General features: G+C 32.1%; 3 protein-coding genes and 3 long non-coding RNA genes across 6 annotated transcripts in view; 3 read left to right on the forward strand and 3 right to left on the reverse strand.

Annotated features, from left to right (window-relative positions):
- Positions 1-3,154: 3,154 nt before the first annotated feature.
- On the reverse strand, positions 3,155-10,067 carry LOC134690541 (uncharacterized). Its single transcript, XR_010101964.1, has 3 exons — positions 9,780-10,067; positions 5,235-5,322; positions 3,155-3,788 (listed from the first exon to the last, which is right to left on the reverse strand). It is a non-coding gene; the product is annotated as an uncharacterized LOC134690541 (long non-coding RNA).
- A 12,938-nt stretch (positions 10,068-23,005) lies between these two features.
- On the forward strand, positions 23,006-25,086 carry LOC134690542 (uncharacterized). The gene is made up of 2 exons (XR_010101965.1): positions 23,006-23,250; positions 24,687-25,086. It is a non-coding gene; the product is annotated as an uncharacterized LOC134690542 (long non-coding RNA).
- Positions 25,087-29,610: 4,524 nt separating this feature from the next.
- Positions 29,611-40,891, forward strand: LOC134690230 (uncharacterized). The gene is made up of 3 exons (XM_063550206.1): positions 29,611-29,919; positions 40,458-40,631; positions 40,838-40,891. Exons 1-3 carry the CDS (start codon positions 29,611-29,613, stop codon positions 40,889-40,891), a joined length of 537 nt encoding a protein of 178 aa, XP_063406276.1.
- LOC134690543 (uncharacterized) lies at positions 30,519-39,421 on the reverse strand. Its single transcript, XR_010101966.1, has 4 exons — positions 39,039-39,421; positions 32,228-32,373; positions 31,366-31,605; positions 30,519-30,673 (listed from the first exon to the last, which is right to left on the reverse strand). It is a non-coding gene; the product is annotated as an uncharacterized LOC134690543 (long non-coding RNA).
- A 614-nt stretch (positions 40,892-41,505) lies between the features above and the next one.
- On the forward strand, positions 41,506-43,247 carry LOC134690544 (uncharacterized). Its single transcript, XM_063550503.1, has 2 exons — positions 41,506-41,609; positions 42,257-43,247. The coding sequence occupies exons 1-2, from the start codon at positions 41,544-41,546 to the stop codon at positions 42,569-42,571; spliced, it is 381 nt and encodes a 126-aa protein (XP_063406573.1). The 5' UTR covers positions 41,506-41,543; the 3' UTR covers positions 42,572-43,247.
- A 17,562-nt stretch (positions 43,248-60,809) lies between these two features.
- LOC134691400 (uncharacterized) overlaps positions 60,810-72,089 on the reverse strand; it is a 17,104-nt gene continuing 5,824 nt past the window's right edge. Inside the window, exons 5-6 of the mRNA XM_063551928.1 lie at positions 70,959-71,093; positions 60,810-62,419 (exon numbers count right to left, since the gene is read on the reverse strand). Of these exons, the coding sequence (XP_063407998.1) occupies positions 62,156-62,419; positions 70,959-71,093 (399 nt within the window). The 3' untranslated portion in view covers positions 60,810-62,155. The remainder of the gene's footprint in view (positions 62,420-70,958; positions 71,094-72,089) is intronic.

The raw sequence follows: 72,089 nt of genomic DNA on the forward strand, positions 1-72,089 counted from the left end.
TCGAATTCAACTATATGTTTAAGATATGTGTTGATGCAAATGCGTATTCTTTTCCTGAGTATCAATGAGATGCTTTCTATTTACTATTTCGTGCGCTAAGATACTACTTGCATGCAATACTATTAAATTTACTCGTGAAAGCTTATTTTCGTTTTTGTTATCTAAATTCAGGACATGACAGAAAGAGCTTCACATGTGACTTTCAAGCACGGTCATCATTTCTATTCTGACCTTGAGTTGTTTCTTTTTTGTTTCTTTTGCGAGTCCTATTATTAACTTTGACCTTTTCGAAAAGCTACGGATTGTCTACCCAAGGAATAGATTCCTTAACTTTGTAATGTATTTAGACTTTTAACTTTTTTATTCGAGCGTCACTGCTGTGTATCTACTGAAGTCGTGTCTGGTGTACATCATTTTAATTCTTGTATTTTTTTATATAAAAAAGAAGATGTGATATGATTGCCAATGAGACAACTACCCACAAAAGACCAAAATGACACAAACATCAACAACTATAGGTCACCGTACGGCCTTCAGCAATGAGCAAAGCCCATACCGCATAGTCAGATATAAAAGACCCCAATAAGACAATGTAAAACCATTCATACGAGAAAACTAACGGCCTTATTTAGGTAAAAAATGTCCGAAAAACAAATATGAATAACACATAAACAAACGACAACCACTGAATTACAGGCTCCTGACTTGGGACAGGCACATACATAAATAATGTGGCGGGGTTAAACATGTTAGCGGGGTCCAACCCTCTCACTAACCTGGGTATAACAGTACAACATAAGAACGAACTATAAAAATTAGTTGAAATCAGATAGACAAAAATTACAAGTGGACGTGGCCGGGTACTTATACATCCCGACACAAAAAGACACAATGAACAGATCCGAGAGTACTCGCAGTTACCTGACAGCTATTTCAAAGACACTAACAACTAATAAAAATATCATGCCTCAAAGAATATGTCTATATACCATTTTATATAAATTGGTTATTTTGAAAGTGTGTACAGGTATTCATAAACTTCTGAATTAAGATATTCTTCAGCAAGACTAAGTTTCTCTGTAGAATTTTTGAATTGATTTAAGTAAAATCGGGAATCTCCTTAAAATCTGAGATGTTTTATGAGACCATAATAAGTCTCTTCATAAGGGGGTCCCACTCAATTGCATGCCACAGGTTTCACCGCATATATCATCTACCATGAGTAAAGACAGCTTTAAATACGAGTTGAGAATATAAAGGCATGCATGTAGGAAAAAAAATATGAAGATATGATAGATAAAATAAATGCATTCAGAATTCCACATTATAAAGCAAACTGAGTAGGTTTGCACAATTTGCATAAGTCAACCGGTTAGTAGAAATTATGATTTGGGGGGGGGGGGGGTAAATTTTAATGTCTATATAAAGTAGGGACATGACGAAAAATCAGAAGTATTCCCCTGCTGCCTCCCATCCCCCGAATGGAAGAAAATGACCGTTCCGTTAGATTGTACATGCGATCATTTTTGCCATACCGTAAATGTAATTATGCGATTGCATAAACATTTGGGATTGCATTTATATTAATGCGATCTCATATATAATTATGTTATTGCATACATAAAATTGTGCAATTGAAAAATTAATCAGGCGATTGCATAAGACGCCATGTGTGCCATCGCATAATTATGTTTGCCATCGCATAAATATTTATGCAATCGCAAAAATGAATTATGCCATCGCATAAATGAATTATGCCATCGCATAAATGAATTATGCCATCGCATAAATGAATTATGTCATCGCATAAATAATTTATGCGATTGCATTCAAACACGATTTTGATACTAGTCCCCCGCTATACAAACTCAACATGGTCCGTAACATATAAATGCATACCTGGAAAGTACAGGAAACAAAATACTTTTTTTATGTTTTTCTAAATAATTTGAAGACCCTTTTTCCCATAAAATCATAATGCATATTGATAAAAAAAATATTAAACTTTTGCAAGGGCATTTAAAGCCAGTCAAGGTCGTTACAAAACTGTAATAGTCAGCATCTGCATTCCAACTGAATAAAATTAATGGGTGTAATTACTTAATCTGATAAGATTAGATAACAGGCTGTGCATTTAATTAATTAGTATGTTTACTTTTGATATCTATATAAAAGAACGAGGTCCAGTTTGTTAGCCGCCCTGAGTAAAAACGACAAATCTAGGAAGTCAACTTTACAGTTATAGGACAAACGCCAGATTTTGAGTTTCTTCAGCAAAATAGCCTGAATTAACAGCTTATTGGCAAACCATTAATTCAAACACTTGTTTATTTGTCATCACAGCAGGAAATCTTCGGATTACCACAACATCTAAGATAAGCCCAGAAATAACCACATGTGTATTATGTATTAACACTGGACACTTTTAATTTGCAAAACACTCATTTGCAAATCCGCCGCCGCCTCAAACAAAAGCTACAATATCATGTATATAACCAAAAAGTGCAGAATTACATGGGATTCAATAATTTCATTGGTTTTCTACTGTTTCTTTCATATTTATTTTGCAATTTGAATTATAAAAACATGGGATTTTCAATATCCCATGGGACAGGGCAAAATCCCATGGGATTGGCCATTATCCCATGGGATTTTGGTTAAATCCCATGGGATTTTTTTTGGTCCCATGGGATAATTGTAGTCCCATGGGATATTTGTTGTCCCATGGGACAAAAAAAATCCCATGGGATTTTTATTATCCCATGGGATTTTCAATATCCCATGGGACAAAATAAAATCCTATGGGATTAAAATTATAAATATATATATATAAATATAAAGTTATGTGTATGTTACAATGAATGCTGTTTGGTAGTAAAATGTTTTAAATGTATACAAGTTTTTTTTAATATATATTTTGTATATATATTTATTTATTTTTATTTTGTCACATACATGTTTTTCATTTGTTTATATGACAATAAAGATTATTCTTATTTTGGAATGTATTATCATATTTACAGTCAAAGAATAAAGTCCTTTCACTGAAACAAAATGATGAAATGTCTAAATAAATGAAAAAATATTGTTTTGAAATCTTTGTCTTGTTTATTCTATTATGAAAAATAGAACTGAAAAAATATTATTCTGACTGAATAGTTTACTCTTTTCATGAGGTAAGATTTTCTTTGTTATAGTTTCATTGCAATACTTGTATATGCAAACAATTTGAATTATATATACCTTTGTGGTGTACATAATAGTATGCTTATATTTGCAAATTTATAATATAAACACTTTTTGTTAAAGTTTTTGTTTTCTTTATTCACAACTTGCTATGTACAAATATTCTGTCCACTATATAAGAGTGAAGTCAATAAATAATTTCATTCACTAGAATATTCCTGCAATTCTTAGACAAAACATTTTTTCAATCTGTTCTTCAAAGATCTTCCTCTGTACATCTTTATTGAATGGAGAGATTCAAATGAGAAAACAAAGCAAGTTTATTTGGACAACAACATTCTAATATTTTGTTCATTCCTTCCATCTTTCAATTGATAATTACATTGTTGTATTTATATGATCAAGTTCTTATGCATCAATGATCGTGATGATATGACTCCTTTTTGTTTATAGTCATCATGTTGAAATTTCCTCTTTCAAATAAATGTAGGAAAAAACATGTTCCATTTCAAAAAGTCGCACTATGGAGAAAAATATCAGCTTTAAGATTTCTGTTCAGTATTGATCTGTGAATGATGACCATGAAAATCAAGATGTCTGACCTACAAATACACAAACTCAAAAATTATCAGTGAAGAGATCAATAAAATGGCTATTTTATCATGTTTATGATTTTTATGATAAACTTTCATTTGAATATTCAAGTACTAAATTACAGAAATCTCTTAACTTTTATAAAAGTTTAGTTAAAGTATCACTTAATTAAAAATTATAATAAACAAGAATTCGTCCAAAATACATGAATGCCCCACTTGCACTTTCATTTTCCATGTTCAATGGACCATGAAATTGGATAAAAAATATAATTAGGCATTAAAATTAGAAAGATAATATCATAAGGAACATGTGTACTAAGTTTCAAGTTGATTGGACCTTCATCAAAAACTACCTTGACCAAAAACTTTAACCTGAAACATGCACTTTCATTTTCTATATTCAGTAAACCGTTAAATTGGGGTCAAAAGTTTAATTTGGTTTAAAAATTAGAAAGATCAAATCATAAGGAACATGTGTATTTAGTTTCAAGTTGATTGGACTTCAACTTCATCAAAAACTACCTTGACCAAAAACTTTAACCTGAAGCTGGACAGATGGACGAACAGACAGACGAACGAACAGACGGACGAAAGGACGCACAGACCAGAAAACATAATGCCCCTCTACTATCGTAGGTGGGGCATAAAAATAAAGGCCACCGATGATTTAAAAAAGATATTACATTTCAAATGCCAAAAAATGGCATTTTTGCACCAAAGGGAGATAATTTGGAGCTTTTTCAATGATATATACATTTTAAAAGTCATCTGGGGCCAAACCAAATTGATTGTTTTGAATGATTTGGTGTACCATATGATAAAGTTATAAATAAAATGAGTTATGAAAAAAAATATTAAATATTTTTCTGAAATTGTTATACCCTAGAGCTTCCTTAAATGTCATTTGATCTCTATTGGAGAAATGTCTCATTGGAAATCAGACTGCTAAGTGTTTCTTATTTTTATATCAACCCAGCCATATTATACCTGTCCAATATCAGGAGCTTGTACAAAGTTCAGTGGTTGATGTTGGTTCATATCCGTCATTTTTATTTTTCATAATTTTTTGTTTTTATAAATTAGTCTGGTATATTTGACGTTTGAATTGATGCTCTGTTTCAAATTTGGTTAGTGTTGTCTTTTATAGATTACTATTACATGTATAGGGTATGGGTTTTCTCCTTACTTACACATGTTACAGGTCATCAATGGCCTCTAATACTGTAAATTCACAAATTATTGCGAGTTTTTTATTATTGCGAATAATGCGACCGAGTTGTAAACGCAATAATTAAAACTCGCATTTTGTAATATTTTAACTGAATTAAGCATGACTTTTCTCAAAATCGTAAAAATTAAAATCGCATTCAAGTGTAAAATGACAAAATCGCAATAATAAATGCACGCAATAATTTCTGAATTTACAGTAAGTAATTACAATAGTGGACTTACCATTTAGGCTTTGTTGACCTCTGTAAATCTTATTTTGTTGATAATATCTTCTGTTTATAGTTTCCCCTTTATCTTTAATGTTCTTGCCCTACACATAAAAGGGTAAACATCATTTAATGACAAAAATAACTACTATATCATAATTAGTAGGCAACTGAAAATTTTGCCTTATTTGTTTATAACATCAACTTACTCATCATTCTTGCTGTTCAATATCATGAATATTATCATTATTCTATGAATGAGAGGTCACAGTAAAATTAACCTTGGCAGGCATACATCTTTTTTTATATGATACCTTGTAGTCATTCCAGACAACAACAAGTAGACCTATGCTTAGAAAAACTGATAACATGGATAAAATGACAAAACCAAGAAAACTTATCATTGACCAAAGAACAATAAAATGCGGTCATGGTTTATATATGAATCTGCCATTCAGACATGCACAAGGGGCCTTATTGCTTACAGTATCTGTAAAAAAGACCAAAGCACAAAAACTAAACATTTTCAAAGTTCCTTATACCCTGCCATTTTGTTATGGATGTGGCTGTTTCAAGTCAGGATCCTATAATTCAGTGATTGTTGTTTGTTTATGTGAAACATATCTGTTTTTTATTTTTTTTGTACATAAATTAGGTTGTTAGTTTTCAACTTTCAACTTGGCTATCATGTGTAAATTCATACAAGTGTTCGGAAAACAGGAAGTTGTGGAGTGATGAATCTGAAAATGCATCACACGGTTTAGCTGACTTATTTATTAAACCCTGAAACCAAATTTCAGAAATCCTTCTATTGTAGTTCCTGAGGAAAATGGGACGAAAAATATTCATTGGACGGACTGACTGACGCAAGGATGGATGGACAGACAGGGGTAAAACAGTATACCCCTTTTTTAAAGTGGGGGTATAATTTTAATACGGGGTATAAAAACCTTTGCAAGATGTCAAAACAAAAAGAAGTAACCTAATTCTTACTTGTTAGGGGCTATTTATTTATTGTGGGTTATACAACAATACCACATAAGCTCTGTAGAGCTTTTATCGGACATACATACATGACAAGCACAATACATTTGTACATGAAACATAAAGCTCATCAATGAGATAGTAGTCTCAGATAGAGGGAGACGGGGTCAACCAAACTCCCCTATTCAATCTGAATGTAGGACAGAAAGTCACATTTAAAAAGTTACACACTGTCACAGGACAAAAAGTCATAATTTTGAGATTATTTTTCTTAGAACAAGAAAACACTCTTTTTGTATTTTTCTTGAAGTTTTATACATGAACATGATGTAGCAACTTTGTAATTAAAATTTGTTAAAAACAAATAAATCAGTGCTTTAGGTTTGCGCACATTACCATTACATTTGCACACAAAAATCATTACGTACAATGTGTGCAGCTTTTGATTACATTTGCACGCATTTTTTAACATGTAAATATAAAAAAAAGATATGGTATGATTGCCTTTTACAGCTGACTATGCGGTACGGGCTTTACCTCGGCTTTGCTCATTGTTGAAGGCTGTGTGGTGACCTATGGTTGTTAATGTCTGTGTCATTTTGGTCTCTTGTGGACAGTTGTCTTATTGGCAATCATCAGGGGCGTAGCTGCCTACACATAATTTTTCACAAATATTTTTTTTTATCAGTAAAAAAAATGATGAACGCCAGTGAAGTTGTCAAAACTCGTTGATTATCGAATGTCATGTGCACAATAGTTTCTCTTTTTTAGTGAATGGAATATTGGATAGAAATGAATGTTATTATGATTTTACCTTATATAGAATCTATAATCTAGAACTTTATTGGTTCAGATCATTTCACTTTTATCAACAAAAACTTGAATGAACATCACTGTGACTTAGACACATGAGTGTTTTGACTTTAATTTGTTGTTAGTTTTCGACTAGCTTTCCACTTTGCCTTCACCCGACTTGCCAATGTTGGTCGTCCGTTTGGCTGTGCAGGATGTATAAATATATACGCAGTCACGTCTGGTGAGGATGGGGACATTAAATCTGATGCCTAGTTGTAGAGCGAATGCCACTCATTGGGGAGTTCGTAGTTGGTCTACTGAAAGGCAAAATTTCTGCTCCTACCCAATAATTCCTCATTTTCCAATGCATGGCATTTTCAAATTTCCAGACCTTCGGCCTGGACGTTTTTAACAGGTGCCTTTTACAGGACCTAGCTCCCCGTCTTATTTATTGTAAATTTGTGTTTTTTTATTTGTCCAAATTCCTAGGATAAAACATGAGAAATACGAATTTCTTGAATTTTATTACGATAGTATGAACAGGACAGAACTGTGTGTATGTGTTTATGTGGCTAGGGTGAAGGTTTAAGAATAAATAAAGATTAATGATTTTTGTCTAGCCAAAAGGATAGTTTTATTATATAGTAATATCAGTTTTTACGTGCGTGAGTGACAATTTTTTTTAAAATTTATTTATTTATATAAGATGAAATGCACATTTATACTTCAATGAAGGATCGTCACAAATTTGACTATTTATTAAGTTCTACGTATCAATCAGAATGGAATAGATATGAACACACCAAACAGGGTGTACTGCTTAATGAAAGAGAGACGCTGATCTACGCTGGGCAGTGCATGATGTAATTTTTTGCTTCATATTTCCGATTGTATTGCGCTATCTAATTCACTAATCAGATGTAATGGTGAATTATTCTTAATTTTTCGAACTTTTCATCATGTATATTAAAATTATCATGTCATATGCAACTATTACAGTCATAATAACGTTCGATAACTCTGAATGCGACTGGTTCAAATAGGATTTTATTACTGGTTACCTGATGAATTATTTAAAGAAAATTGAAAAATATATTTAGTTCACCTCGGTTTATATCCATTCGATGTCTTTTGTGAATATAAAATAATATTTCAAAGAATTTCATTGATAATCGGACAACACAAACCGGCATATAGGTATTGTCAAAACATGCATCTACATGGGTATTGTCAAAACTTACATCGTAATTAGGTGCCATTTTTGTTTTCTTTGATCACGTGGATGTTATGACTTAATTAATATCTCCTTAATCTAGCTATGTCTAAGGCTATTCTTATAGTTACAATAACGTGTCATATTTAATTGCAATATAAACAGTGAAAATAAATTGAATTATGTGCATTAACAAAATAAGTGTCGAACATCCTCTACGTTTGAAAATTATTTGTTCGCCATTTTTTCAAAATTTTATAAAAATAACAACAGCATGTTTAAGCTTGATAAAAAGGAACCAATGTTCAATTACATGCTGCTTTAAGGTAAGACAATGAATGAAAACGCCAGCATCCAACAGTTATTTAATTTTCATTGTAAAAATCGTACAAATTATATTATTACCATGTCGCCCCACGCTGTCAACCTGGTCGCCATCTTGGAAAATAATAGCAGATTTTCTGAAAATAGCTTATTTTCTAATCAATTTGGAAGGGACATACTAGAAAATTAAACTATTCTATATACGATATTTCAAATATTTATGAATATAATAATAAGCACAAAGACCCACAATTATTCCATCTGTTTTGTTTAAATCGCAATTTAAGGCTAAAGACGACAGAAAATCCAATATTTATCGTAGTTGTATGATTTAACAGTGTGAACTATCGAGACAACAAGACAAATTTTTAAAAGCATTTGGAAGGGAGAAGATCAAAATTTAAACTATTCCAAAAGGAATATTTATATTTCTAAATATATGAGGAATTACTACAAAGACCCACACTTTTAGTATCATGAACTTAAAGTAATGTATTTCATCGATTCCAGAAAGCCCCTATGCATTTCTATACAATTTACTTGGGCTTGATACGGGTGATGTGTGACGTCACAAAAGTCACGTGATGACTGCTATAGTTGGATATGATAAATAACCAGTAAATTTAATATTTTTGTACATCAAATTATGCAGCTGAAATGCTGAAAATAGTTTTCCGTCGGGGGGCTTCGCCCCCCTGAACCCCCTACCAGGGCTCTGCCCTGGACCTAAAGGGGGCCTTCGGCCCCCAGACCCCCTGCCGATTGGTGCCTACAGTTGGCTGAATACCTAGCTACGCCCCTGATCATACCACATCTTTTTTATATTGGCTCATTGTTGAAGGTCATAAAGACCTATAGTTGTTAATGTCTGTGTATTTTGGTCTCTTGTGGACAGTTGTCTCATTGGCAATCATACCACATCTTCTTTTTTATGTTATGAACAATTTCCTTAAATTAAAAATGAATATATGTAATAAAAAGAAGATATTTCAAAATCTTTTTTGATTTACATTCAAACAATTGTCAACAAATTGTTTGTGACTTTTTGTCCTATCAACTTTGTTACTTTATGTCTGACTGTCCAGTCTGAGTCTGACATGTGTCGATCTGACTTTTGTCCTGTGACTTTCTGTTCGTTCACCTTCCATCTTAATCAGTGAACTGAATAATTGTTTTTTGCAGAAGTCCGGGGAATGTAAAAAGATTTTTAAAAATTACATGTGCAAATTAAGAGTCAACACTTACACAGGGACTACACAATACTTTTTCAGAATGTCAGCAAAAAAGGATCACTGGTGACAGGGGAGTGTAACTGATCCAGAATCAGATAAGATTTTCCCGGTACGTCTAAACACCGCTCAGGAGGACCTCCTGAGTGCACACATGCAGGGCATACAAAGTGCACTCATGACAGACCCTATATAGTCGCCGTATCTGCACACATGATGGATGTACATATTCGTTATAGATCGTTATACACTTCTCATTTTAGAGTTAGATTTGCAAGTAACGGCCGGGGAACCTCTTAAGATTTTAAAATAATAATGCTACTAAAAATCTATTATTTCCCCCAATTTTCGCAATTTTTTCGCTATAATTATTAAATCTGTAGGCGACTGTGCTTTTAGTGAATATAAATGATGACGAGGGCCTCACGAATAAATATAAATATGAAATATACTGGAACATCGATTAGCATAGATCGAGCTGAATCTTTAGTAAACTTCCACATAAATCTCGAAGTTATTTATGCCGGATAATATAGACTGTGCTCCTGAATAAAGTTGTCAAATACATTAATTTGTGTTTTTTACTTCTACAAGAAATTTGATTCAAATGCTAATTACGCACCATTTGCTGAGCAGAGAATCATTCTAAGCCAGGAACAGTCTATACCAACTGATAACAGTAGGAATAGAAAGTCTCTGTAAAAAGGCAGTCAAATCCTAACAGAACTGTAATTTAATGATACATGTACATCAAGTTCCAGCACCTCACCAAGCACCTCGCCTTGCATACTGAGATGGCAAACTGGTGTGTGTCAGTATTTTGATATATAATTTTACAACGATCCTTAAAAAATAACCAAACAAACGTTGAATCAAACGATATGAACCTACGCAGTTTTATCTAAATCTTTGTTAAAATACGATTTTAAATTGTTCAATTCTTTCTAATTCATAATTTTGTCAAAGTCTACTTTTTAAAGTTTTAAATTTTAAAGAAAAAATGAATATTCCATTTTGATTTGAAGAAAATCTTTTTGAACTGTGATGACATGGTGTTGCAAAGCTGATTTACAGGTAACTATAACATACAGTAATTTTCCATTACGACAGTGCGTGTATTCTCGGGTGTGTATAACGTATAGTTTTCTAGAGAACATCCTGTCTACGTGTAATACAGATTGATGACATTATACAACATTTCTTTTGTTAAATGTGATAAGGTATCAGTGTCCATTCCCTATTTCAACACCACTAATTTTTCGACCAGATAAAAATGAAAAAATAATTTATATGAAATTAAGAAGAAAAGTAGCAAATATAATATATAAACTTCAGTAATTACGCATTGAGTAAACATAATTTCAATATTGCATGAACAAATCCGTGAGAAAACGTATACATGTATGAATTAAGATGTGTTTAAAAAGACCCATTGGCTTTATTTCACACTAGGACCAAAGATAACTAGAACTAAGCAATGTTTGATGGTTGAGTGGGGACTCATTGACTGCCTTAGAGGGGTCATGCTTCCGTGATTCCCTATATAATCCGGTCTCTAAAAACACCGCAAAGGACCTCCTTTGTGCACAAAGGAGCACAAAGGAGCACTAAGGACCCCAAAGAAATTTGATAAGAGCACAAAGGACCTGAAATTCCCTTTAAAGCATAAAAATATTATGAATCCTGAAGAAAAATGTTAAAAAATTTAAATAGTTTTAATAAAAATTGCGATTTTTATAATGTACGATTTTGGTGTTATCACCGGTATCGGTTTGGAACCGACTTTATATCCGGGCTATTTGAAAGGGCCCGTGTAACACTAAGTCTTATCAATTCAAAGTTTTAAAATTCTCAAAATTCAATATTATGTAAAAGTTTTGAAATTTTGAAATTCTAATCAAATAATAAAAATATCAAAATTCTGAATATCGTTTTTAAATCTGATAGTAAAGAAATTTAATCAAACTTTTAAAATTTGATTTTTAATATTTTGATTAAAATATCAAAAATAGAAAAGGGGTGAAAAGAGGGGTACCTGCAATCTGCGAAACGAAATAACAGCGGAAAGAAACGAAACAAAATGAAATGAAAACATACTGATGTTTAAAAGTATGTAAGTATTAGTTAGCACAAAGGACCACAAAAGAGTTTGATAAGTGCTCAAGGGAACTGAAATTGTTCATAGAATTGCATGGGGAAAGTGATTTCTTTCGGAAAAATGTGTATTTAATTAATATATTTGAAAAACAAAAGAAAACTTCACATATAATTATGCACAATTATAAAAATACCAGTTTTCTAAATACAGATCTCACAAGCGGCGATCAAAGACATCGTCTATTGGGTGTCTTCCTCGAATGCCAACATTTTATATGGTACCTATTCCTTGAATGCCAACAAAAATATTTCAATAGATGTTTATATAATAACAATAGGTGTTTTTATAAGTATTTAACTGTTAAAAATAATTAATGAACTTTATAGAAATGCAACATTTTATCACTTTCTCATAAGGAAAAATAGAAGATTTTAGGGGTAAAATTATTCTGGAATTTTAAAGAAATAAAGAAAATTAAAACGTTTTATTACTTTTTGTCAAAAAAAATATGTTTGGAATGAATATATGCTAATATTATCATAAGAAATATTAAAAAAAATAATGAAATTTTAGTTTAATTCAATTATTTCAAACTAAATAAAGGATATAAGAGATTTTTTAGTTCCACATCAATGTAAATATTTTATTTGTTCATTTAAACTATATCAAGATTTCAGTTGTACAATTAATGAAATTAAAAAAAATATTTAAGTTAATTTGATAACTTCAAAGCGAGAAACTCTACAAAAGTTTCAAGAAATTTCATGAAATATGGTAAAAAGAATTCAGATGAGTTGCGAACATGACAAACAACTAAACATTTTTTTTTAGGAATCACTTACAATAAAAAACAAAAAAGAGGTGTAATTGTATTCCAAAGAAAAGTATCCCGAACAAACTGAAATAAACATAATAGTAATCTAACACATATACAAAGTTTCAAGATTTTTAACAACTTAACAAACATGAACTAGATTTAGCTACCTGTATTTACCTATTTGTTTAATTAATATGGTTGTTTTGATAAGCATGCACCTATTCCTTGAACGCCAACATCATTTTACAGGTAAATTGTCGGTAGAACAAAGGATGTTGGCATTCAAGGAATAAACCGTCTATTGAAGTTTAAAAAAAAATGAGAATTTTTTTATAGAAATATAAGAATAAAAAAGAGAGTTCTTCATTGAAACATTCAAAGCTGTACAAATACAACATAATTCAATCTCAATACAACTACTTTGTTTTGTTCCGAATAAAATTTTATGAAACAAAGTGTGTCAGATTGAAATTTCTGAAAAACGGATTGAAAAATTCATACCAATTTCCTACCTTTAGAATAAATCTCATACTGTTTGTTCCCTTTGTGTCTTATAAACGTTTTCGATAAAGCAATTTAAGAATCGTCATGTTAGAAAATTTCTGTACATACTTTGTTTTTTGTGCAGAATAAAATTTTATAAAACAAAGTGTATGTTGAAATTGATGTAATACGGATTGACAAATTCAGACTGATTTCGTACCTTTAGAATCATTGTCATACCATTCCCTTTGTTCCGTTTTTTGTCATAGCAATACATATAACCATACATAAGAAAACAAGCTGATGATGAAATACGAGACACAAAAAAAAACAGAAACATCGGTATCCTTACATAATTTTCGAAGTTTTGGTAAAGTCTCTTATTTTAAAGAATATAACAACAAGAAAATATTAAGAATAATATAATTTTTTTTTATCAATAATATCTTATTAAAACTATCTAAAATATCACATTCATGAGCTATCACATAGCCCGGATATAAAGTCGGTTCCTAACCAATACCGGTGATAACACCAAATCTTAAATTATACAAATCGCAATTTTTATTGAAATTATTTTATTTTTTTTACATTTTTCTTCAGGATTCATAATATTTTTATGCTTTAAAGGGAATTTTAGGTCCTTTGTGCTCTTATCAAACTTCTTTGGGGTCCTTAGTGCTTCTTTGTGCTCCTTTGTGCACAAAGGAGGTCCTTTGCGGTATTTTTAGAGACCCATTGGGAAGTCATTTGGTCTGATACACACATATATATAAATATACCTCTGTGGCGGATCCAGCCATGTGAAAGGGGGGGGGGGGGGGGGTCCCAACCCAGGACAAAAGGGGGAGGGGGTGGTTCCAACCATATGTCCCCATTCAAATGCATTGATCGTTCAAAAAAAGGAGTGGTTCCAACCCCCGAAACCCTCCCCTGGATCCGCCACTGATACCTAATATGCATATGATTAAGAACAGCTTTAAATATATGCATATAAAATAATGGTACGTCTAAAAACCGTTCAGGATCTCTTGGTTGCACACAGGACATTAAGTAACTTAGGACATGTATCTATACTATTAAACGAGAAGACCTCATTTTGGGTGTCGCTTCTCTTCTTTCCACAATAAATTAATCATCATGCCTCTGTGTCCTATGGGTACAGTGTATAATCGCATTTGTCATCCATTCATATGATTATTCGGATTGAGTTATTTTTGGGTGAAAAACGAGAAAAAAGACGTCCGGATATGTTTCCGTCATTGGGCGAAATTTTAAGTCGGATTATACTTCCGGTTTGCGTTTTTCTTTATACTTTGAACATAAATTAATACTACGAATACAGTGTATTTTCTGTCTTATATCCGTCATTGGACGAAATTTAAGTCAAATTAGAACCCCGGTTTGCGTTTTTCTTTTTACTATGAAACAAATACATATACTACGAATAAAGTGTATTTTTCTGTCTGATATAATTTTCAACTTTACTATCCACAGTCACAGGGTTTATTTAATAGAGAGGGTCTGAATAATCAATCAATGACCGCTGTGGATCAATTATTAAACTGAGAATTGACTGTAAAAAGAAAATACACTTTCGGGACGTCTGGAACGGGTGTTTTTAAGATCGAAATTTCAGGATTGACCATTTTAGGATCCGGGATTTCTTTTTTCGAATTTCGGGATGTCGAGATATTTAATTTGTATAATAAATTCAGAACCTCAAGATTTCGTGTTTTTAAGCCCGGGATATTGGGATCAGGGCCCCTCCGCAGTGGCGGATCCAGAAATTTCCATACGCAGGGGCCCGTTGACTGCCTAAGAGGAGCCCGCTCCGGTCATGTTTCAGTGATTCCCTATATAAGCAACCAATTATTTTTCAGAAAAGGGGGACGGGCCCCCTAAATCCGCCTCTGCCCCGACCCCCCCCCCCATTTAATGAATGTTCATAATATACAGATAAGCGCTAAAATTATTCATGTGTCATTAAAATTAAAAGAGAACAAACAAAAAAAAAGGATTTTTTTGTGGAAAAAGGAGGAGCCGGCTAGAAAAACAATTATCATGTTCCAAATTACCTATGACTTTTGATACCTTTTCTGAAATTCTCAAGTCACTAAATATTTTACAAAAAAAGAAGATGTGGTATGACTGCTAATGAGACAGCTCTCCACAAGAGACCGGCAAAATGACACCGAAATTAACATTTAAAGGTCACCTTACGGCCTTCAACCATAAGCAAAAGCCGATACTGCATAGTCTGATATAAAAGGCCCCGAAATGACAATGTAAAACAATTCAAATGAGAAAACTAACAGCCTTATATATTTATGTACAAAAAAAACGAAAAACAAATATCACTGAACCACTGAATTACAGGCTCTTGACTGGAATGTTCATAATACATGTACATTAAATGTATGTTCATAATGAAATTAATAGAAAACAAAAAATGGGAATTTTGGAAATAAAGGAGGAGGGTTAAAAAAAAAAAATCCTGTCCCAAAGTACCTACGACTTTTGATACTTTTCCTGAAATTCTCAAGTCATTAAATCTTTTACAAAATTCTTCCTGCAACACTTTACATCCTTTCAAATACGCTCTGAATGCCCGCGATTTCGCGGGTGTGTTCTAGTATACATGTATAATAGAGACGGAGAGTTCAGGGTATACATTCGATTGATAACTTATTTTTATAATTTTGTAATTTTTGTTTTGGTAAATTCAGAGACATATAATACATGTATTGAGACATATATAATACACGTACATATAATACATGTGTCTCTGAAAAAAAATCAAACCATCTTTAAAGAAGTTATTTCAGTTTGAATCGACTGTCTTTTGCATTAGGATTCCAAAACGTTAATGCTATTTACAAATGCCAAAACCTGCAAATATATTTTAGGCAGAAAGAAACATTTATATTCGGTGATTTTTACACTTAACGTTTTCTTAATTTGTTTTAAAAATATTAAAAAGTACATGTACATCGTTTTTTCCAGATTTGTATAGTAACTGGTTTAATTAAGTTCCCTTGATGAAATTTAAATTGCGAGACGCTAATTAATAAACTATCTATCTATCGGCATGCGCCGTTATTTGGGATACGTCACGGATGACCGATGGTCATATTCAATACGATATACCAATCATCATTTGAATTTGGTCAATTGATCTTTAATAATTAGGACTAATTGGTGATGGCAGCGAATATGTCGCCGGTGATGGTTAAAAACATATGGAAGTAAACTTTGCCAAAAAAAGGTTCCCTTGGAAAAAATTACGAAAATATATGAATATGCTAAATATTTTTTTCTATCCGAAATAATAATTAAAGACGTTTAGAAATAAAAAAATTCACAGTTGGGAAATTTTCAATTCAAGTTATTTCATTTTGAAAACGTTGAAAATATAGATCTTATTCGATGTACAATGTAGGCCGCTTGGATATCAACTTGTGAAACCCTGCTTAATTAGGGTTTGTCTACTTTCGTCTTTTTATATTGCCAAACATTCTATAATCAAGGATTTGTACAAGGCCTTGTTATAATATAATGAATCTCATCGCCAATATCACCATAATTACATAAAGAACAGATACAATATTGTCCTAAAGAGTTTGTCATCTTACAATTCAAAAAGAAATGTTGAGTCGAAACTGAGGTACCAAATCTATAAAAAGAATCACTATTTTAGTCGAAATTAAACTGTTTATATTTTTTTTTCAAAACTCCTGAAATAATTTAACATTATCTATAGAGAGCTTACATATGCAAATCTTTTTAGAAGTATGTGAGTGTAAATAAAATTTGTTTTTTTTTCTTAATTTGTGTTTTCTCATTAACTGGGGTTCATGCTGTTAAAAAATAAAAATGTCTCCTTGTGTATAAGTTATTGATAAAAAAAATAATTTTGAAGCCGCCAGAAGAATAACGGTACGCCTAAACACCGCTTGAAGGACCTCCTGATAGCACTAATGACATATATACGAAGTGCACTCAGGACCCTTTATAGTCATCGTACACAGGATGGATGCATATATTCGTTATACGCTTCTTATTTTAAAGGTAAATTTGGTAGAATTTGAAATCGAACTTAGATAGATAAGTTCATTCTTATAAAATAATGAGGGCACGTGTCACTGATTACACAACTACTGAGTCATGAACTATCCAATCAACAACATTGATTTGATTATCTTTATTGTTGTTTATAGATTGTGTTGTTAGTACAGTGTGACCATGCCGGAAGTAATATTGTGACGTTTAAAATGAATATCACGATGTTTTAAGATTTTCGTATTTTATTAAAATTTCGTTCCATAAATTTTTAAGTTTTATTCAAAATTTAATTATCCTGTCCTGGACCAGTAATTAATTCTTTGTACGATTTTGAAAAGGAAAATACATGTTCATACTTTTAAAGAATTTATATTAATTAAAGTTTTGTATATGGAATCCGTTCTTAACTGTAAAAGCCGTACTTTTCACACAATCAAACTAATATACATGTAGTTAGATGTTATTTCTCATTTTTATCGAACTTGTCCAGGAATTTTATTTTTGAGTTATACGAATGTTTTAAGAAATCCGCATTTATTAAGGTTTTTTTCTCTAATTAAAGTCGTTTTGTCCAGTTTCACAAGCCTGAAACGAATTTCAATGTGAACATAAATTCTGAAAATGAACTTGTCTCCGTTTTCGTCTCCTTTTGTTTTAAATTATGATATTTTGGGTATAATTATTTCTAAACAATATGTAAGTTAGATTGTAGTAAGATTCAATTAAAAATTTAAAAAAATAAAATTTTGTTACAGCGAGAAAGACTTTTTCGAAGACAGTCATTGACACGAAATCCGTTCAAACCACACCTAAGTCTTTGTGCACAGATTTCCGTTAAACTGAATATTTTACATAATTGCCTTCTCTTGTATAATGGTTCGTTGAGAATAAAGATATACAAATTCAATAAAATTTGATATTCAGTCAACATTGTGTTTGTTTAAAAACTTGATTTTGAGAGAGAGAGAGAGAGAAAAGAATCACACTGAAAAACAAAAATCGTACTTGTTACAGAAAAAAACGCAACTATAAAATAATTTTCTTTATTCGTGAACTGCAAAACACAACGTCATCATGAAAAATAAACTGAAAAAGTACATCGATTGAGATATTTTATTTTTTCTATATATGCAAATTCATGTTAAAGGTAAAACTGAACTAACAATACAATTCCTAAAAAAATTCATGGCTCAGTAGTTGTGTAATCAGTGACACGTGCCCTCATCATTTTATAAGAATTAACATATCTATCTAAGTTCGATTCAGGCGGGGATCCAGAGGGGGGGTCCGGGGGTTGGAACCCCCCTTTTTTGGCCGATCAATGCATTTGAATGGGGACATGTAGTTGACCCCCCCCCCCCCCCCCATTTTGTCCTGGGTTAGGACCCCCCTTTTTAAAATGGCTGGATCCGCCCCTGCGATTTCAAATTCTACCAAATTTAACTCTAAAATAAGAAGCGTATAACGATATAAACATCCATCATGTGTGCAGATACGATTACGGTAATGGGTCCCGAGTGCACTTTGTATGTCATGAGTGCACTCAGGAGGTCCTGAGCGGTTGTTAAGACGTACCCGAAGAATAAATCATTTCCTGAACCTTAAATACATTTAACTGTAATTAAAGAAAATTCGCCTAAAACATTCTCTCATATATTTAAACAATTGTAAAATAATTAATTCAACGACTTTCTGTCTGTTTACTTATACTTTTCATGTTCAGTTTTTGTTTATACCCATAATAGATGAAGTATTTTTTTAGGAAAATTTACAACTAGATGAACGGAATTAAGTACTTTTTAGGGAAAATTTACAACTCAAATTTTCAAAAACAAAATTCTACACTTTTTATCTGGATTTTTTTCTCTGTCTCGAAGCCGCAACCGGTGACCCCGTATCAAACATAGCGACCAACACCTCACATGACGTATTCTCGATGTTGAGGTATTGACAATATACAATCAAATTTATCAATATACAGCAAGTAAGTAATTTGGTGTTGAATGCCAGTAGATCAGAATTTATTAATTGAACTTTACCTGTTTAAGGGGCACTAGCTGCCAAATTCATGTTCTTCATCGATTTTAATAAAATTCACATAACGTGTATATAGTGTTGAATTGTTTATTAAAATGTGACGCACAATCTTGACTGATAGGCATAAAACCATTATATTTCATGACACTGCAAGAAAAAGAAATTGACTTATCGCATAATACCAGAACCAGAGACATATATATTGAATCTAATATCTCTGCCAGAACTAAAAAATAAACTACCGTAAGTCCACATAAGAGGGTATGGATGTGAATTAACAGAATAGAGAACAAAGGACAAAGAAAAAAAAGGAATAAAGAATAGTATGAAAGAAAGAGAATAATGGAAAAAAGTGTAAGTTATTAAAAATATAACTAAAAAAAAAAGACAGAAAAAAAGACACCCCGCCGAGACTAGCCTTACATGCACTGTTATTTGACGCTGCCGAGTTATTTTGAGATTAAGACATGTATTAGTAGTCAGCCCGTAAAGCCTCTTGCACCAATTTGAGGATTACCCAAGGTTAGTTTTACGGCGGCTCATTTTATTTTGGCTTAGAAATAATCATAATTGACAAGTTTCCTTCCCCTGCACTTTCGATCCCACATGTAAATAGCACGGTGATTTCAAATAAGACATTGATACATTATACAACACTTGCCGTCAGTATTTCAATATATTGATTAAGAAGGTATAGAAGATTAATGCACGCACACTTTTATCCACCACTGGCCTAAACAAAACAAATTAATTCCACAAAAAAGACAAACAAGACATACAAATTCGAACAGCTTCCAAATTCCATCCTGCAAAACACAGTACAGAAAAGAGTCATATTTTCCAAGAACTATCACCGACTGGAACAAACTACCGGACAACATTGTAAATTGCACTTCAGTCGACTCTTTCAAATCTTCAATTTCAAAGCATCAATATTAACTCAATTACAACATCTTACTTTATTATACAAAACATTTTAAATTTTAAATTTTTCCTATTTTTTAAAAATTGTACATTTTTCCAATCTATGTCTTGTTGTAAGTTTCCTCCTGTGACATAATCTTCAATTTGTTGAAGGCGGTCACTATATGGTAGAATAGAATAGAATAGAATAGTTAGTCCGCACACAACGAGGGTCATAAAAACCCAGTACTTTGAACACAGCCACCGGCATGGTGTGAATCTGAAAGCTTCCCACTATCCATTTCTACCAAAACTTTTGCCTTTCATTTATCAAAAATGAAATATGTTGATATTAATGGTATACATGTTTAAGAATTATTCAAACCAATACTATTGAAAGTGATAAAACTAAATTTATATCAGGGTGATTGAAATGAGGGAAAAAAAGGGGGGGTCAGGAGTTCAGGGCCCCCTGTTTGGGGAAAAAAATGGTTGATTATATATGGAATCACTGTGGCATGGCAGGAGCAGGCCCCCCTTAGGCAGTTGGTGGGCCCCCACTTATGAAAAATTCAGGATCCACTACTGTGGTCTTCAGTTGTATTATCTTTTAAAAAAAAATTACACCTGTATAGTGTATATATATATCTAAAGTGTAAATCAAGGGAAAATAATGTAAACTATCTGCGCATTGGGACCTATTAAAAAGGTAATTTTTTTTGGGGGGGGGGGAAGAAAGAAGGGAGGGTGAGTCCATGGGAGGTTCATCTAAAAAAAATCAAAGAAAGGGCATACATGTCATTAGTCAGACCTAAGCTTGAGTACAGCTCTTGCGTCTGGGACCCTCACACCAAAAGTCAAATCAACCAAATTGAGATGGTCCAACGAAGAGCTGCTTGCTACACATGTAATAAATATCACAATACCAGCTCTGTCTCAAACATGCTTGATCACCTACAATGGCCTACATTAGAACTGAGACGTATACAAACAGGACTAGTGGTATTCTATAAGATCATACACCAGCACATAGCAATTTACCCTAAAGATCTTCTTGTTAAATCAGACAGTAGAACAGCTTAAGACATAAACATACCAATCACTTTAAACAAATTCAAACAAATAAAGATTCATACAAGTTTTCGTTTTATCCACATACAATAGTACAATGGAACCTACTTCCTACATCAGCAATCCTTTGTACAACAGTCGATGGCTTCAAAGAGCAGATTTCTATATCTGCTCTTTCACAAATATTCTAAAAAACTGCATAGCATGTACATAGTTTTAACAAGAAATATACATAGGATAACAATCCTCAATTTTTTTTTTAAATCACTGTTATATTTTTACTTTATTTATTTTTTGTAAGCACCAATGCAATGTAACGTAATGTTACTGCAAATTTATTTCTTTTAAATTGTAAATAAGCCACGCATGCAACGGCACTTAATAGTCAAAGTTGTGACTGAGTGCGGAAATATGAAGATAGATAGATAGAGGTAATCCCCACCCCCTTCAATTTGAGAATATGCTATTATCTTATAAACGGTACAGATCCCCACCCCTAAATCATATAAATTCTTGAATGGGACGATAAAACAAATGAAATGAAATTAAAAGGAGGTCTTTAGGGGTAACCCCACCCTGTTCAATTTGAGAATGTGCTATTATCTTGTGAACGATCCAGATTCCCACCCCTAAACCATATATATTCTTGTCGGGGACAATAAAATTAATGGAATAAAATAAAAGGGAAGTCCCACCCCCTCTAGTTTGAAAACTTGTAAACGGTCAAGATCACCACCCCTAAACCATATATATATATTCTTGTATAGAACAATAAAACAAATCAAATGAAATATAGGGAGAGTCCATGGGGGTCACCCCCACCCCTACATGTTTGAGAAACTTTTAAATGGTTGAGATCCCCAGTGATTAGGTGAAAAAATTTCCAGATCCCTGATCCCCACCCTCAAACCATATATATTCTTGTATGAGACAATAAAACAAATCAAATGAATATAGGACCATCCCCTTTGTCTTGTGTTGGGAACCCCCGCTTTTTAAAATGGTTGGATCCGCCCCGGCATACCATCTAGCTAGCTATAAAGGCTTTAAAAATATGAAATCAAACAAGGAAAGTAACAGTGTAGGCAACTGTTTTGAATTTTAAAAAAAAACCTTTTACATATATAACAATGTTAAATTTTTTGTGCATTTATTTTTGCTTACCGTATTTTCAATAATGGGCAAAATTGCATGATTGAATATATTGCAATTTAAGAAAAATCAGCATACATGTTATGAAATGGGAAGTGGAAACTGGGAATTTGACAAAGAGACAACAACCCAATCAAAGAGCAGACAACGGCCGAAGGTCACCTATGGGTCTTCAATGCAGTGAGAAGATTTCGGCACTGGTCTTCAGCTCATAAATATGTATCAGAAATGAAAATGAGATACAGCTTTCAGTTGTATTAATAAAAACCTCACAATAAGTTCTGAATATCAGAATATACAGTATTGCAAGATTCTCTCAAAATGTACACATAGAGCTGAAAAACTGTAAAATTAATCATGCTTATTTAACATTAAAGTCCATGGAGTCCATCTAAATATGCATACTCATGAAGCTGGTACAAAGGAATATAAGTATGCAATAGACATCAAGTTTTCAAAAATAAGAGTGTCTATGCCATTAATTTACGACAAGATTTTCAATCAAGTAATAATTTCGGTTTGTTTAATATTTTGGAGGTTACTATGACCTCCTTTTTGATGATGATATTTTCGTTTTAAAGTTGAGAAATTGTTTGTACCAACAAAAATAAAAACGCAAAGTCAATCTAGAATTATGTTTTTATCATTTTTTTTATTTTTAGGTTGTCAGCAAGATGAAAAGGACAAGTATGCAGTTCAAAATTCAAAATGTGGATAAGCTGAGGTTCAAGGTCTTACCTTTGCAGATTTTCATATTTTGCATGAATGAATTCAAAGGTTATATGATGGACGGCAGAGAAAGAAAAAAACAACTTTTCAATTATCCTGCTCCTGGATAAATGTAAAACATCTTGTTTTTCGGTAAGTTTTATGCTCTGTTTTGACAGTGTTAGTGCATTCATCTGTCCAGTCTTTCCTCTAAATTGTATCCTCTTTAAGTTTTTGGTGAGTGTTCGCCATGAATTTCAGTAAGTAACTTGTGGATTTACATGTATATACTCAAAATTTAGTACTAATATTAATGGGATTTTAGCATGACATCCTGCCAAATGCTTGTTAATCATGTTTATGTTCCAGAACATACAAGTATTTGGACTGTATGCATACAGTCTGCCCAATTTTAAGAAGTTGGTCAAGTTTATTAGAAACAAATGTACAGAACAGATCAACATAACTGAAATCTTTGACTTTAATAGATTAATACAAAAAGTTTAATTGCAATTAAAATAAAAACACAGGTTTGGTCGAGCTGGTACAAGACAGTACAAGTATACTTAAATGGTCTGACTGTACACATATGGTGGGACTGTAAGTTCTGGACCGTAAACGTAAGATCCAAATACTGATATGGTCTGGAACATTTATCATTGTTTATACATGTCTTAAAATTAATATCAAACACATTGGTGTTTTTGAACTTGGTAATAAGTTATTTGATAGAACTATAATGTTTTGGGATATCAAAATCAAAAATATCCCATTTTTACTTTTAATAAAGAAGAAGATTATTGATGTATGTATAAATGTATATTAAAATGAGACAGCAAGCCAACAACACAAAAAATAAGGATGAAACATACATAATTGTTTTGTATCAATGTTATAATTTCCAATATGTTCAAAGAGTTCAAGGTATTTTTTCATTGAAATAAAACACAAATTGAAATCTGTCAGAACTTCAAAAGCTTAAAGAAATATTGTTTCTGTTGTCTACATTTTGTATAATATATTGCAAATTCTTGTGAATAATGGAATGTTATTATAGTTGTCAGTTTTAACATTGATCTTTATACTGTAAATTCATAAATTATTGCGTGCATTTATTATTGCGATTCTGTCATTTTAGACTTAAATGCGATTTTAAATTTTACGATTTTGAGAAAAATCTTGTTTAATCCAGATCAAATATTTCATAATGCGAGTTTAAATTATTGCGTTTACAACTCTGTTGCATTTTTCGCAATAAAAAAAAAACTCGCATTAATTCTAAATTTACAGTATATATATTATGTATATCACTTGGGAAAAATACCCAAATGTTATAAAGAAGAACAAATTAATTGATTGTTATATGGTACTAGAATAGGAAGATGTGGTATATTGCTAATTTGACTACCCTCCATCAGAGACCAAAGGATGTAGGCCGTTAGCAACTGATGACACTGGACAACCTTTAACAATTAGTAAAATCCATACCGCATAGCTATTTTTATTGAAAATCATATTATTGCTACATGTTATGTATGCAAACAATTTTGTATAATACATTACTTTAGATTTTATTGGTTCTTTTTCAGAAGGATTGAAATTCACCACCTAGAATAAATGGAGAAAACATAAAAACAAGACCAGAATAAATTCAAAGACGAAAGTTGGATCAGTTATTATTTTCATCACTCAGTCAATGATTTGAAGTTCTTTTAAATACAAAAAAATATTGAAACCACAATAATGTCAAAGTTCTGTGCTGAATGACCAAAAATTGGACTATACCATCAAACAATGCTGGATGATAAGAAACTATTAATGTTTTGTGTTGAGGGATATTGTGAAAAAAAATAGATTTACTTAAATAGCTACTAGTACATGTAGTATTTTAAGCCTAACAATAGAGTTTTTATTGATTTCAAATGGGAAATAATTGTGTTTCAAGAAAGTATTCTATAATTCATGAATAAACATATATTGCTACTTACATTATCTGCTTTGTTGTTTAAAAGTTTAGTTTTGAACAGTTATAGAACAATATGCGAAATTAACGTTTCCCAAGAAAAAAAGATATTCAATTAAAAAGATTCATATTATAATAATTTACTACCAAATAGAATACATTGTAACATACACATCACTGCATATATATATCTATATATTTACAATTAGAATCCCATAGGATTTTAATTTGTCCCATGGGATATTAAAAATCCCATGGGATAATAAAAATCCCATGGGATTTTTTTTTGTCCCATGGGACAACAAATATCCCATGGGACTACAATTATCCCATGGGACAAAAAAAAATCCCATGGGATTTAACCAAAATCCCATGGGATAATGGTCAATCCCATGGGATTTTGCCCTGTCCCATGGGATATTGAAAATCCCATGTTTTTATAATTCAAATTGCAAAATAAATATGAAAGAAACAGTAGAAAACCAATGAAATTATTGAATCCCATGTAATTCCGCACATTTTGGTTATATACATGATATTGTAGCTTTTGTTTGAAGCGGCGGCGGATTTGCAAATGAGTGTTTTGCAAATTAAAAGTTTATTGTAAAAGTACTGTTCTACATAAATAAATTGTTATCAAAATCAGCTAGTGGCAAAATCTTCGATTCTGACGTTTGAATTTTATATACACAAGGTCCCCCTTTTAATTTCCTTTTAAAGTTTTTGCAATGCAAAAAATTAAAAACAAAATATGTGTTTTTAGTATTTTATCTTTATATTTATATATTAAAATTTCTAATATGAATTTCAATAAGAAATGACTGATTTTTCTAAAAAAAAAATTGTATACTGGAAGTTATCAAATCAAATGTTCTCAAACAACATCCACACTTTTTTGGAAAATATTTTCTCTAAATAATAGTGTCAATGGTTCTGAGACTGAATTTTTTTTCGCGCGAAAGTTTATAATTAGTTATTGTTTTCGATGCTACCAATTCAATATTTTACACTATATTGTATGGGGAAACTTTGGATTCAGAATATTTGTTCATTCTTATCATCTGAATGATCCGATTTTTTTAATCAAATTGTTGGCAAATTCATCCCCCCTTTTTTTAAAGATAAATGGTCGTTCCCTAACTGCTAGAAAAGTTGTTCGAAAATTTGAATTCGGTTCTAGGTAATGAACATCTAAATGACATATAGTTTACAAGTGTGAACAAATATTTTGTACATGTAGCTAAACAAGGTGTATAGATGTAAACAGATTTAATGTGAAACTAGTGTACATGACACGCCATTATTCCGACAGCGCATTAGTCCGACAGCCCATTGGTCCGACAACCCAATAGTCCGACAACCCATTGATCCGACAGCCCAATACTCCGAGAACCCATAATTTAGACACTTATCAAGTCAAGTATCAGGGTATCATGATTAACTAATTTCTTGCCTGTCTGTTTTATTACGTTTATGTAATAACATATTTTAAGAAATAACTCTGTATATATATTACACTAGACTAAGGTATTTCCGGAATACTTTTATATATATGTTCCAGACCGTATGAGTATTTGGACCGTACGCGTACGGTCTGGACCGTATGCGTCCTTTTTCAAAATTGGTATAGTATCTTTCTTAAAGAAAATTTATTATCCATGCATACACACAAGACAGATGCATTGTCGGAGTAATGGGTTTTCGGAATAGTGAACTTTCGGAGTATTAGGCTGTCGGAATAATGGACTGTCGGAATAATAGTTGTCGGACTAATGGGACGTCACCGTGTACATTACATTAAACCAAATGAGAACATGTTTACTGTACATAGCGTTTGATGTGAACACGGTCTTAGTTTACAAGTCATCATCATTACAAATGTGTCTCTAACCAACACAAACAGTTTTAATATTTACTGTACATGCAGTTTTACAATTTGCTATTTGTTGACTGCAACTAAAGTCGCCAAAATCTAGATATAACAATCCTTCTTTGAGGAACGGATTTATATCAATTCTTATTAATTCCAAATCCCTCTGTATTTCTCATGTTTCTTTTGTATGATTGAAACTTAAAATTATAAAATAAAAATTATGTAACAAAACTAATCCTTATCTAGCATGTCTAGTGATGTCATCACCAGTTAGATTCATTTTTGGGGTTATTTTCTCTTTTTCAACGTCAGCATTTCTGTTAAACCTTCATAGAATTTATTTAACTGACAGACATACATGTATCTTCTATACAATACGGCGCAGGATATTTGCGCTTATTCATAAGAAATTTGAGCTTTTTCAATTAGACATTTGCGAGTTTTATAAAGGACAAATGTGCTTTTATAATATTTGCTTCTTATGACTTCCCCGTGCTATTTTAATTGGGCTTAGGTCCGGTAACTTTGGCCTTAAAATAATGAAATTTAATTTATCAATTTTCATTATTGCTTATAATTGAATAAAATTTAGATGGAAATGGTTAATGTGTCAAAGAGACAACAACCCGACCATAGAGCAGACAATGCAGCGAGAAATTATCGCACCCGGAGGCGATAGTCGTTTCCTATAGCTAAGACATTTGTGTTTAAAAGTTATTTTGTAGCACATCGACATAGTTGTATATAGCTAAACAAAATTAAAAGTATACATTATAAAGACATAAAGACAAGCATAGTTATCAGGGGGCAATTTTTCCTTGTGTCCTTTTATCTTTCTGTCCATCTGTCCCATCTTGGGTATAAGCTGCTCGGGTAAATTATTCTACAGTTTGAATGCTAGGAAGTTATCACTTTGCTGGCTGTGGATATACATATATATTGGAGGTGTCTTTGCGGTCAGGACTCTAAATTCAAAAATATAATATTTCTTATGTGTGGGACACAGTTGACCTTTGTCATTTTTTGTGTTACTGTTAGTGTATAAACTTGCATAAGATTGATTATTGGTTGCTTAACATCCTGTTGCAAATGTTTCATGCATGTTCATAACGAGAACAAGTTAACAATAAATTCTATAGGAAGGTCTTGTAATAAATAAAATTGAGAATTGAAATGGGGAATGTGTCAAAGAGACAACAACCCGACCATGGAACAGACAACAGCAGAAGGTCACCTATAGTTCTTCAATGCAGCGAGAAACTCCCACACAGTGGCGGATCCAGAACTTTTCATAAAGGGGGAGGGGGCGCTGACTGACCTAAAAGAGGGGGGCTACAGCCATGCTTCGGTGATTTCCTATATCATCACCAAATTTTTCCCATGAAAGGGGGGGCCCGGGCCCCCTGACCCCTCCTCTGGATCCGTCTATGGCGCAACTGAGGCGTCCTTCAACTGTTTGTATATAGCTAATATAAGACACTTAAGTTGATTAACCATTCCAGACCCTTTTGCCTTCCCCATAATTAATATTACCAATCATATTGTCATAATATTGTTGTAAAATGATGCCCTTTATAGGTTTTTGGTTAGATTAATAAAATTCTTATCTTATCTTATTACCATAATTGATAAGTTCCAGTTCGAAGAGTTCAAACAAGAAAAATTTTGAAAGCAGAGAAAACTGTGCATATTATAATCAGCATGACTTTTTCAGATTACAATACCAATACTAAAAATTCAGGCGAAAATAAAGCTTGCACATAGTTATATACTTTTATTCAGTCACGGACCTGTGATATCGCGGATGTGTTCTAGTGTATACAATAAAAACAAAATGAAGTTAACGATCCCTTTAATTTCGTAATGGTAAACATTGTAACACTTGTGTTTAGGGAGCAACCATTTAACTTCAAAGGGAGGGGAGATGGGTTTTTTGGTCTAAATTTTTTTTTGACATCTGCTTGATCAGAAGATTTTTTTAGGAAAAAACTCGGTTCCTTAAAAGTTTATTAATTTTTTTAACATCTGTTACAATTTTTATTGACTTGATAATTGTACATAATATAATCAAATGAATAAAGGGAGATGATTACGCACTTTTGAATATGCGACCTTAATTTACTGAAAGATAGAAAAAGGAAAATAATCATCAAATATCAAATGTAGTATATGAATGATAAAAACATGTATCATAATAAATCAGTCTCTTTTTTAACCGTCAAATATCTATACATGATAATATTGAAAGATTTCTTGAACTGGTAATTAAACAATATTGTTCATGCAATGTATACAAATACTTTGATCTGTAAATGAGTAGCACAATGTTAATTTTGAAGCTCCTTTCTGAACCATTATCACAATTGTTGCAAATAATTATTTTCTCCGTCCCATTCACTAACTATTGTATGACTAACTAGAAAGGAGGAGTGCTTTTGTTAATATGTCAAATACGGAAGCTTTGATCCCTTATACACATAGAGATGAAGAACTTTGATGTCATCGAGGATCACTGTAAATTGCATAGGATAAATCTGTTTTCTAGTCATGTGGCATGCAGTTGTAACAACAACTGCAAGTTGGCTATAAAGATCAGAATATATACACATATTCATTTATATAAAAATTTACTCTCTAAACACGAACTCCGAATTCTAAGAATTGCACATACCTCAAAATGTCAACTTTCAACTCTTTGATGTCTTCTGATGAGGATCCGGATATTGGGGAAAGCAGCATGCATTTGTTCCTTGAGTCATCACAGACTTCAGAAGTCCCTGAGCAAGGAAGAAGCCCAAGTCCAGCACAGATATGGAGGCCCCATTTTGAGAGTCCAGGTATAGCAAATAGCCCAGTCACAGTTTCATCAGGTGCTTGTGGAGGGCCACTAGATACTCCTCGCTCGTATACCCGACAAACCAGTACCCATTTACTGGGTAGAGTGCAACAAGAAAACACTTCACGTATATCCAGCTCGTGTATTAAGGTACTTCACTTTATAACTTATGAACATATGTGTGTAACCAATTGAAGTAATAAATTGACATACTTCCACGATATATAATGACGATTGGGAATTGATAGGCATGAATGAGGCGATATTATAATTTTATCATTTTGTGGCGTGGTCATTTCCATTTTAGATTTGATAAGGATACTTTTATCAGTTTAATGATATTTCATTTTGATTGATGTGACAGCTTTTACGGTTCCTTGAATGCATGCTTTGGTTAAGGTTGTACCTAATATTACAGGGAGATAACTCCGAAATTCAATTAAACGTTTTAATCACTTTTTTTTTAAATATTAGGCTTCTTAGTCAAACTGCTTTATAACCAATGAAATTTTTCTTATAAAGTGGTTGATTCAAATTTTTGATTTTTTTAAATTTTTTGTCAAAGGGTCAAAGTAAACATTTTGTCAAAATTTTAAGAAAATTTAACGAGCCGAATTAATATTTATATTAGTCATGCAAGGTGTTGGGTACGTACAACCTGGAGATTAAAAATGTATTATCTTAAGGTTCATCATAACAAACTTTTGAAAAAACAAAAACAAAATATTTAAAAATATTTCTGCCCAACAATTTATGACTTATTACATATCAATGTGTTCGTCATGGTCATTACTATCATAATGTCACATTTATTTAAATATAAAATGTCAAATAAAAGTAATATAATACCAAATGTAAGTCCTTTTGTAGAAAAAATGCCCTGTATATCTTCTGTCTTCTAAAACTATAAAAAATAAACAAAAACATTCTTTGTAACTATATCTATGTGCTACAAAGGTTGTTTAATACATGAATTGCTTGATTTCAATTAAATTCTAATGTTAGTGTTTGGTTTTTATTTGAAAAAAGATATGAAATCTTCCATCTTGGAACTACTTTTGGGAAAAGTATGGAAAGCATGTTTTCAAAATCATTGAATAGTAAAATTTTAAATAATATAAATGAAGTGAAAAAGTTAACTTGGTCAGTGATTTAAATTGTACGTTTTTTTACCAAAGCAATAAACTACATCATTGGATAAAGAAAATATTTTTTTTTTTTTTTTGGTAAAATCAGACAATATAATTTTTAATGCTTATTACCTCCCTTTTTATATATCAAATTTAAGTATGTATACCAACAGTCAGCAAAACATTATGAATTATGGGCATTTATTCCATGCAAAAGACCATACATTGAACATAATTTGTTTGAATCCATAGAGTTTTTTTCTTGATTCTATTGTTCTCTCTGCCAATCATACCAACAATGTCATATACATTTTATATTTGAAATTGTTTGGATTATTTGATTTGATTATCTAGATCAAGCTCTGACATTGATTTTTTTGAAGTGTTGTTGTAGAATTCAATTATTTGTGAGGAAAACATCCTCATGAAGCTATTGGTGCATATTAAATTATCATATAGTACTTACATCTATAAATCAATCAATTTCAAAGAGGAATTTGTAAAATCCTCTAGCAAATGATCAATCTCATAAGGTTCATCACAGTCTTCATATAGAACTTCATATACAGCATCTTTGTCTCCATCTTTATTCTTGATAACAGAAATAACCCTGCCTTTATACCACTTTCTGTTGCTGTTTTCCTCCACCCATTCATGTACTATTTCTCTCCCTACAAATTTTGGTCCAGAACATTTGCGTCTTGATCTGAAAATAAAAGAAAAACAAATTATTTTTAAACTTCAATAACAATTTTAAAAACAATTTTATCATATAAGAACATGGGATGATGGCATTTTTTCTTTATATAATAAATCAACATTTATATGTGTAAACTCTGAATAGGGGAACTTTAATTTGTGTATACCAAGGCCATAACTATTCTTTTAATCACCTGGTTATATGAATTGTCATTAAATTTATTGAAACTTTTTTGTATAATTATAAGTAAGATATTTTCATCCAAAACACTGTTTTTCTACTTGATGCTAATCCTTTTTTTCTCAAAAGTAACCTACTAAATTACACATAGCACCATGATGGGTGCCACATGTGGAACAGGATCTGCTTACACTGCAAGACGATCACAGTTCAAACCCAGTTTTTGGTGGGGTTGGTAATGCTTGTCTTTAGTTTTCTATGTTGTGTTTTGTGAGAAGTTGTCTTTACAACCTAGAGTCTTTGCAATGCTGTTATCCGTTTATTTTGAAATTATGATTTGAAAACTCTTTGGCATTTTTCTAATGTCTTTTGCAACCATACAAAATGAACTGCTACTTTTGATTTTTAGTACACATTTAAATAATGTTATATTTTATAATAATTTTACCTTTTAGCAATTTTACTGGTTGTTGTTACCACTGGTTCATCTATCTCTGTGTCACTTTCAACTGTCAAGGATTTTCTCTGTTTTTTCTTTACTTTACCAGATGTCTGTTGACTTGAAGTGCTTCCTAAATATGGTACCTCAGTGTACTGAAATAATAAATGAAAATGTAACAAAAGCTACTAATTACCTGATTGTTTTTTTTTTTTTTTTTTTCATATGTATAATTTCTACAGTACACAATAGGAAATTTTATATTTTTAGTGTGTTGTGCAAAATATCAGAACAAAATGTATGTTACCATCATAATTTCAATAAATTAAGTGGACAAAGCCACAATTATTTCAATCCCAATAATTCAATTCTATTCACATTATACAATAAAACAATTTGCACTGTTGTTGTAGTATTAATTGCTCAATGCTTTATACTATTTTCTGCATTGTGTGAAAACTCTGAATGCCTATATTGCATGCATCAATAAATAGATAAAAAAAAAAACCTTATTTTAATACTATTCAGTCTATTGTTGTTCCCCCGTCTACATATACATCAGTTCCAAATACATAATAGTATTTGACTAAATGGATTTTAACAGTTTAATAGTCAATGCTTTGGTAATGCTATATTTACTAACCAACTTATTTTTTACTATAAATTTGTATATACTTTTACTCAAAATTAATATATAGATATAGGAACATGTGGTATGAGTGCCAATAAGACAACTCCCCATCCAAATCTACATATATATTTAAAAACAAACTAAGAACAAAACTATCTCAGGTAAACTTCAGCTAAAAAAGATTTAGCTATTATATATGCCACTTTTGATTGTATCAATATTCACATATAAGTACAATATAGGAATTTTTGGGGGGACATGACTGTACATGTGGAAGATTATTCCTACACGTTAAAAAGAAAGCAAAATAACCGCGTAAAACACTTCCTTACCCATATGCCAGGTTCTCTTATTCCTGGATATTTATCGTAGCGTGGTGAAACTAACTCTGGAAGTAAAGCATTATGGTAAAATGCTGTTAATTTAGGTATCATCTTGGTTTGCCATAGTACTGTGTCCTTTTATATTCTTTCTATATGTATATCATATGGATTTAATGTTCGCACCACAAAATCTATCCATGGTAAATTGCATACATTCAACAAACCCTGGCATTGAAAGTAATAGTTATGGTTTGTTTTCAGTTTTAAGTTGTTTGATATATTTTCTAGGCAAAAGTTGTTTACTGACATTGAAGCTTGTGTCAAATTTATGTTCTTGTCATGAACTAGATTTTTAATTTCAATAAGTCCTTTAGCATTGTTTTCAGTGACTACACCATCTGGACTTCCTCCTAAAAAATTATGATGTTTGTCAATGACAAGTCCTGATTGTTCAACCTTGGTGTGTATATTTTGTTTCTGTTTGATATTGACATACTCAGTGATGGTAACTTTTCCCTCTTTTAACCCAATTCTTGTAACTTTGTTGCCTTTGAATGTACTGTATAGAAGTTGTTTAATCAATGGTGCTATTTTTATTTTTGAATTTCTTTTTACAACTGAGCCAAAATTCGATGCTGTAATGCGTTTTTTTCTTTCATCTTTCCAAATTTCGGAACATATTTGAGACGTACTGTTTTTTTCAATTTTTATGATTTCAGCTTCAGGAATATCTATGTTTTTATTCAAATAGTTAACTTCTAATTTTTCTAATTCTTCAGATGCAATATCGGTTTCAACCTGTAAAGATTCTTTTCCATAATGCTGTTTTGCCTTCTTTGTATTCGATTCTTTTAATGATGACATTTTTCTTTTCCAACGATTTTCTTTAATAGTGTTCTTGTCTTTTGTGGTATTGTTGTTGATAATGCATTGATTGCGCTGTTCATATAATTTTTTAAAATAGGCACCAGGTGTTGATTCGGTTGCTTGCTCCCACACATTTGGAGACCAAGTGGGCCCTTTGTTAAACCTTAACGCTGTGGCATAGCATCGTGTATGCCATGATCCTCTATTGCAGTGGTTTAGTATCTTTCCCCCATCAAATTTTGTTCTCATATGCATCCAGCACTCCGCCAAATTTGTTGTAAAGTTACCTAATAAAGATTTAGCCTTACGTGCAACATTGTTCAGGAGAAGAGCAAGATCCTGTCTCATTCCAGATTGTAAATCATTATTGGAAAGCATATATGAGCCTCTGGACTGCTCTTGAGCCTGTAAGGATGTTCCTTCAGTCCACATTTCCGATTGTTGGCGGAAAATGTCCTCGTCACCATTATCATCACCATTATCATCATCAACTGCAACTAATTGTGCTCCATTACTGTTGTTCTTATCTGAAGTTTGTTTTACCTTGCAAAAATCTTCATTGCATCTAGTGTGATCACCATATATGTGTGATGTTGTATTTCGGATATCGTTTTCTAAGTTTTTGATGGCTAGTGTTTTATTTTTTTCAGAGGACCTTCGTCTTATGGAACACCTGACAGCACTAACAATTCTAATTCTTGTTCTTTTGCACAACTTGCCTTTCCCTTTATAACTTGGATTTTCGTTTACTAAATTTTCTAAATTACCCCTCAGACACTTGGTTATGTGATTAGCACATTCCAGCTTTTTAACCAATTTTCCCCATACAGGTACTCGTTCCATAATTTGTGCATGAATGGAGGAGTCGCCATCTGCAATAAAATGCATATAACGTACTCCAAAATCGTTAGCCTTCAAAAAACCTTCCACAATTATGTCAGACTCCATAGATTGACTGGATTGAGTCCAGTTTTTGAAGCATTCATGGTCTTTTGGTGTTATACCTAGGGAGTCACATCTGTTGCAAATGTAGCAGTACTTATTTCTAATCCCTATGTGCAAGATTTTTTTAGTTTCTGCACCAATTACAACGGCAACACCTCCAAGAGCATTATATGAGTGTTTGTGTGATCTTTTACTCCATCCACCATCACAAATAACTGTTATCGATGGAATATCTAGAAGGAAATTTTTATTTATTAAAGTTATGATAGTATGATACTAAACCCCAAACAGGGGGACTGTGCCTGATATTCATATGATGAAGACATAAACTTTCAATTAGTTAAATTGAGGTCTGGAGCTGGCATGTCAGTTAACTGCTAGTAGTCTGTTGTTTTTTATGTATTATTGTCATTTTATTTGTGTATATTTTTTACATCTTCTGACCTTTTTTAATCATGTTTGATTTTTATTTCAGTTTCTTGTGTGTAATTCTGAGTTTACATGTATATTATCAGCTCTTAATAAAGCAGGATGAATGACCATGAGTGTTATTTTATATCTATGAAATCGGATTAATCCACTATAAAATCAGAATGGACGTTACAAAATTTAATGTGAATCTTATGCCTTGTGTTGATACTACAGTCCTATGGTCTCTACACACTGAATAAGCAATGTAACAAGTTTTCAGGGGCCATATAAATTGTGGAGCCTTATTCCAGTTAAAGAGAATCACAATCTTTGTGCTAAACCACTGGCCAATCACCAGGGTTTCTTAAATTTCTGTTTGTAAAAATCATCTGTACAGGCCAACATAATAATAAATGTTACTTAATATTTCATGAAATTGACATTCAGTTCTGTAGATTGCAAAGTTTATTGTGAAGACTTTTAAATCATTAAAAAATATTATGTGGAGCCCAATACATTGCAATAACAAATACTGGTCAATATATACATTTGGGCCCCTATAATACAGGTGCTAATGGGTCTTTTGCTTTTGGTGATTTTTTACATTCTGGAAGGTTAGTTCTCTAGTATGAAAAAACATTTTCTTTATAAAAATTTATAATTCATTATATTGTGATTGTCCAACAACATTATTAAGTTGCAGAAAGATGAAGTTTAATCAATAGGGGCCCTTTAACTGCCTTAGAGGGTCCCAACTCTGGTCATATTTCATTGATTCCCTAAATAATCAACTATTTTTTTTCAGCAAAAGTGCGCCTATCTATCTCTTACAACATACAACTAGAGGCTCTCAAGAGCCTGTATCGCTCACCTGTTACTGTATTTACTGATGTCGGTCATCTTGGTTGGTAGGTGGGGTCATTAGACACTTTTTTTTAAATAGATACCCCAGTAATGATTGTGGCCAAGTTTGTTTAAATTTGGCCCATAGTTTCAAAAAAACAGATTTTTATACAAGTTACAAAAATGACGAAAGGTGTTCAATATTGACTATAAAGGGCAATAACTCCTAAAGGGGTCCTCTAACAATTTTGATCATGTTGACTTATTTGTAGATCTTACTTTGCTGAACAGTATTGCTGTTTACAGTTTATCCCTATCTATAATAGTATTCAAGATAATAACCAAAAACTGCAAAATTTCCTTAAAATTAAAATTTTTAGGGCAGCAACCCAACGAGTTGTCGGATTCATCTGAATATTTGTGAGTGGAAAGATCTTATTCTGATGGACATTTAAATCTTGAAAGATTTGCCCTAAATGTCTTAGTTTCAATTATATAATTCAAAAACTGCATTTTACCGCTATGTTCTAATTATAGCCATGTCGGCCATTTTGTTTGGTAGGCGGGGTCATGGGACACATTTTTTTTAACTATATACCACAATGATAATTGTGGCCAAGTTTGGTTAACTTTGGCCATGTAGTTTCAGAGAAGAAGATTTTTGTACAAGTTACAAAAAATGACGAAAAGTTGTTAAAAATTGACTATAAAGGGCAATAACTCCTTAAGGGGTTGACTGAAAATTTTGGTCATGTTGACTTATTTGTAGGTCTTACTTTGTTGAACATTAATGCTGTTTACAGTTTATTTCTATCTATAATAGTATTCAAGATAATAGCCAAAAACTGCAAAATTTCCTTAAAATAACCAATTCAGGGGCAGCAACCCAAGAACAAGTTATCCCATTCGTCTGAAAATTTCAGGACAGATAGATCTTGACCTGATCAACAATTTTACCCCTGTCAGATTTGCTCTAAATATTTTGGTTTCAAAGATATAAGCCAAAATATACATTTTACCCCTGTGTTCTATTTTTAGCCATGGCGGCCATCTTGGTTGGATGACCAGGTCAACGGACACATTTTTAAAACTAGATACCCCAAGGATGATTGTGGCCAAGTTTGGTTAAATTTGACCCAGTAGTTTCAGAGGAGAAGATTTTTGTAAAAGTTTACGGACGACGGACGCAGGACGACGGACGACGGACGCCGGACGCCAAGTGATGAGAAAAGCTCACTTGACCTTTCAGGTCAGGTGAGCTAAAAATGTACATTTTATAGTTGCTATAGAACATTATTCAAACAATAGCCTCTGGCCTTTGCTAGTATTGTATTATTTTAATTTTAGTTTCTTGGTGAAAATTTGGAAATTAGTATGGCGTTCATTAACACTGAACTAGTATATATTTGTTTAGGGGCCAGCTGATGGACGCCTCTGAGTGCTGGAATTTCTCGGTACATTAAAGACCTGGACCTTCTGCTACTTGTTTTTTTCTGTTGTCGGGTTGTTGTCTCTTTGACACATTCCCAATTTCCATTGAAATTTTTATTAATAATAAATCGATCAATCTTTTTACATATTTTACAAATGTTACTGTCATGACTGTAACACTTTTTGGGTTTTGGAGGGTTTTTTTAATTTTATTTTATAATGATTGTCATTTTTCAATGATTTTAGTTTTGTAAGGTATATATGAATAACTGTATTTAAATTATGCACACCTTCATGATATCTATTCTTTTCTATTGCTATCTTTTTTTCCAAGTCTATGGCCGATGACATTTCTTCTTCTACCATCACTTTCCACCACTGATTAATTTCTTTTTCAATAACACTGAATGTGTTCTGTCCCATAGTTGGGGAATCCATGCTTGCCAATTGTTCATTTAGATGAGCTAAACCATTCCCGCTTACTATTGAACCCCACACAGCTCTGACATTGATGTCGTAGTGACGTGTTCCAACATTTAACAATTTTGGGCTAGTCTCAAAATGAATTTGTTTTCCACATCCCGTACATTTGGCAGCGAGAATTACAGCAAGTCCAAAATGAGCTACCTGAGATTCCAAAATTATTGGAACTGCACCTGATATAGCCTTTTCTCTAGCTTTATCACAAAGAATAGCATGACACGTTATCTCGGAAACATGTTTTTGCAAACACTGTAAGTTTATTATTCTGTATCCTGTTGCTGCTGTATTGTTAATTTCAACACTTCTAAGTACTCCATCGACAGACCTGTACACCTGGAATTTCTTCTTTATACTTGGCTTTAACAGTTTAATAATCATTCTGTTGTTAGCAATTGCTCTACGCTTCTTTATTATTCTAACTCCAGTCCCTTCTTTCAAAGTACACTTGAACACATGTTTTACATTGCCTGAACCTACTCGTATTCTTTGTCGTTTTGCTCGGTGTTTACCAGGAGCTAAACCAAATATTCGGGACTCTTTCTTTATTCTCGCCATTGTGTAAACCACAATAAATAAATTGAAAATAACTATCTACAATGTAACCTATTGTAATGGCAACTAGTTGCTCTCCATAGGAAGTACAACTATAAATTAATTTTAAACAACAGACACTTTTTTTGAAATAATATTTTTATTAATCTGTCATATCAAACAGATAACTGTATATGCTGTAATATAAAACAAAATTCATTTAGAAGAATAAAAATTGTATGATCTCGTCATACATGATCAATAGATCAACGGACATAAAATGGGCTTCATGGGAGATCGAATGAATGATTTTGTAATCAGTTCATGCATTTCAACCTAAAACATAGTATCTTACCACAAGTCAATCTGTTTTTCAAATATTAATAACTGTTTTACTAAATTTCATTTGGTTTCACTTTGTGAAGATCAGTGATCAGCCTGTCAACAACTTCCGCTAAAATCAGGATATCACTACGCCTAAATATTCCCTACAAAAATACCGATAATTTATAGAATTTATGATCGTTTCCAATCAAAAATTATATTAATGTGAATTTTTGTATGATTTATTAAATAATATTTTATTCATAATAAAAAATCAATCATTATAATTGTGCGTAGGAATATGGAACTTTAAACAGAAAGTAGAGACGAAGACAAACCAAAACAAACTGCTACACATGATTTTAATTTAGGTTTTACATGGTAATTGAAATTGCGATTGTGCATTGAACACGACTAACATGATCCTTTTGTTAGAAAAAATTAATATTAACTAAAAAAAATCCTATTTATGAAAGGTTAATAATATTGATAAAGTTACTTTTGCACTATGCTGAAAAAAATGGCCACCTCCATGATTTCTCACATGTTGGTACGCAAATTGACGTTTTAATTCATTTATCCCAATATAAGGACATTATCAAGTCTTGTATCCCATAGATGTAAACCCAAGGTATTGTAAATTTATTTAATATATATTTGAAACCCTCCTATATATGCGTTCCATTTTTTTTCCAGAGCTGTGTATGAAAAAATCTACCGTTGATTTCTTTTTTTTTATAACTTTTAATCAATAACTTCTCATGCTTTTGCCATTGGCTCATTATACAAAATGGGACAAATATTTGTAGGAAACAACTGGAAATCAATGTTTGGATATGATATAATATAATTTTTAGGGCATTGAAAAGTCGGCCATTTTTTTATTCTTCAACAATTCTGTTTGTTATGATGAACCTTAAGTGCTAGTATAAACGCCAATATATATATATATACATAAAGGTCTTTCGCTAAAAGGAAACTAAGCTGGAGAAAATCTATTTCTTTTATTTGAAGGCATTACACGTTCAATTTTAAATATAACCCCTTCATATATTATATTTAACAAGGTTATGTCGCACATTTAATTGATATTTTTTTCAAAAAAAATAAGAATTATATATTAACTGCACAGCCAAAGTTTGTTTGCCCTGTCTGAAAAAAAGCGAAGTGCATATTGTCATATGAATTTTCTCTTCTTGTACGAAATTAAAATTGACAGTTTTTCAAACAAACTAAAAAAACGCAATTTATACTTAAGTTTTGTAGGCAATAGGGTTATGTACATGGTTATTTTTAAGATCTCATGCTATTCTTTTTTTCAATAACTTTCAATCATCATATTTATGTTCAAGTCTAATCCACGGTGCAATACTATAAATTGACACATGATTGGTGAATTAATAATAATACCAATGAAAGTTTAAATATATCAACATATTTGTATTTTCAGACACTTGAGAAGTTATTTGACAATCAAAGGACATTTCTCCAAGAACAGTTTGTCAAACAAAATGCTCTTGTTGGAGAATGCCTTTCCATGTTAAAAACTTTGGAAAAAAGACCAGAAAATGGAAAGCAGCTGAATAAAAGTAAAAATGAGATTCACGTGCCTGCATATATAAAGGTATTTCATTTCTTACTGTTGTTTTATTTAATGTCACTTGGAATCAACTAGTAGCCTTAACCAATCAAATATTCAGTTATCAATATACATGTATGCATACAGTCATGATGATACAGTGTAATCAATTAACATACTTGTTTTCATTTTTTTTTTATACATTACTCATCATTCGAAATATAATAATGTTTACTTTAAACTTTTTACAGCAATCTGTACGTGACGGATTTAAACATAATAAGAGAGCAAATGGGTTAAAGTGATTTCTTTCTTTACCCTAAGTTATTAATTGTCATTACTACATCGCTTTTTTTCCGACGTAGTCGGTATAGTTTCGGTTTGTGTCCTTTGAACTTAAGGACGCTTAACTATGGCAACAGAATACACATGCTCTAAAATCCCTCAACTTTTAACTTTTTATATAAAAAAGAAGATGTGGTAATGCAAATGAGACAAATTTCCACTAGAGACCAAAATTACACAGATATTAACAATTATAGGTTACCGTACGGACTTAAACAATGATCAAAGCCCATACCGCATAATCAGCTATAAAAGGCCTCGAAATGACAATGTATAACAATTCAAACGAGAAAACTAACAGCCTAATTTACGTACAGAAAATGAACGAAAAATAAAAATGAAACATATACACAAACGAAAACCAATGAATCACTGGCTCCTGAAATATTGGCGGGATCCCAACCCTCCTCAGTTTGTTTATCAATGCGTAACATGTATGGACCTTTAATTCAAACTGTACTGTTGTTCGAGGCGTTATTCTGTTTTTTTTTATTATTTCATGTAGGCTTTGGCACTGAAGTATTAATTTTAGGTTTGCTATTTTCACATAGTTCTTTTTTTTCTGCAGGTGGGATTGAAACGTATTTCAATTCTGTTAAACAGAAGGAGATAATGGAGTTAACAGGGAAAAAGGAAGAACATAATAGAAAAATGGTTCTCTATGGCCGAAAACACAGGGTATGTACTAAATAAACACTTGAGACAGTTTTAGTCATCTGGATAAGGAATAAACATCGGCGATAATTATTCTTAAGATAGGAATTTCAATAAAGATTGATTAAAGACACATTGAAACTTATATAACAGTAAGGAGATGTTTGATGCTTTTGATGAGTTCAAATGAATTAAACGTAATCAATTTGTTGTAGGCAGTTTGATTAAGAGATTTGAAGGTTCATGTATCATTTCCGTATATTATGGTTAATTCATGGTTTTCATAGGTAAATATTTTTTTGTAAATGAGAAAATTACCATTTTAACAAATCGCTTACTCAGAAACGGGTACGGATTTTTCTGAATAAAAGGAGAGCGCCTTTTTGAAAATCTGTAAAAGAGGGGGACCCATTTTACCCTAAAATCACACTGTTTAATTTAATCCGAGTTAAGTGTCCCCGATGATACGTCTATGCTATATGCGAAAACAACTGTACAAGGTACCAATACTTAATAATTCGTTATTTATAGCGATTTCAATTTCGTTTGTTGATAGTGATGCAAGGGAAATAATCCAAATTATACATCAAGTGGTATTTACTTAAATGTTCATTTCACCATCTTCTGAGTTTAACATTTAAGGTATACTGTACATATGTATCGTTTTTCAGAAACTTATCAACCGAAGAAGAACCCTAAAAGAAAGAAAAATTGATCCAAAGGAGGAGGAAAGGTTCATGAAAGCATTGGAGATTGAAACCATGTCCTCAGAAGATTCTGATTCTGAGGACGATTCTATCTTCGTTACACGTCCTCTGTCGTGGGTGTCGACAGAGTTTAAACAGCTGATACAGCGTTTGGATAGAAAATACGATCGTATGTTAAATGCTCAGGGGAAGAGATTAAAATCCAAAAGAACAGTCGGGGAGCCTTCAGATAGACCGTGTCCCAAAAAGCCCAAGGGACTGAAGTGGATGTTTGGCTAAGGTGATATGGAGTTTTGACCATCAGTCATTTCAGATACATGTACATGTACTAATAAACATTTTGACATGCATACATGGTCTTGTTTAACTTATTACGACGAACTAATTTGAACTTATGTTGCCGTCTCGTTTCATTTTATTAAATTGTGTTTATATTCAGTTTCAGCTAAACATGAAAAGAACCACGGGTCATTCTCCCTTAACGTAAAACCATTTGATATGCTTGGTGGGAAAGGGAAGCGGCGGATTGACACACACGCGCTGCACACAAACATATTTTCACTTGTGTACACAATTGTTTATTTTTTGTAAAATTTTGTTCGCTTGGATCTATTCTTTCAATAATGTACATGTTTATTTTTAAATGAAATGTAGCATGTGTATGTCATTGATTATGACGTGTTATTCATTTGTTTTGTCTTATCATTTTTGTCCACTAAAACTTTTAATCAATTCACAAAATTCATTACATTTATTTTTATGGTTTTTATAAATACGCTGACTTCTCAAAAAAAAGAAATCATAAATTTAATGTAAAAAATGAATATAGAAATATAATGAACACGTTTTCAGTTTGTTTAGATTTATATTTATCAAAATAAGGTTTGATCAGAATGTGATGCCAAATATGTAACACTTCTTCAAACATGTAGCCATTTGAATGTGTATAATAAAGAATATGACCACATAAAATGTATTTACTTTATTATATATACTTGTAAATAGCTTGTTCCTGGGCTTCTTGTGTAAATAAGAAAAATATAATTTCAGAGTTTTATATTGCAAAATGTACTTCTTGAGTATCGGAACTTTGATATAGGTGTGCTGCTCGATTTTGGTGTTTATCGTTGCAATTTCGTGATTCTAATTGTTTGATGTGAAAATGTTCTCAGTGCAGTCTTTTCTAAGATTCATAGTCCAGAGTCTTCTGATTACTGATTGATCGAATTACCTTTTGCTGAGTCAAAGTATCGGTGTCTTTTTTTAACGTTTTTTAACGTTTACAACATGTGACGCAAAATGCAACTCTTTTTTTTTTCTTTTTTACCTCATTCCTGAACAAAAAACGATAAATGACATAAAGGCGTTTAGCAAGTCAAGATACACCTGAAGCTTGAAACTTTTACAGCCATATAGTACAGCAAATTTGTGCAAGAGGTTATGGCCTAAGTCTCACTTAACCATCTTTATAAAAATACAAACACTCTTGTTAATTGTGAATCTTGTAGATTTGTAAATCATCAAACTATCAACATATTTGCACACACCCCATCCCCTTTTAAACGCTTATAACAATCGTAAAAAAAAACAACAAACGAACAAACAAACAAACAAACAAAAAAGGAAGAAAGAAGTTACTTAGAACATTTGAAATAGTTTATTGCGGGTAATAAATTGATATTAAATATCAAATTTACTGGCAATTACATATGAATAATTTTCAAATTTACGAAAATTTAACAATATTTAATTTACTATATAATAAGTTTATTCTCATTATTGCATTTGTAAACTTGAAATTTAATTTACAGTAAATGGTTTAAATCAGAAAAATAAAGACATTTGTTCTGCTTTAAATTTCTAATTTTATTAAATTTACTTAAATTTTCCCTAATTTAAATTTCTCATTCAAATAGGTTTACTGCAATTTAAAAGAAAATAAATTTTAGATTTATACAACTTTAAAAATATATGTAAATTGGGTTTATTCTTAAAAGTTTATTGGTTATATTAAACTTAAAGTAAATACGGTGTAAATAAGATATTTTCAAATGGATTATACTAATGATATATTTTGAAATTTTAAATATATATTAGCTTTTATATGGATATAATTTTCTAATAAATGCATCATTTCATGCAGTGCATGAATTCTGAAATGCTTTATTTCGAAGTTTAATCCGGGATAACAGATTAATTAGAATAGTAGAAAAAAATCTTTATATATTATCAGATTTGAATCTGAAATCTCAAATTAAATGCGATATTCTGATTTAAAATTCAAAAATAAATCTCCAAGAAAATCAAACAGTGCTTTTTGTGAAAATTGACATTTTCGACATTTAGGCTGGTGGACAAATATGGCTCAATCGATCAGGTAAATTAACCGTAAATTTTTCACCAGTATTATATCTAAAGCCTCGGTCACACCTTACCGGATAGATCGAACGGACGCCTAACGGATAATTTTTTTCAATCCGTTCATGTCCGTTAAACGTCCGTTCTTATCCGTTAGACATCCGTCCATATCCGTTGCATGTCCTTTAAGCGTACGTTTTATCCGTCGACGTCAGTTCTGTCCAGTGGACACTTTTAAGCCTCGGTCACATCTTACCGGATAGCTCGAACGGACGCCTAAAGGATAACTTTTTTTCAATCCGTTCATGTCCGTTAAGCGTACGTTTTATCCGTCGACGTCCGTTTCGTTTCAGTTTTGTATCCGTTACGTGTCCGTTATACATCCTTTGGAGGTCTGGAAGATAATTTCACCAACGGACTTCTACCGGACATCTAACAGATAAAACGGATGTTGTACGAATGAGAAACGGACGTATAACGGATAAAACGGATGATGAACGGATCTGAAACGGATAAATGCCAATTGAAAATAATTTCGCGTCAGAAATGCCAATTATTGGTATGTCAGATTTCTTAAAGTCATAAGAAACGAGTGACCGGCGAAAAATAATGTTCTTCCAATTCTTGAACCAATGCATACAAACGTCATAAACTTAGTCTTCTGTGCACGTAATTTATCATATTTTCGTGTAAATTTCGTATGATCGTCAATTTTTTTTCAATCGGTCAGTGTTGTTGTGAAAATATGGCAGGTAATTAAAGTTCGTGTTTTGAAGCCGAGGTTTAACGATGTTCACCTGTTTGTCAACAATCGACAAAAAATAAACAAAAACCATGGAACGAGAGCACGTGTTTAACATGTAAATTCAGATAATAGTTTATTTTAAGGACATTCATGCGTATTGTGACCACCGGATTTTTACGAGATGGGTCACACTGAGGTCACTTTGCATACGGAGAATATGTCGGGGGAATTGCTTGCTGGAAGGAAGCAATTAAAATTAAGTACACTTCTTCTAAATATGAATAAATTAAATAATTTTCTTCAGAAAAAATTATATGTACATAAGTTTTATAATGAAAACTATCCATTGAGTTATTAAAAACATATGCATTATTTTTTTTGATTTGAGGTTTCTTATGACTTTAAGGTTCATTAATTCTTATTATTCATAATCGACCTTAGAGTAAGGGCGATTTTTCACAATCAAGCAGCTCTTATTCAGGTCAGACACTGACCTTTTGCGGTATTTTGAAGAATAAACCAAAACCAGTTACACCTTAACATTTTGAATATTTATGCGATGTATATGTATTATTATTGTCGCCTTTATTTTTTCCGTATAAATTGTTCATCCGTTTTATCCGGTACGCCTCCGTTAGGTGCCCGTTTTATGCGGTTCTCGTCCTTTGGATGTAAGTTCGACATCCGTTCTGTCCGGTACGTTTCCGTTTCTCGTACGTTGCATATCCGGTGTGTGTCCGTTAGGCATCCGTTACACGTCCGTTTTATTCGGTTAGTACATCAACGGACTCCCAACGGATAACAATTTTGTCAACGGACAGCTTTTATTTTCATCCGTTAGGCGTCCGTTCGTTCTATCCGGTAAGGTGTGACGGAGGCTTTAAGCATGTTCAAAACTTTGAACTGATGTCCAACGAATAAAATGTCCGTTGAACGTCCGTTAGGCGTCCGTTTTGTACGATACTCGTCCGTTTGGTGTCCGTTTTGTATCCGTTTTGTATCCGTTTTGTATCCGTTACCTTGTCCGTTTTACATCCGTTGGAGGTCTGAAGGATAATTTCATCAACGGACTTCTAACGGACGTTTAACGGATAAAACGGATGTTGAACGAATGAGAAACGGACTTCTACCGGACGTATAACGGATAAAACGGATGATGAACGGATCTGAAACTGATAAATGCCAATTGAAAATTTCGCATCAGAAATGACAATTATTGGTATGTCAGATTTCTTAAGGTTCATCAATTCTTATTATTCATAATCGGTCTTAGAGTAAGGGCACATCTTCACAATCAAGCAGCTCTTATTCAGGCCACGTGCACACTGTCTTTTGGCGGCATTTTGAAGAACAAACCAAAACCATTTACACAGAAACATTTTGAATATTAATGCGACTTACATGTATTATAATGGTCGCCTTTAAATTTCCGTAATCTTGTTCATCAGTTTTATCCGGTAAGCTTCAGTTAGGTGTCCGTTTTATGGGGTACTCGTCCGTTGGATGTACGTTCTTCGTCCCTTCTGTCCGGTACGTTTCCGTTTCTCGTACGTTGCATATTCGGTTTGTGTTCGTTAGGCATTCGTTACACGTCTGTTTTATTCGGTCAGTACATCAACGGACTCCCAACGGATAACAATTTTGTCAACGGACAACATTTATTTTCATCCGTTAGGAGTCCGTTCGTGCTATCCGGTAAGGTGTGACCGAGGCTTTAAAAGATAGAAATCTAATGCTTCTTTTGTGATCAATGACGTTTCTCTTCGCAATAGGTTTGTAAGGATGAAGTGTATGTATGTGTTGAGGGAGGGAGGGAAGGAAGGAAGAAAGGAAGGTGACAGTATGCAAAGTATTTTCAAATTTAAAATTAAAGCAAGTCAAGTCATTTTAAAGACGTGTCCTCTTGACCTCGGAACCAGACTGACATACTACAGTATCCCTTTTCTCATGAACGAAAAACAGAATCAATATAAGAAAAGAAATTTAAGAAAATTCACATTTTTACTAATTTTCAGAAGAACATTAAAAGCTATCGGGGGAAAAGGGAAAGGGGTATTTACTTGATATATGTTACGTCTTCCAATAAAGACGATCTAATTTGAAAAACAGTTTTAAAAGGTAATTCAAAAGGCATCTTCGTTAAAACTGATAATATTTATTTAAGAAGCAAAACACACAACTGGTGAATAATCAAATATTAAAGAACGGTTAGGTTGGGTTTTTTTTTTTTTTTTTTTTTGCCAAACTATTCATTTTCTCCTTCTTTCGACATTTTCACTTTCATCCCTTACAAATATAGTCGTATATATGAGAATATTTGTATGAGGTCCAATTTCCTAATAGAGACAATTCAAAAAGACACAACTTAAAGTGCGGGAGGAGTTGTGAAAAAGAGGTTTCATTAGAGCACATGGTTTGATTTGTATGTAGAAATATATCCAATATTATACGGGCTGGTCATATAAAGGATAAATAATTCCTTATAAAAGCAAATCTGAAAAGACATAACTTACATTGAGGGAGCAGTTGCGAAAAAGAGTTTTAATTAAACAGTTAAAGCACTTGGTTTGATTTGTATGTTGTGTTAGTGCGATATTTTATCTTTCACTGTAATTAATTTTGCCATATTCAGATTTTGGTAATCGTCTGTTAAAGCCATTCAGTCAAATGGTTATCCTGCATTAAGAGATAAGAATAGCATGTTCTCTAAGTCACGTAGTAAAGACTATTTTTATATGATTTATATGTTTTGTTTTTTGTAAACAAAGAGTTGACGAATATTTGGAGGATATTAAAGTCAGTTGGAGAGTATTTGGAGATTATTTAGTTCAGTTGGAAAATATTTTGAGATGATGGGTATATAAGGGCCCCTGTATTAGTGTTGAGAAGAATTGAAGGCGAGAAAAGAACAATACAATATGAAACGTTAAAAAGGATTTTGTGATCTTGGCAGATTTTGGAGATTTGGCTGATCTTGGGAGGACATTTATAGATTCATAGAGAGTTGTGTTATGTTACTATTTATTTGTATTTTGTTTTCATAATTTTAGTCCGCTAAGTATTGAACACTGTTGCGTGGTTCTGTCCGCACAGTATTGGACGCTGTTGCGGGGGGTTTTGTCCTCTTTCCAGCAAACACAAAAATATCTTTAAAATGTTTTTAAAATGTTATGTCGAATGTCATGAAAATATTGCAAAAAAACAAAACGTATGACAAATATTTTAAGTGTATGGTTGAAAAAATATCGCAAAAACATTTTTTAATATATTTTCTACAAATATTGGTTAATATAAATAAAATGTGAAGAAATATCATGATAGTGTGAAAAACAATGGCGTATAAAACATTTTGCTAATCTTTTTAAAAATCTTTTCTTAACGTTTGAAAAACATCATAAACATCAAATAATGTTATAAAAATGTTTTTGGAATCTTTTCTTTCAGGTGCGACTGTGCCTTAAAAATGTTTCAAAGTGTTTCAAATATAAAATGTTCTGTTCTTTTAATGGAGTTTCCTGCTTTTTTATATAACAAATCATTAGTTTAATAGATACAGTGATTCATTCTAATATACACACAAGAATAAATCAGTTGTTTTGCTAAGCATATGAAAATTCACAATTCATAGTGTCCAATAAATTGCTTCGACGAGCGCAGCTGGATACGACCGCAGAGGTCCAACCCTGAACAGTTGGGGCAAAAATAGACACAATACTCGCGCTTGATACAGGTCTGAATTTGGATTGTAATTAGATATTTGACACATAATAACTGTAGTCAAAGAACTTCGTATTCGTCTCCCCTAATAGTATTTGAAGAAATTTTCTTTTTAATTTCTGAAATCTGAGAAAAAATCCCCTCCCCCACAATTTTTTTTTCACCTCCCCCCTTTTCCAAAAAACAATCTTTCCCTTGCAACCATTGTTACCCATTTAAATACATCATAAAAGTCTTAAAATAGAAATTGACATACATAATCATGGCTTAAATTAATATTCCTTGATCAGCATTTAATATTAACTTCTAAAAATAAACTGACAGCTAATCATCTCAAGACAATACAACATTTCTTTATACATAACTTAAAGCAGTGTAAGGGAGGTAATCAAAATATGACATTGTACTTAAAGTTCAATGTTGTGTTTGGATTACCTCCCTTACACTGCTTTTAAATTGTCTAAAGTAATTGTCCATACACCGTTCCACAAGTTATTTTCTGGAAACTAGAAAAATGCTTATATGGGCCCCTTTTTGGCCCCTTATCTCTGAACTGTTTAAACCATAACCTCCAAAATTAATCCCAACCTTTCTTTTGTGGTAATAAACCCTGTGTTTAAATTTCATAGATTTCTATTTACTTATACTAAAGTTATTGTCCGGAAACCAAATGTCTTCAGACGACGCTGACGACGACCAACCAAATATGAAGTCGTTCTGTTCAGCAGCATTACCGATATAAGTCATGAAGAGTTCTTTCAACATACTGAAATATAAGCAAATAGCAAACGGATATATGAGAAAAAAGTAAAAACACAAAAATACTGAACTCTGAGGAAAATTCAAAAAGGAAAGTCCTTATTCAAATGGCAAAAAAAAAGCTCATACACATCAAACGAATGGATAACAACTGTCATATTCCTGAGTTGAGAGATACAAAAATGATCACAAATCACAATTTATCACTATCAAGCAGCTCATCAAATATGAACTCATCCTGTTCAGCAGCTTTTTTTTTTGGGGGGGGGGGGACAGTAATGAAAATATTGGTTGGACAAAGATAGATGGACATACATCACAAGAAAGCCCACATTCCTACCGAACAGTATAATGTTTATTTTTTCACTCTCAACTTGTATTACCTATCTTATACACATCATGCAAATGTCATCCTGAACATGCCTGAATTACCAGCCACTGGACATGGTCAATCAATCCATTATACATATTTTAAAGTTGAAGTAACATTGGCTAAAACTTGTGTCCCAATTTCAGATTGTTCCATATAAATTCTCTATCTAAAAAAAAATGTTACATTTTTAATATGATTACATCCAAAGTCAATAATTGGCTTAAGAGATAAAGAGGTTAACACTATTTTGCATCCATTATTTAATTTAATCGAGAATACATTTAAAAAGTCCATCAATTGTCTCATTAAAAATCACTTGGAATGTCTTGTAGTGTCTGATATCTTTTTCTTGCTGTGCCATAGAACAATTTAATAATTTACATTCATATATAAATCTCTTGAACATTCCTTTATAATAGAATGAATCAAGTTGCCTTAAGGACATACATCCCCCTTCCCCTTTAAAATTTGAAACAAATAACCAATTGTCTCAAAATAAGGATATTGACAAATTATAAAAAGGCATCTATAATTCTATGTTATCCTTTAAACAATAAATACATAAACAAATCTAAATTGAAAACAACGTTCAAATCTAATATACATTTTTATATCCGGGCACCGAAAGCTGATCGAGTGGTCTAGCACGTCGTGCAGAGTGCAAGGCGATTTGGTGTCACGTTATTTCAGTAGCATGAGTTCGAATCCCGGCCATGAAAAAGAAATTTACCTTGTGTTCTTCCCTGACCGGGGTTCGAACTCATGCTACTGAGATATCGTGGCACCTAATCGCCTTGCACTATACCCGACACGCTAGACTCCTCGACCACCTAGCCTCTACAATAATAATGATTTCGTTGGCCAGGTGTTATCTTTCCTCGTCAGTTTTTATCTAGCGTCGTAACACAGTACATGATATATAAGGCATGAAGATGGAGTATTTACAGATCAGCTGATATATCATAGAGGATAACAAATTAATGTAGGATGCAGTGATGGTGATACAAGGTTGAAAACACATTCTGTATATAAAAATCCTCTTAATATCAGCCCAACAATGTTAGATCTGTAAATTTGCTGAAGCAATTTGTTTGTTCTTCGCTGGCCGGGATTCGAACCCATGCTACTTAAAAATAAAATTTAATTTGTCATTTAGCATGTTTTGTGATGAGGCCTCCTTTGCATCTTTCGCCAACTGGTCCGCTCTTTCGTTTCCGGCTATATTAGCATTATCCGTGTCTAAAGAGTGTCCCCATACTTTCTCTAATGTCTGTTATGGTGTCAATGTAATTTCAAAGATATCCAATGTAAAATCAAGATGCCTACAGCAGTCTGGCTATCTAAGAGTATTTTGACCTCAGAAAACTTGTCCTTATTTGTTGTAATGCAGTGCTCCAGAACAAAAGGAAAGCTACAAGTTTGGCAAGTAGTATTGATCCTCTGTAAGCTACGGGACTCATTAAGCTCACACGTTGGCTATTTCCAGAATATACTACCACCCCCGCCCCACATGGTCCTGGATTACTCTGACAAGAGCCATCAGTCTGTGCTGTCTACTAGTAGGTCCTTTACAACCTATTTACTTTTGACAGTTTACTCTGCAGTTCTGTTCTTTGAACTACAAAGTCGACTCTAGTAGCTTGCTTCTCTCATCAGCATACAATCTACACCAGCTTTGTATGAGAATTCTGGTTCTAAGAGTTTTATATCCACCTTTATAGCTTTGAACATGTCTACGGATTGTTTTATTGTCTTACCAAATGGTGTCTCTTGTTGTTTATACTAAGTATCGTTCTTGGTAAGACACTGTTCCAATTGTTGATTAATTGGTTCTTATATGTTCTTAAATGGAATTTTTGCCAACTCACGTACTGATATTTCTTCAATTCTAAGGTCGATAGGTTGAATATTGGTTTTGACTTCCATGGCCTCTCTACCTGTTGTTCCTGGTAGTCCAAGGCATAATGACGGGCATTTTCATTGAACCGCTTCCAGTTTTGTATGTTGTCTGCAGATGTTTTTGCTAGACATGACATGTATACTCAATAATAGATCTTACCATGCTGTTGTAAATTTGGAGAAATTTTGTTCTTGATATTCTTCCCATGTTCTTTATATCTCTAATTGCATATATGCGTTGTTTGCTTTTTTTGCATTAGGCTGATGTGGGTGTCAAATTTTGAGTTCTCATCCAGTGTAATACCGAGTAGCTTGGGTGTACAACTGTCTCTAAATTAAAAGGAATTGACGATTTATGTGTTTTGTTTTTCATCTGTGTTTTCTTTTGAAAATCAACAAACTTAACACTTTTTCAGGTTTACATTAATTCTCCATTTTTTAAATACTGTTTTGATATCCTCTTCAAGTTTTTTTCTTTCAACTTGTTTATAGATATAGTAAAAGTTTTAAGTAATTTATGATAACGAAATCACTAACTTAATAATTTACCAGTGATGCATAGATTACGTTTGTTAAAATATATGACCTCACTATACACACACGGGCATAACGAAGGAGTTGGGATATATAAACACCGTATGATGGAGCCAAAGGAACATCGCCATCTAAAAATGGAAAATTACCAACAGGTAATGAAAAATCGTCTCTTTTGTCGTAAATTTTATGGAGTTTTCCTTTAGAAATTAAAATTTCTTAATCTAGAAAAGGACAACTACTGCTGTTTAGGTTATATTTAGTTAAAGTAAGTTCTTTTGGGTATATGTCGGTAGTATATTTAGAGAAATCAACTCTGTATTATTTAACGAAAACAAATCATCCAGATAACGGAAGGTATTGTTGAATGTATCAACCAAATGTAACAATGTCGTGTCTTCACTGAGTTTGGTCATAAACTGAGATTCATAGCAATACAGGAATAAATCTCCTATTAAGGGGTGCAGTTAGTGCCCATAGGAATACCTACTATTTGTCGATACACTTTATCGCCGAATTGTACATATATGTTGTCCAGGAGAAAATGTAAAGCTTCAATCATATCTTCACATGTCCAGAAAGTGTATCTAGCAATCCTTTTTCGTTACAGAAAAAGGCTTTAAACGATTTACAGCAAATTTTGCAATGAAATATTTCAAAAGACCATTTAATTAAATATGACACCTTCTTCTTTATAAGATTGTGTGGAAGTGTAGTGTAGAGAGTAGAAAAATCATAAATGCCAGCAGAATTAAAAGGACTATCAAAACATGCATTTTATCTAAAAACTCTCAAGAATGTTCAACACTCCAAAAATAATTAATACCATTATTTTCACAAGCTTTATTACAAAAGTTAATAACAAGTTCTTTGATAGTAGTTAGGAAGGTAGTCAGGAGCACTGGTAAATATCTCTATACCATCGAACACCTTAAACATGTTAAATGTCTTCACTAGAAATTTTGGTTGCTGTCGTACTTGTAGAACCTGTTGAACTCCAAATCTAGGAGTATGAATTGGGATGACATCAGGATATTTGCTGTCGTTGTTGACATTCGTAATTAAAACAAACTCAAACAATTTGATTAAAAAAACCAGTGTTCGGGTAGATAACTTCTACAAAGAAACGTATTCAGTTTCGCAGGGTCAATTTAAAAGGCGCGTAAATTGTTCAATATCATATACAAAACATCAAAGCAACATGATGCGAAACAAAGTTAATATAAAAGTAGCGGAAGAAGAAAAAACAGTGATCAGTAGAAAGGTAATAGGTCTTCCCACGGAAAAGTGGAAGGACCTAATTAAAGTAAATAGTAATTAGAGGAAAACAACAAAGTAAGTGAAAAGTGCTTAGTCCGCGGAAAATAATCAATAAAAATGAAGGGGATAATAAAAATCATGCTTACAAGAATTTCAAAGTGTCTTACAAGAAGATCTACAGAACTACATCAAAATTGAGAGGTTGCCAAACAAAAATGAATTAATCATAACATATAAGGTATACATATGGATGTTAAGATAAAGTGTAAGAGTTGTTACTGAACATCCTGACATAACATTTAAAAACACAATAGAATGAAGTAGAATATCCAAATTCATTTCCTAATTTACAGGGTCCATAAATGGTTTAAAAATAAGTTACAATTGATTTACAAAATTGATAATTAACCAAAAGGTTTTCTGAATAATGTCAGAAAATCATTGAAACGGACAAGCAGTATTATGTTTTTCGTCTCCCTTTGTTCACTATTTCATGATTTGTAAACAATTTGATTATATTTACATGTTCTATCATTTAGCAATGCAATGAAATTATTTTATTAATCTTTTCTTTTTGTGTCCAGCGGCTTATCTAATTTAATGAAAACAACGTCTGTCAATAATAACAACGATATATCTGTTTTTTGAATGAAATACCCATTCAAGCGACCAATGACCTGAATTTACCTTGCCTTCATTTTTCTCTTCGTATTTATATTTCAATATAGTTTAAAAGCTCATATTTCGTAAGCATTGTACTGTCAGCCATATCGGAGGAAATCCCCTTATAGACCTCTTGTTAATTTATCCTGCGTTTGTTTTACTCATCACAGTGTACAAGCGGACAGTGACACAAAACGGAAGTTGCTGATCTGTCCGACGGCGATCGGCTCGTTGTTTTTCAAAAAAATATAGAATATCAACACAAAGTGTCCCATAATGGATTGTTCAGCAGCTCAAGGTAAGTGAATAACTACAATGATGTATTTTTGACCATTTAAAGCTTATTTTATGCTTTTAGCATCAACCGTCTTTTTAAAATAACTCCTGATCATGAAGAGGGGTCAAAATTTTGCGATTTTTCGAGTCATAAATCTCAACAAAACTCCGAAAATTCAAACATTTTCAAGATTTTTAATCGATACATAGTTGAATAATCATATTCCGCATACACACACAAAAGTTTGGTTCATTTTTTTTATTATATTGTCACAATTGAATCTTTTCTATTCAAAGTGTACTGTCCGCCTCGTTGCCACTGTATGTTTTCATACTGTCCGATTCGTTGGTCATATTCATGATCGATATCTTAAGCAAAAGTAAGATTGAAACATGCAATTTATCCACATTCATGACCGATTTCCTAGGAAATATCAACATTTATAAAATGTTACTGATTATTACATATAAAAAGCATTGTTAATGCATGCACATGAAAATTTAATATACGTTTCTCTAGTTTGTTTTAGGAAAATGGGGCACGTAGGTGATTTTTATGGTATATTTATTCATACATTCATGTGGAACATTTTTATTTTTATCACTTAAAAACATAAATAGGGGTAATAACTTTTCATGAAAAATACAACCATGCAAAAAAAGTTATTTCTAGGCCTTTTATAGCTGACTATGCGGTATGGGCTTTGCTCATTGTTGAAGGCCGTACGGTGACCTATAGTTGTTCATTTCTGTGTCATTTAATTTGTTCTCTTGTTTAGAGTTGTCTCATTGGCAATTACACCAAATCTTCTTTTTTATATTTATAAACGTTTGACACAGAAAATCAAAACAATAGTTTTTTACACCCAGTTTGCGTCTTATTTCACCAATAATCAAACAAATCTCATGGCTTGGAATTCAAGTCAAAAAGAATCAATTGAAAAGTTACGGTGTACTTGAATGGTCCATGAGTTTGTTTTCCTATTGCCTTAGTAGAGGTAAGAATACTTATATACACACATTTAACATGAAGTATGCATGCGGTGAAGCCTTTCTTGTTAAATTTTTTATCATAACTTGCATTTATTCTGTATGAGTTATTATTCAATTCTTATATGTACAAATCATCGATTAAATAAATTAATATGAATACATTCACGTTACTTAATACATGTATTTGTAATCGCTTAGGCAGTTGCGGATCCAGGCGGTCGGGGGTCCGGGGTTGGGAACCCTAGTTACTTTTTTTTAATCTTTCATCTGGGTATGAATTCTCTCTTAACAATTTCTGGATCCGCTCCTGAATTATATTTTTGTAAGTTTAAAAAACACGAATATCAGTGAAATTAACAAATATGGAAAATATGGGGCAAAAAATACCCGTCCCCATGTACCTACGATTACATCTATGTTATAGTATACATTATGATCGAAATGTTAAAGTCTGATCATGGATGCAAAGTAAGAGCGTATTTTCCTTTTGAAATGTCTGTGAAGAAAAGGACACGATAATTTTAAATTATTACATGGCATTTTCCATATCGACCCTGGTATCAGCCCTAGACTTCCATATCAAGCCAGAGGGCTTTAGCCCGAGGGCTTGATATGGGTCGAAGGCTGAAACCAGGGCCGATATGTAAAATGACATGTCATGATCTATTTATCACATATTTCCAAGTTTACTGGGGCTGATATGGATTTTCAAAAGCTAATATCGATTCTCAAGGGCTGATATCGATTTTCAAAGGCTGATATCGATTTCAAGGGCTGATATCAATTTTCAGGGGCTGATATGGATTACAGATAGAATTTCATTGCCAGGTATAGAATCTGTTACATCGTATTATTTGATTCCTTGAAGACATACAAAGTTTGGTTGGTGTTCTAAATTGATGTTTGTTGAGGCCTTCACGTAAGTATCCGAGCCTTGTAAAAAGGCTGAAGTATAAGAAAACTCGTCAATTACATGCAAAATATCCAAAATGCATGTGTCAATTTCACAAATTTTTGATCTTATGGCACTAATAGCGAAACCCAATCTTGAAACTCTCCAGTCACCAGTAGTTTGTAAAAGCAATTTATTTAAAGTTAATTTTTGACCGATTCTGATGTTTCTCAAATCTCTAATTCTTGTAGAAAATAATGAAATGCAAGCAAACATAGTTTCAGCAATTGTTAATTTTGATGAAATAAGTACATCGTCTAATAGTTGTATGTCCCTATCATTTAATTGTTCAACAATATCCTCAAGGAGTTTTATTTTATTTAATTCATGTTTCAGTTCTCCTTGTCGTTCACATAACGTCGGTGAACTTTCATTTCCCCATAAATTTATATCGCCTAATTTTTTACCAAGAACGCCGCTGTTAATTTTTTTTCCATCAACGCATAACTTGTACGTTTGTATGTGCTTAGGGTCACTCAAACTTATCTGATCGATCATATCGGTTAATATTCCAGGAGTAGAAGCATCTACTGGAGATTCCATTGCATCTAGCACCTGTCTATTTGGCACAGCAAAGTTGATTTTCGAATCGGATGGATTGTATTTTCCTTTTATATCTAATTGTCCTTTGTTTTTTATGCCACTCATGAATCTTACAAATTTCCCTTTAAAAAGTTTAAGTCCAACTCTCCAAAACCGTTTAACGTCTTCAGAATAACGCATTTGAGATGTGTTTTCTGTAGAGTACCATTTAACTATATCCATAAATAACAAAAAGCAAATATTTTGCAAAGGAAAGTCGTCGTTTACAACTAATCGACTGAATTTTAAAAAATTATGTTTTTGATTTACTGTTTTCCGTTTTTCAAAAAGTATTGGCAGCAATTGCCGCATTTCTTCAATATCAGAGTCAATGTAATTGTCATCCGATATAGAAAGATCCAAAGGTTCTCTCGACAGATCTCCATCGATATCGAAAAATGATTTATTCTTGTCTCCTTCAGTTTCCATTTCCTCGTCTGTCTGTTCCTTGAGGTCATGAGAAATATCAGATTTGCGGGGTGTTGATGTGGAGATTTTTTGTCTTTTTGCAACTGGGCTTCCAATTTCATGCGAGTTATCATTTTCAATTCAAAAAGAGTGCTTGCTGTTTCCAAAAGATCACATGTTTTTCCTATATTAAGAGTTTCCTTATAATTGTCATTATGTATGTAATAACCATCCTTTTGCAGTTGGTTTGGTATAACACAAAAGTTTTTCGTCTGAAGAATGCATTTATTTTGAATATAAACCTTTATTTTAAGTGTTTGTTCCGGATGGCGAATTATATTGTGGTCTATTATTTCGGAAAATATTTTGCACGAAAACAAGCATGTTGTACAACTATAAGGATTACTAGTACTCATCATGTATATCTGAAAATATAAGCAAAACATTATTTAATTGATGTTCTTAAGTGCGCTGCATCACTCACTATCATCTACTGTTGTTTTAAAATAACTTTTAAACAAGAATGTGACCATAGTACACGGATGCCCCACTCGCACTATCGTTTTCTATGTTCATTAGGCCGTAAAATTGGATCAAAACTCTAATTTTGCATTAAATTAGAAAGATCATGTCATAGGGAACATGTGTACTGAATTCACCATGCATTTATTAGAATATTATATCGGTAGAGAATCTAACAACAAGGTCCGCAAACGATGAATACGAGCAGCAGACATGAGTAAAGGTTCTGGAAGAGTGACCAATGTCCCCCTTTAATTGACACGAGATCCAAGCTGAATATATAATCTATAAATATTTTCCATATATAATCATAGACAGTATCTGTGTTGAATAAAGTTTAAATGTGGATAAATTGCATGTTTCAATCTTACTTTTGCTTAGGATATCGATCATGAATATGACCAACGAATCGGACAGTATGAAAACATACGGTGGCAACGAGGCGGACAGTACACTTTGAATAGAAAAGATTCAATTGTGACAATATAATAAAAAAAAATGAACCAAACTTTTGTGTGTGTATGCGGAATATGGTTATTCAACTATGTATCGATTAAAAATCTTGAAAATGTTTGAATTTTCGGAGTTTTGTTAAGATTTATGACTCGAAAAATCGCAAAATTTTGACCCCTCTTCATGATCAGGAGTTATTTTAAAAAGACGGTTGATGCTAAAAGCATAAAATAAGCTTTAAATGGTCAAAAATACATCATTGTAGTTATTCACTTACCTTGAGCTGCTGAACAATCCATTATGGGACACTTTGTGTTGATATTCTATATTTTTTTGAAAAACAACGAGCCGATCGCCGTCGGACAGATCAGCAACTTCCGTTTTGTGTCACTGTCCGCTTGTACACTGTGCTCATGCAGTAATCCACAGGATTTGTAAAAAATATACTAATATTGAAATATCATCGTGTCTATTTATGAATCACTTGACAAACAAAATATTGTCTAGGCTGAATTTTATTAACTGCAATTTCTAACGGCATCTTTCACTGAAAATAATTTCATTTGATTTTAGAAAGCAGAAGTTTCAATAGAATAGGGTTTTTTTCGTAAGGAAAGTCCTTCTTTATTATTTCAAATCTGTTCTTATCTTCTTATTATTTTCTTAAGTGTATGCAACTGTCATGCAAGTGAGCGGTTGGATTAAGCTTGATTTGAAACCAGACTATGTTTGAGCTTTAAACTTTGCCATTAAGGACTTTCCGTTTTTAATTTCTCTGGGAATTCGGTATTATTGTGGGTTTTTGTTTATTTATTTTCTTGGAACTTAAAATCTTATTCTTAAGATAAGTGCTAGTCTGAATCTGTATATGTGCATGTTAATCGAAAAAGAAATCGATTGCCCCTACAGCCACGAACCGCAAAACACCATCCCTCCGTGACAAGTATTTCCAATGCATTTTATCGAAAAAAAACAAGTCAGTTGTCAATATATTGGGTACAATATGATAAAATTATACAACGTTGCGATAGTTTGGTAACTGTTACAATCGTCAAGTACAATATTTCGTTCTTCTATCAGATGTAAAACCTACTAAAATATAAATCTGATTGGATTGAATGCTTATTTATTTTTGAAGGAAGTTATAAGGACTATCTTATATTTTTTTTCATAGATTTGAAAGCCTTTTAATTATCTTTTTTATTTTGTGATAATTGTTTTCATTCAAATTCTCAGTCCGTATTGATATTAGTCTTTAATAATATCGGAGGATATCATTCAATAATCTGTAACGTAATGGCACTGCATTCTTCTTATAAACCCGACAAACCTTTAGTTTCCTGTATTGTAGTACATGTAGATGACATTGTTTTCAGACATCATCATGGCGTTGCTTTTCTACTTGAATGTTGCACATTTTGTTATCCGGTATACATCGGTTTTACAAATATATTTCTCACTTTTTAACGTCCGTTATTTGATCTTTGTGTGCAAGTGTCATCATTGGCTATTATTCCATACATCTTTATATTTTTTTCATAGTGTAGGGTTTTATTTATGTATTTGCTCAGCATACTATGAAATTTGTTTCTTAAAAAATATATAAAACCTGTATGTTTAAATCTACTCCAACTTCTGGATGTAAAGAAAACAAGACCATACATACTACAGTCAGACTGTTCTGTAATCGGCTTACTTTTATCTTCAATTTGCAAATAAAATGTATTTTTGCCAACTTAAACAAACTATTATTAAAAAGTAAAATTAAAAGAGTTTATCCCATTGTTCCAAAAATTTCAATATTTAATTATATATATTTCTTGGCTTTATACAACACCTTAAAGACGCTTACTTTTCTTTAACATATTTATAATTATAACAATATATTTGTTTTGAAATAAATTTATTAAACTATGTAACATATACAAGGAAATTTCATTAAAAAGAATAGTATACATTTATCATCAATCATGAATCCACATTTTATAGGCAAGCTATTTGCAAGAAAAAACAAATATTAATACCAAAACAAATATCAAAGGAATAAAAGGAACTGAAAAACAATATTTTAGCAAACTCAAAATTAATGCAGTACAAAAATATTACTATATACATGCATAATATTATGAAATCTTTCATTACACATAATGTTATTTTATATCATTTTGATACAATAATCAGTAATCAATTCAACTACTAAGAAATATTTAGGGGTTTGATTCTGTATTGCTATCACCATTGAAGCATTCAATCTTTTTTATACATGCATACTATTATGAAATCTTTCATTACACATAATGTTATTTTATATCATTTTGATTCAATAATCAGTAATCAATTCAACTACTTAGAAATATTTAGGGGTTTGATTCTGTATTTCTATCACCATTGAAGCATTCAATCTTTTTTATAAATCTTTAAGCTGTAAAACGTAGTATTATTTCTCTTATCAATTTATACAGCAATGTTAATCAGCAAAAATGTCAATTTTGGTGTCAAAATATGCTAGAAGAGAAAAACGAAAGATACAAGAGGGACAGTCAAACTCATAAATCAAAAATAAACTAACAACGCCTGGCTAAAAATGAAAGAGGACAAACAGACAAACAATAGAACACATGACACAAATTGCAAACTGAAGATTAAGCAACAAAAACCCCATTAAATACTAGGGGTGATCCTGCTCCAAATGTTACAAATGCTATATTGATTATTATTCTTTAGATTCTTAAAATATGTGTTGCTAGGACCTATTACATTGTTTATTGATGTATTCGTTAAATAAAGGCAATATAAGTATACCACTGTTAGAAAGTCATTAATCGATGGAGACAAAAACAAATCCGGGTTACAGTCATATCATTTTCAAATCAACTGAAAACGGTTTCAGTTGTTGTATCTCTTCAAATTAGGTATGTAGACAGTGGGAGGTGATTAATATAGACCTGTTTGTATTTTGGCAATCATATTCAAGTATAATTAAGTTGAAAGAGATTAAACATTACTAATTCTGATAATCTTTTCAGTGAAATATTACAGAAATATAAAAAGAGAAATTGTATAATATGATATTCATATTTTTTTTCAGAGATTCATTTCCAAACTCGAAGGCAATTATTGTCTCCCATATTTTAACATTTTTATCGAAAAATGAACACTTTTTATCAGTTTCTAATCGTCTTTAAAAGTAAAACCTTATGTTTTCACATTAGAAAAAAATTATTAGGGTAAAAAACAATATTTCTCGTATTTCTAAGCACGTATTCTTATATAATTATGTTCTGTTGTATCACAAGTGTTAGTAATGTATAAATTAAGATTAAAAGTCTTTTGATTTTTACAACGAACACAATCGCATGTAAGAGATTGTTATTCTTTGTAAGCAGGTGGATTAGTATCAAAAACTTGTCCATGGTTCACTTCTAGTTGTGTACCACCAACTGCCGGACTCTGTTGAGCTGACGGTTGATTAGTAGGCATAACATGATAGTGTTGCGCTGCAGGATATTGAACGATTGCGTTAGCTTGTTGTCCAGTAGCTATCATGACCTGGTGGCTGTTTGCGATAGGAATCTGAGTCTGTGGTGGGTTAAGAAACATTCCAGGTTGTGTACTTTGCATTATAACAACTTCCTATAGAGAAACGAAAGAATAATAATTAAGGCACTGTTCAACATGTTTTATCTGAAGACTTAGTGTGATAAATTTTTCCAAATTACTAAAAAGAAATGTTCATACAAGTTATTACAATAAACAAGAAAAGAAGAAGAATTCTCATTGAATTGTAGTAAAGAGTAGGAATTACATAGTTTTACAAACATATGTTTCAGTGTATAATGGCCATATATGGTGTTAATATGTCTGTTATAGTACAGGCATGCAAGACTCTCTATTTTTTTTTCATTTTCGGAGAAAGTTTTTTCGAGATCAGATTTTTATATATGTATTAGACCATATGAGTATTTGAACCGTACGCGTACGGTCCAGTACGATCTGACTATACATGTTATTTGATCATATAGGTTAAATTGAAACAATCTTTATTTTTAGTTTTACAAATTGTTATTGATAATTTATTACAATTAGATAGATAAAATGAACAAACGAACAATTGAAATTAGGTATTTGTTTAATTATATATCTGAATCCTATTTTGGTACTCTCGCCCAAGGTGACACAATTCAAGTAACGTAATATTTTAAGCATTTTCATGTATGCAGTTCATGTAAGTTCTTTTGCATTTGACTTTTTGGTAAAGTTGCTAAATATTCTAAATCAATTGAACTCCCACTTTATGTTTAGATATCTTCAATTTCAGCGTTCATAATACAATTAATGTACTACTGATCGACATGCTTAAGGTAACACGATACCGAATGACGTTACGCCACGAGTTATCGTTCCTAACGTTATCGAATAACGTTAACATATTCAAGCCAATGCATCAGGTTTTGCAATCACAAAGTGATAAAATTATAAAAAAATATTGGGTATTCATGTGACATTTTTAATGGTAACTTTTTTCTGGATACTTGATGGAGTAAAGGAAAATAGTTCCGGAACGGAAACGATTATTGTACGGAGTTTGACTAATGTCCTGACAACCTGACAATGTCCAGATAGAAATGCAAATGCTGAATACTTTTTTTTATTATTGGAAAGATTAACTTGAAATTTGGAACCAAGCAAGATGAGAACTTATATTTAATAAATAAAATGAAAAAAATGAAAAACATATTTATAAGAGTTAGAAAACTTGCCCTGACCAAATTGACTTTGAAACTTCTTATGTCCTGACAGCTATGAACCAGCGATTTTTTTTTATTATTGATTGGATAGACTTCAAATTCAATACCATTGCAGATTAAAACATTCAAGACAATAATACAAGAAAAAAAAAGAAAAAAATGTTTTTTTTTAGATTTAAAAAACTTGACCTGACCAAATTGACTTTGAAACTTCTTATATCCTGACAGCTATGAACCAGCGATTTTTTTTCAATTATTAACAGGATAGGCAAACTCAATACATTGGAAGATTGAAACATTTAATACAATAATTCAAGTAAAAGAAAACTTGACCTGACCATCTACATCTTTCCCATGACTAATGTCCTAACCGATGTAAATTGTTTAATTTTTTTTCTTTGAAGGATCGACTTCAAATTTGATGTCAAGGAGGATTCTGACATAAAATATAGAAATAAAAGAAACGGATCATTTAAAAAATAATAATTAGAGTTAGAAAACTTGACCTTACCAACATCGACTCTGCCCAGACTTATGGCCTGACCGATGAAAAAAATGTTAATAACTTTTTTTATTATTGCTCATTGTTTATCTTTAAAAATGTATTTCTTTACTTTTAAATAGTCTGTTTCTTTCAAATTTAAGCATCTGAACGATTTCTCTACATATAATAGACTGTGTTTTATCACAAGTCATTATTCTTGGTATATGTTTGCAATAAATACTTTTTCATGATGAACGCCGTATTCCCATGAAATTTTGTTTTGAAAGTAGAAATCTAATCTATAGAAACTTAGGATGATGTGTAAACCAGATGCTCCGCAGGGCGTAGCTTTATACGACCGCAAAGGTTGAACCCTGAACGGTTGGGGCAAGTATGGACACAACATTCAAGCTGGATTCCCCTCTAAATTTGGATTGTGATTAAATAGTTGACACAGCATAGGTTTCTGACACAGAATGAATGTATTCAAATGAACTTAAAATTTTTGTTTTCTCTTAGAGCAATTCACTATGCTGTTGAATATTAATCCTCTCAAAAAAATGTTTGAAGAAATTTTCTTTTTATTTATGAAATTTCAAATGAGAAAAATTGAACCCAAATTTTTAATCACATCCCCCTTTCCCTTATTCCAAAACTAATTTCAATTAAAATATTCTAATGGAGTTTGCAACAATTACTACTCATTTAAATACATCATAAAATATTAAGATGTAAAAAAACTGCTTGTTATCACTGAATGGTAAAGATTATTTAAATTTATCAGTTGGTAGTAAAAAGTGAATATACATTGTATATTGTATATAACAAAGATTTAAGTTGATTCTGGACAAAGAAAGTTAACTCCAATTAAAAAAAATTCTTGCAGATATTTCTTGCTTACTATACTGGACAAAGAAAGATAACTCTTAATTAAAAAAAATTTGCTATTTCACAATATTGTGAAATTAGATATTTCTTGCCATTGCACAATACTGTGCAATTGAAAAGACTTGCTATTGCACAATACTTAATATAATAATTTTAGATCCTGATTTGGACCAACTTGAAAACTGGGCCCATAAGCAAAAATCTAAGTACATGTTTAGATTCAGCATATCAAAGAGGCCCAAGAATTTAATTTTTATTAAAATCAAACTTAGTTTAATTTTGGACCCTTTGCACTTTAATTTAGACCAATTTTAAAACTGGACCAAAAATTAAGAATCTACATACACAGTTAGATTTGGCATTTCAAAGAACCCCAATTATTCAATTTTTGATGAAATCAAATAATGTTTAATTTTGACCTCGATTTGGGCCAACTTGAAAACTGGGCCAATAATCAAAAATCTAAGTACATTTTTAGATTCAGCATATTAAAGAACCCAAAGGTTTCAATTTTTGTTAAAATCAAACTAAGTTTAATTTTGGACCCTTTGGACCTTAATGTAGACCAATTTGAAAACGGGACCAAAAATTAAGAATCTACATACACAGTTAGATTCGGCATATTAAAGAACCCCAATTATTCAATTTTGATGAAATCAAACAAAATTTAATTTTGGACCCTTTGGGCCCCTTTTTCCTTAACTGTTGGGACCAAAACTCCCAAAATCAATAGCAACCTTCCTTTTGTGGTCATAAACATTGTGTTTAAATTTCATTGATTTCTATTTACTTTAACTAAAGTTATTGTGCGAAAATCAAGAATAATGCTTATTTGGGCCCTTTTTTGGCCCCTAATTCCTAAACTGTTGAAACCAAAACTCCCAAAATCAATCCCAACCTTTCTTTTGTGGTCATAAACCTTGTGTCAAAATTTCATAGATTTCTATTTACTTAAACTAAAGTTATAGTGCGAAAACCAAGAAAATGCTTATTTGGGCCCTTTTTGGCCCCTAATTCCTAAAATGTTGGGACCAAAACTCCCAAAATCAATACCAGCCTTCCTTTTATGGTCATAAACCTTGTGTTAAAATTTCATAGATTTCTATTCACTTTTACTAAAGTTAGAGTGCGAAAACTAAAAGTATTCGGACGACGACGACGACGACGACGACGCCGACGACGACGACGACGACGACGACGACGCCAACGTGATAGCAATATACGACGAAAATTTTTTCAAAATTTGCGGTCGTATAAAAACACGGGGAATTGTTCTTACATCTATAAATTCGTGTTAAAAATGGTCGTCAAAAACACCGCTCATGTAAAATGGAAATTTATCTGGATAAGAATACGGATAGAATTAGGCGATAATGCAAAATACAAGCAGACTTTGAAACTCGTACAAAAATAGGTTGTTTGTATGGAATGTTAAAAAAGAGGCCAAAAATGGAAAAAAAATCATCATGCAGCTGACAGTGCGGCTTCTCTTTGCACACTCCATTATGACTGGGTGTACATGTGAACTTTTAGTTTGCTCAAAGTCGATTGTCGTACGATAACTTAAAAATACCCAAATAACAAAATTCAAATACGGGACAACAATATCCTTTAATACAAAAAAATCTATTGCTTTTGTTTACTATTATAAAACAGTGGTTGATATAGAACCTATAATGGAATAATAAAACAATTTTCAACTTTCAAAATGCCAACACCTACAACTGGATAGATGGGTGCTTAATGTAGTACAGCGGCAAATATTACATAAACATGAATGAAAGTTGGGTGCTAAATGTAGTACAGCGGTAACTATTACATAAATATAAATGCTCGTGAAAATAATGTTTATGGTATACATTTATATATGATATGAAAGGTTTCAACTTTTACAAAACCAGAGCTATACGTTGGATTTAAAAGTTTACTTTATTTGGCCTTTTCAATTTCATTTGACTTTATTTGCCTTTTTAACTTAATTTGGTTCGAGTGTCAATGATAAGTCTTTTGTAGACGAAACGCGCGTCTGGCGCAAAAAGCGGCAAAATTTATAACCTGGTATCAATCTATAATGAGTTGTTGTAGATACCTTGTAACAATATCTTGGCTCCAATTTTGTGATATTGGATCTTAGTACCGTCTTAATTTCAGCGTAAATAAGATTATATTAAAAACCTCCCACGTTGTGGACTAGCACAACCTTAATTATGACACCGTGCATTCAGTATCATGAAGCGCTTTTCTTGACCAACCTTCTTACGGAACGCTTAAAGCTGAATATTTAGGGCAAACAACTTACAAAGAATAGATAAAAACGTTTAAGATGATCGTTCATTCTGTACATGAAATGACATATTCTTTAGCCAACATGATTGCAGAAAGTAAGAAGTCGTAAAGCAAAACAGAAAAAAAAATGAAATCAAAAGAAGTAATACATCGTGTATTGGGCTTTTTTATTGCTTAAGAGTTTAGTAGAAAATGTATATATACATGCTCAACATAACCATACTATATGAACTACTGCGAGTTGTTCAGTTTTTACTGTTACTCCTGTTTCTCCAAAAATATGGGTGCTAGAAAAACCAGCAGGTAAAATGGTCAATATCAGAGCCGTACGTCTGGTATCTTCTTTGAAGAAATATTAATTTTGTCATTATTTTTTCACCGCTTACAACTGTCCGTTTTATTTCATACATAAACTTTTAAGTATCAGTATGTTTTTAATTCATATTGTTTCTTATCGTTCCGCTTTTATTTCCTTTCGCTTTTTACAGGTATCCCTCTTATTGCCCCTTTTCTATTTTGATATTTTAAGCAAACATTTGAAAAATCAAACTTTCAAAAAGTGAAATAATTAAAATTGCGCGTTAGATTTAGTATTTTAGAAGTTTGATCAAATTTCTAAACTATCAAATTTATAAACGATATTAAGAATTTTGATATTTTAATAATTTGGTTAAAATTTCAAAATTTCAAAACTTTAACACAATTTGAAATTTTGATATTTTAAAACTTGGATCAAAATTCCAAAAATCTAAAATTTCAAAACTTTTTAAAACTTTGATTTGATAAGTGTTACACGGACCGTTATACAATTGTCACATGCAAACCAGTTTAAGAACGCAGCTTTCATTGGTTAAAACAATAAGACAAACGAATGTTTATTAACGCGTATATAATGATTTCATACGCGTATATTAACACAAATAACGCGTATATTAACGCGTATATTAACGCGTATATTTATGCAAATAACGCGTATATTAACGCGTATATGATAAATAAATTGGAATAAAGTATAAACGTGTTTATTTTAACAATATACGCGTATAAAACGATAATATACGCGTTGAAAACTACAATATACGCGTTGAAAACCACAATATACGCGTTGAAAACCACAATATACGCGTATATATACGCGTTGAAAATTATATACGCGTATATAATCGCGCAAATGACATGAACGGCCACTCATATCTATGTTCCAGTATAAAAAGTCTCTGAAGTTCTGTACAGAGTAAATCCGATATAGTTTCGGAAATATTTTGAAAATAAAGTGCTAGATTTGTAATCCTATAGACCAAGTCTACACGGGATAGACAGCAACATCGGAATGAAACCTGAAAAAAGTTAACATAGGCAGAGAAATACATAAGAACTTGATTCGGCAAAAATAAAACGAAAAAAAACCAGGTCCCGTTACAGTCGGATTTAAGCCATCCCTAAGTTGCCACTTGTGCCTATAAACGCAAGTTGATAGTCGGGACTGGCTATAGTCAGACTGATTTCGTTACAATTTTTTTCTCTCCAAATTTACAATCAAACGACTGACTAATTATTATTCAAACGGAAAAAAGAGACAGAAATAGCTAGATCTTGAAATCCTTTAGATTTTATTTTCGTGTTAATTACGCTTGCATGGGTATTTGGTGGTAGTGTGTTTTTTTTTTGTGTTATTTGAGGTGGAAATACTGTACATGTACAAGTTCGAAGACAACACGACTGAAAGAGAATTAACATAGTTGCCTTTTTAGGCCCTGAGGGACATATTGCTCACATACTTAGGCAGCAACCATTTGATTTTGACAAGTCGAAAACATTTTTTTTCTTTCAATTTTAGCATTACATAAAAAAAAATCCATAGCCTCTGGGTAACATCTCCTTCATGTGGAATTTAAAGCTTGAGCTTTTATGTTTCGCAGTTTGTTTTACTTATAAAGAATGCATATATGATCTCAAGATTTGTTTTATAAAATAATTTTCCATAAATGACAGACTGTTGAACTAAAAGTGAAATTTTGCATACAGTTTGCAATGTTTGTACGACTTGCTGAGCAAGCAACTCACACATTTACACCACACAAAGTACACTATACTAATGTACAAATGTATGTAGCAAGTCAAGAATATACGTTTCGAATTTTTCTTTGAGTTTTGTTATTTTATTTATCATGCATGAACTATTTGCCACTGAACGTTAAACAACCATCAAAAACAGAGCAATAATATCCTTGTTAACTGAATCAAATTTTTATGGTACTATTTTTCTGCATGGATGAAGCAATGACATCACCATTGTCATAAAGAGTGGAGTTAAAAACTCAGTAATTCAAATGAATCACACGTAAAACATTTCATGTTATTTTCACTCGAATTTTACAAAAATATGAAGGTATTATGCTCGTTAAGTGTAAAAATCAGACGAGCGAGATTAATGTTAAATTCATGTTAGTGAAATTTCTATGTGCAGGACGAAATGAATCATATCAGTAGAATCTCACATCACTAGGAAATTTACGGAAACCTGTCAGGGGAAATGAAAATAAAATAAAAACCCTTCAGATTACGGCACATTTTGTGTTTTCCATTTCTCATATCTCTGAGGAGAATAACGTTACATTCTGTATTCAATAACGTCACACGTTTTTGGTCAAATTCTAAGGGTATCAATAAATTTTGAAGCCATTTATCTCAAAATCAAGGATGGTGACATATGATTTTCTATACATGTATGACTTCAGTTTGTAATTCTGAATATTATGTTAGTTTTTTGTTGTTCTCCGTATATAAGAACATAGCAATCCATTGGAAAATCTAAAAAGGTTATGCGAAAAACAGGCATTTCCCCTATATACCTAAGTAAATTTGTCGCCCAAATCGACGTTTTCCAATGAAAATGCCAAGAAAACAAAAATGGTGACCCCCATTTTTTATTACATATTTCGATGTAACTCGGTGCAAAGAACGCGTATGCCAAAAAGTTTGGAAATCGGGAGATATGCCATTCGGTATCGTGTTACCTTAATACAAGAGATTAGCATATTTAATTTGCGTGAATTAAAAAAAAAGTTAAAATATAAAGTTTTTGTTTCAATTACAATTGAACTTTTTTTATATTAATTTGATAGTTAAGTTATGTTGATCTGCTATATGCATTTGAATCTAATAAACTTGACCAACTTTTTAATATCAGTAGTCAGATTGTACGCTTACGGTCCGACCGTATGAGTACTTTGAAAAAGTACGCATACGGTCCAGACCGTACGCGTACGGTCCAAATACTCATACGGTCTGGAACCTATATATAAAGAGTTAACGTCCTGAGACAGATTGCAACACTACAACAATGGGCTTGTGGAAATTACAACTAACGTATGCATGTGGTGTTATATACTTGCATACTGTGTATCATAGAATCAATAAAACCCTGCTGATTTTTAATCAATCTTCCTGTAAAATAGTACCAAATGGTAGTCAATTGACCTTTGGTTATTATCCAGTAAATGCATTGATACTTTTGGAAGACGATTCACACTTATGCATTGTTATTATAACTAAAATAAAATAAAATTGAGCATGGGAAAAGGGTATGTGTCAAAGAGACAACAACTCGACCATAGAGCTGAAAACAGCTGAAGTCCACCAATGTTTGCCTTTGTTTAAGTTGCAAGTCTTCAACGTGAGTATCAAATCTTCTGACCCTCCTTGATTGACAAAGTTGTGTTCAGGGGGAGGGAGTCGTATCAGTTCGTGTGCAACATTTGCTTACCTGGTGGTTTGAAGTCCTCAATGCGGAGCAGCAACAACAGAATGAAGCGGCAATGATTGCCACTACTACTTCTGCAAAGGTCAACACAGCCATGAAAGCTGACAGAACCACAGCTTTTGAATGGTTATTTCCTCTCTAAAAAAACAGTGTAAGTTGCCAACATCAAACAAACTAACAAACTAGAGAATGACAAAATAGTAGTTTTAATTACTATATTTTTCTATAGAATTATAACATTATTCGCTTAAATTCAGCCTAAATCTAGATCTGCAATGTTCTGTACATCTCTCAGTGTTCTTTGATTGGTTATCAAAGGTACCAGGATTATAATTTCGTTCGTCAGACGCGCGTTTCGACTACATCAATGAGGCTAATATCAAAATATTTATTAAGCCAAACAATTACAAAGTTGAAGAGCATTGACGATCCAAAATTCCAAACAGTTGTGCCAAATACGGCTAAGGTAATCTATACATGGGGTAATAAAATCCTTAGTTTTTCGAAAAATTCTAAGTTTTGTAATTAGAAAATTCATAAAAATGACCACATTATTGATATTCATGTCAACACCGTATTTAAACAAATCATCACTGCATGGAATGTCTCGAGCGAACCAAAATACATTTTAGAAATACTACCTTAAAATCTATGGCATGTACCACAAAGAATTGTCATAAACATAAAATTGAGAAAGAAAATGGAAAATGTGAAAAGCCTGAATAAAGTACGAAAGTTTAAGAGCATTGAGGACACAAAATTCCCAAAATATTTTGCCAAATGCATCAATTTTCCTTGGTATGATTTCTTTTGTATTTCGTCTCAACACTTAATTTATCATTATGAACAGTTAAATGATAGCATAGATCACCCTTTTCAACATAGAAATGATGACGTATGTGCTTGTGTTAATAAACTCCTTGTAGATGTTAGGATTGAAATGTTGTGCGCTAGACGCGACTTTCGTGAACGAAACCTTTGTATAATACATATATCTGGAACAATATCTGACAATCATACACAACTACTAATTACAAATTTTATTGTGACTGTGTCTGAGCATGCTGCGAGCGCATGACTATTCAGTGACCAAATATACAGAACGTTTGGAAGCGAGACTAAAGCGAAACCCGT

Source organism: Mytilus trossulus, chromosome 11 (assembly GCF_036588685.1).
Source record: "Mytilus trossulus isolate FHL-02 chromosome 11, PNRI_Mtr1.1.1.hap1, whole genome shotgun sequence".
Taxonomy (NCBI): Eukaryota; Metazoa; Mollusca; class Bivalvia; order Mytilida; family Mytilidae; genus Mytilus; species Mytilus trossulus.

What these genes read in the sequence shown, in the direction of transcription:
- LOC134690230 (XM_063550206.1), top strand. Translation starts at nt 29,611, where the DNA reads ATGTCAACTTTCAACTCTTTGATGTCTTCTGATGAGGATCCGGATATT. An exon ending in TATCCAGCTCGTGTATTAAG is followed by an intron (nt 29,920 to 40,457) that starts GTACTTCACTTT and finishes TTGTATTTTCAG; the next exon opens with ACACTTGAGAAGTTATTTGA. An exon ending in ACGTGCCTGCATATATAAAG is followed by an intron (nt 40,632 to 40,837) that starts GTATTTCATTTC and finishes AACTTTTTACAG; the next exon opens with CAATCTGTACGTGACGGATT.
- LOC134690544 (XM_063550503.1), top strand. Translation starts at nt 41,544, where the DNA reads ATGGAGTTAACAGGGAAAAAGGAAGAACATAATAGAAAAATGGTTCTC. An exon ending in TCTATGGCCGAAAACACAGG is followed by an intron (nt 41,610 to 42,256) that starts GTATGTACTAAA and finishes ATCGTTTTTCAG; the next exon opens with AAACTTATCAACCGAAGAAG.